Source organism: Myripristis murdjan, chromosome 6 (genome assembly GCF_902150065.1).
Source record: "Myripristis murdjan chromosome 6, fMyrMur1.1, whole genome shotgun sequence".
Classification (NCBI taxonomy): Eukaryota; Metazoa; Chordata; class Actinopteri; order Holocentriformes; family Holocentridae; genus Myripristis; species Myripristis murdjan.
Window position 1 is genome coordinate 15,432,584 of NC_043985.1, and position 72,089 is coordinate 15,504,672.

At 40.9% G+C, this 72,089-nt stretch overlaps 2 protein-coding genes across 2 annotated transcripts; both read right to left on the reverse strand.

Moving 5' to 3' along the window:
* Positions 1–2,571: 2,571 nt before the first annotated feature.
* On the reverse strand, positions 2,572–36,347 carry ppm1h (protein phosphatase, Mg2+/Mn2+ dependent, 1H). The gene is made up of 10 exons (XM_030054371.1): positions 35,872–36,347; positions 25,499–25,664; positions 22,723–23,076; positions 15,985–16,097; positions 15,139–15,223; positions 14,794–14,912; positions 10,087–10,150; positions 7,022–7,129; positions 4,333–4,484; positions 2,572–3,953 (listed from the first exon to the last, which is right to left on the reverse strand). The coding sequence occupies exons 1-10, from the start codon at positions 36,102–36,104 to the stop codon at positions 3,806–3,808; spliced, it is 1,542 nt and encodes a 513-aa protein (XP_029910231.1). The 5' UTR covers positions 36,105–36,347; the 3' UTR covers positions 2,572–3,805.
* A 14,732-nt stretch (positions 36,348–51,079) lies between these two features.
* Positions 51,080–54,604, reverse strand: avpr1aa (arginine vasopressin receptor 1Aa). Its single transcript, XM_030054629.1, has 2 exons — positions 53,569–54,604; positions 51,080–52,856 (listed from the first exon to the last, which is right to left on the reverse strand). The coding sequence occupies exons 1-2, from the start codon at positions 54,437–54,439 to the stop codon at positions 52,570–52,572; spliced, it is 1,158 nt and encodes a 385-aa protein (XP_029910489.1). The 5' UTR covers positions 54,440–54,604; the 3' UTR covers positions 51,080–52,569.
* Between the last annotated feature and the right edge of the window lie 17,485 nt (positions 54,605–72,089).

Sequence of the window (72,089 nt, forward strand, 5' to 3'; positions counted from 1 at the left end):
TCCAAATGAAATCACGATGCCAGGGTCATCCGTTTGCAGACATTTTGGGCCGATAAATAGCAAATGTCAGTCGATGTCAGAACAGTGAGCGCCAACATGGAGGTCTACCCAACAAGCTTCAGCAGCAATAATCTGTAAAACCTGAAATGAAATTTACCTCAAGGTGCCTGAAAGGACCGTACTAGTGATTTTTCATGTTTAGTCTAATATCTACAAAATGCATATACAGCACTTCAAGTTTCTGCTCATTTTATCCCAAAGCAAGCAGCTATATTTAAGAACTCCGAAATGATTTTTCTTACTTTTAATCCAGCCATTGGCTTCCATTCCTTGCACTACAATATGAAAATGAACTATCAAAGTCCTCAAACTCTCTTCACACCAGTATTCCATCACCGTATTTCATCATCCCAGCACTGTCGTGTTTTGATGACTTTAAATTGTGTGAAACGGTCTCTTTGCTGGAAAATAGTTGACTTTGTTAGCGACTGAAGCAGAACATTGAAAGGTGGGTGTTTGAACTAAAAATTCAAATTTGGAAATTGAGGAATTTTGATTATATGTTGTAAAATCTCAAATGTTCCTGCATGAATTACAAAACAGTTTGTTGCTATATAAAATTGTAGTAAATGGGCCAAACATTTAAAATCATTGGTATGGGCCTTTAAGAAGCTACTAACAAACCCTAAAAGGATTTCATTGGCATTTGTTTCAGTGGAGAGTTGTTAGTGTCCCACGGTGGTCTATGTTGTCTAGAAGTTTCTTCACCCTGCCAAGAAAAACATTCTGGGGGACATGCAAAATTATTGGAATTTTTGGCATGAAAATGGTCAAAGCTGCATAGAGAAAATATCGGCTTTCAAAAAGTCCTATCTGTCGAATGCTGCGGGATACCACAACAAAGATGGCTGCAAAAGACTTGCCGATTAACATTCAGAGTTTTGCCTTTAAACCTGCTGGTTTGTGGTATTGAAGTTTTGTGCTTTTATCATCCACAAAAGTTTGGACTACGTAATGCTTTTTTCCCCTCCATATAACATGACCTACAGAAGCCTCTGTCATGTATGAACCATGAAATTTTAATCCTTGTGATTTGATCCTTTGGGTATTTTCAAAATCTTTGATCTCACAGATATTATAAGGTGTTCTGGTATTGCAATATTTCGGTAGTGGGGGCATACAGTGAAACCCTGCCAGACCATATTACTGTTCCACACCCTTACTTTAAAAGCAAAGTGAGCCATTCACGTGAAAGACCAGTTGAAATGGGGACGCACAACATGTACGCACATTTTTACCAAACTGTCTTTCATCACTTGAGGGTGTGTGTGTGTGTGTGTGTGTGTGTGTGTGTGTGTGTGTGTGTGTGTGTGTGTGTGTGTGTGTGTGTATGTGTGCGCGCTTCGGTGTTAAATTACACCCCTCAAAGCAGCCTGCACCATGAAATCTCCTGTCTGGCTATTCTGTGAACTGATACCCTTCATCCCTGTATTGCTTTGGGACTCACTTGACACAGTTAGTGGGATTGGGGATGGTATTATTCCATACAGTTGCTTGAGTATAACAGAGAGCTTGGAGATTGTCCCCACTAAGCCCAGTGTTCCTATACAGCCTCCATTTCAGAATTCCACGCCTTTTCTTGATGATAATTTTTTGACTGGAGTTCAGAGTTGTTGTTTTTTTTTTTTTTTCTCCAACATGACGTACACTGGTTTAGGCTGAGGAATATGAGGAACTCGGCTTTATCACTACGCTGTCCTATAAAGTCATGATATGTTGTCAATGTCAAAGGTCATGACTAGGGTATAGATTTATGATCAACAAATTATTGCCACAAGTTGTATGAAATAATACAGTCGGCTTGTGTAATAATACTCTTGGCCGAGGTGTAAAAATCTGAAGTCATTTTCCTGCTTACTTCCCCCATTTGTCTGTTTACTTCCCAAGACTCTTCTCTGTTGGCATGAAATCAACCACCACTTCATCTGCTGCTTTTCTTTCTACTACACAGACCAGTTATCAGGGACACAATGCTATCAAGTCAATTCCAGAGAAAGAAGAAATTGTCAGGAATGTTTTAATAAAATTGAAAACTGAGACTAAAATCTTTTTTTGTTGTTTGTTTTTACATTGAGCATTGTTTTTCAAAACAGTACAAATGGTGTCTTTTTGTCTTTTTGTATCATTAAAATGTACAACACTTACAACATAAAGGAGACAGTTGTCCACTGAAATGTATTTACAGATTTTTTTTTTTTTCCACATTTAAATTAAATACATGTGTTCCATTTCACTTTTCGACAGCTTCATCTTAAGCAAGCCACATCTGGATGTAATGCAGTTGAGATACAGTATTTGTGTACAATTAATAGAAACTGAAACCACAGATAAACAAAATGAAAAGTGGAATGTGGAAAAAGACTGCATCTGGGAAAGTGTCGACTGCAGAGACACGCAAGTTCAGAGTTATTTACTATAATTGTCTCTTTGCAGTCATGTTCTCATTGGTGATGTTATTAAAAATCCTTTGGGGAAAAAATGAAACAGAAGTAGAGGTTCCTTGAGTGCAGGTCAACGTCTTGTTAGATGTTATATTCATGCTGTACTTTTTTCTTTTTTTTTTTTCTTCTTTTGTTCTGTGTGTCTTATAAAGAATAGATGCCTTAGTTACATGAACAACAGATGACAATTAAACTCAACTGCTGACCAAAGTAATGGCACAGATATCTGTTGATGCATCAAATGTAGTGTGTGATCAGCCACCCAGAGGACAGTGACATCACTACTTAAATAGAATAAACAGATAAAAAGAAGAGGAGAAAAGGAAGGCAGATGGCTGGGAGTGACTGAGTAGAGAGAATGTGAATGTCTTCTTTTTTTTTTCTTTCTCTTAAATCAGAATGAATTACAATTGTACAAACTGAGCTAGCTTTCATAATAAGGGATTTTCTGAGCCACAGACCAGAAACTATATGATGATTGCACCTTCATAGACATATATGTTTCTTCATATTCGAGGAAAGCAATTAACTAGAATGGTTAGTGTGCAGTAGTAAAAGGGGAGCCATGTTCTGAGGGCTTAAAGCTATATGACACACTGCTCTGTCTAGAGAGACGTGCTTTTTTCTCCTTCTTTTTTTTTTTTGACAAGTGACTAATAGATGAGGATGGTTGATACTGGCCAGATGGGAAACTAAAAACCTACATGGAACAGAGGAGGTATGATTCATATATACATCTCCCTCTGCGGGCTGGTCTATACACTGTACAGGTGCTTGGCAAACATTTATCAAATGTCTTATGTCTCAGAGTATTTACATTTTCACATTTATAAATATTGTACATTAACATAAGTTAGTAACAGCGATCCTGAGATGCGTGTCAACATCTCATCAATGTGAGCTCGTTCTCTCTCCCCTAATTAGGCACGGCACCGTGACAAAGTTCAGGACGGATTCTCCAGTGAAATACAGACTTAAGAGGTTTACAGAGAAATGACTCACTAACAATGAACCAACTCAGCTCTATTGTGTTCACAATCTAGGTTTGCCACTGGTTTCGGTAAAAAGCACTACACAAAAGGAGGGAATATTGATCATCCTGAGATAATCCTGCAAAGAAAATGGGACAGAAATCCCAACATGACCACAAATGTTTTGGATCCCTCACCACGGGAGGGATTCCAAACTGAAGCACTTTTAAGAGCATAAGGGATCGGGGTAACTGCAGAGGGGAAGTCGGGTGGTCAAGGCAGGGTAGACTGTTGCTCTTATGGCCTAAGGTTTCGTGGTGGTCTATAGCTTGGCTAGGTCTGCTTGTTGCCGTACATTAGTGGAATGATGTAGACAGAAATGTCATCTCCAGAGCCTAATCTCTCATTGGATATCCTCCAGCCTCGATCCTTCAACACTCCTCGGGCTCTCATCACGAGGTCTTGAGCTGCCATTGTGTACCTGAGGTTAACAAAAGTAATACATGGTAAGGCCAGCATCAAAACAGAATGACATACACGGAGCAGGGCTGTAAAATAGGATTACAGTCATGTATAGTTGTTCCATAATCTGCATCTGCCTACAGCCCAGTGAATTGATGAGCCAAGGTTTACACCCATGTGATGAAAGTTACAGATAAGCTCACATAAAAAAAGCGCCAGAGCTCCCATTACCACTTTCACAAGCTTTTCCTCGATATCAGACAATGACTTATCCAAATGTTTGGAAAATTAGCATAATTATGATGAGATAACGACGCTCATCCTATCTAAATAAGATTCGGGGTGAGAGGAAGTTCACCGCTGTCTGGTGACTGCAGCTGTGCTATGAGTGAACGTGCCTGTGCTGGTCATCGGGGTCACAGTTGGCCAGGAAAGAGGTGACCGCCTCGGCTACTTCCTGATTGGAGAGGACATCCCAGAGACCGTCAGTTCCCAGCACGAGGACGTCATCGGCGCCATGCTCGTACTGCGAGAGCGGGTAAACTTTAACCTGCAGGTGAAGGGGATGACGACAGAAAAGTCTGAGTTGAGATGCATGGAACCCACTTGAACGTTACCTACTGGCATTTTCAAGAGTGAGACAGATGTCTGGCCTTGCGGAACAGGCTTTTCTCCTCATGAGTTTATCTCATCCCTAATTCCCGTCTTTTTTTTGAGTATATATGATACCTCTATATTTTTCTGAAAGCCTTCACAGTGATCCTCAAGCAAAAAGATCCTCAGATGGCATGTCACCGTAGCAACTCCTGTGAGCACCCTCTCTGCATCAAATGAGTGAGAGAAAGGAAAAAAAAACAAAAAACGTGGAGTATGGTGCTTTCTTGCCTCTCCACAGGAGATATGCCACCTCACCAAGACTGTAAGGGCTACTGCTAAAACAAAGCAGCGTGACCACTGTGCTCGCAAAAGTGGTTGTATAGGAATCAAAATGACTTCCGGGTGGATCATGAGCTTGCGTGATGCGGGGAAGCTGCTGATTAACTCCACTCGGCAAGGCAGAAAAAGCAGAGGAGCTATCATCCCATGTAAGACCACACCAAAAGAGACACAATTCAAACAATCCATTTGAAAATGCATAGCCGAGATCTCATGGGAGCATATTTATGTTCTCAGAACCCCATGTTCCTTCAATATAATCTTTTACTCCACACTTATACACATTTTCTCCATCTTTGTGTACTACCCACTGCACTGTTCATCGATTTGTACTGATTAACAGTTACAGTAAAAACCCACAACACAGCCAAACTCTGTACTCAACTGTCTAATGCATGTGAGCGTTTTGTAGTGCAATGCATGCGAGGACACCTTGTGATGCGAGCTATTATTTTTAAGAAACCTATTTTTTGTCATTTCTGCTTTATTTTATAGACACAGTAGAGAGACAGGAAAGGCAGGCGGGCCACCAAAGCACGCCCCAAAAGTTGGAAAATTTTTAACTCTGCAAATGAATACAGTACTTGCATGGCAGGAGCACGTGTATAATTTCTTTTCTGTTTTCTCTGGTAAAGATTGGAGTGGATCAATGTTGTTGCTATGGGGCGGATTAGTACAAGTGAAGTAGATAAAAATGGCTATTTAATGTGTGTCATAATTCTACAGTACAATGTAAATTAACTGTGCAACTTTATCTATAGTAAACACAAAATTAATAACTCCACTGGACAAGCCCACAGGCGAGCTATTCGGAGTGAAGTGCTGCAGACTTCCATTCCATCTTTTTTCCATGTTTTCATCACCACTTCTCAATAAAGAAGTCTGTATGTTCTCCAACTAAACTTAAGTCATCACCTCCACACTATTGTTTCTTCAAATCAGATTATCCAAAAAGGTATGGATTTTACTTTATCTATTATATTTTCAGTTTGAAAAAACAAACAAAAAAAATAAGGGAAACATTTTTTGGTTAAAAAAAAAAAACAACAACAACAACAAATTGCAGGAGGGTTAGAACCCTTCAACAATAGTGTTTCTGGACTCATAACCACAGCTTTTTGGACCCAAAATCTATATTTGAACCAACCAAAAAACATATCATATACTAAATGCTCATCTGAATGATATAAGAATGCTGTCACTGTAACCCTAACCCTAAACCGTAACACTTCATATTAAGATTAATGTCATTTTTCTCGTCACCTTTTCATTTATAAGATGAATTTAACTGAGCGAATAATGTCTTTACACATACACGTTTTGTTCGCATAATTTCCCATTTTGTCAGGCTAACTACATAATCCAGTGAGACCTCTAATGCTCAGTTTCTGACACATCTTCCACATGCTGACACTCTTTTTACCCTCTATATGAAACAATAGTGCGTGCAAGCATCTCAAAGGAAAAATATATATATTGGGGAAAAAAAAAAAAAAAAAACTACATCAAAAACTCCTGTAAGAACCAAAAGCTGAACTGTGACTGAACTCAGAGGGCAATGAATTAAAGATCAAGAGAATGCATGGGCTTCGTGACGGCTGGAATCGTGGGGTTTGTGTGCAGCAGACACGAGGAAGGAAAGGACTCATTTGAGAGCGACGGCTGGTGTGGAATGTTAATGTCCAGGTTAACTGTGGAGTCCGCAGTGTGGACTATTAATGGCCAGGGGCATTTTAGCCCGTTCCCAGTGGGCTCATGACATTTTACCATGAAGTTGAGGTTATGAGGTCGAATGCAAGGAAAAATACACCCAGAACACTCTATACTGTTAAATAAAACTGTAATGTAGATGTAAATGTAGATGGCTAGCGAGCTATAGTTTTATTCCCATGTAGCAATCTTAAATTGAAAGCACCTTCTCTGAGGACGGTTGAAAGTCATTCAGGAAAACAGAAAATCACTAACTGAAGTAGAAGTACAAAAGATGAGGCAAGTTGAGGAGAAGCAGGAAACACCAAACAAGTAACTTTCAACACTTAATCACAATATAACTCGGGGAATACATCATAATTCGTCTGGTAGATTTTTCCTTTCACTACACAGAAATACAATGACTCCAGATATTTACTGTATCTCTGCAGTGTTGCTTACCTCTGGGCAACAGGAGAGGAAGGGCTTGATGTATATATTGGAGTCGTGCACTTTGAGATCGTGGTCCCCAAGACCTCTGGTGACTCCGATAGTAGCCAAGACACGAGCCTGCGAAGGAGCAACCATCAAAAAAACTGCATCTGAAGCAGGGCCAGCATTTGACCCTGATCACTTTGCAAGACAGACATCTCTAAGAGTTTTCATTTCTATAAACCAAGTTTTTTATTTTTTTTTCTAGATAAAGTCAATCAAAAAAATCATACTAGTAGGAGGCATGCATAGGCGATACTGGCCTCTGTGACAACATTTTGGATTCAGAAAGTACAGTATGCACTAAAAATGAATACAACAGTCAGTTAAATAAAGAGGCATTTCTCTGTTTTTTGCAAGTGAACTCTTAATTTGGAGTCACTCGTTTTGAAAATGCCTTGTTTTGTAAAAATCTAAATTAATCTTCCTTTACTTAGGTCACTGTCAAACGGAGGCAGTGGTGGTAGTCCACAGCTGGAATGTGTGGAGATGCGCGTGCACGGCCCACCTGGAAAAATCTGGGTGAGGGAAGTGGATGAGTAATGCTCTTGAGCAAGGCATCTAACTGCCAGTCACACCCATGGAACTAATCTATCACCAATTGTAGATAACCGTGGCGGACTGAATGTGTGTGACTATATGAATAACAAGCCAGGTGCTTGTCGATTATACGGTCCAACTGAGTCAGTCTGTGAAAATAAATTAATAGAATCGATTGTTCTGACTTCGGCCCAAATCAGTATGAAACTTTGAACTGATTCAATTCCGATTCTAAAAAAGACATAATGTTGTGGAAATTAAACAGAATGCTTTAAATCACTCACTTTTGCCACTATTTATAGAGTAAGTAATGCACAATTAATTCTTGATTTTGCCACATATCAGTAGAAAATGGATAGCCTTACTTTACTGCACATTACTTAAAGGTAAAATGAGTTGGATTTTCCTTAATAAAACAACGTGTAGACTCATACAAAAATAATTCCTCTCAATCATCACTTTTGACACTAGAAGTGTGTGGCAGTTTTGCCGAGGTCAGGACTCTTCTAGGCATCGGCATTTGGGCAGTGGGTGTGTAGCTCCCAGCCAATCATGGCGCACAGTGCCGGATCAATAGCACGACATCCAGTAGGAAGCTACGAAAATTGCAGACCACAGAAAAAAGGAAATACAGCGAGGCAAAACACCAGCTTGTTCCACAACAACAGTGAATCTGGGAGGATAAGGATGAAGAGCGACACGCTGTTGGTCTGTTTTCTGTTGGACAACAAATCCTAATCATTCTGCCTTTGATGGATATAAAATTTTGGCTAAAAGTACTACTCGGTTACTTGAATTGTGGTGTACAAACTTGGGCTGCATTGAATCGTTCCAAAAAACAAAATTACTTTCTTACACTGAATTGTCAACTAATGAATCAAACTGAAATGATGTTAAGCCAAAGATTCACACCCCTAAAAATGACTATACCCTTAGATTCATTATTAATATACAGTATTCATTCATGTGTTCATTCCTTGATAGAAAATACGCCTGTCCTGTATCTGTGAATCTGCTGAGCAACAGTACCATGCCTGTTAATTACAAAGAACAACCTGCATGAGATCTCCCATGCAACATTTCACAGAAACATACAAGCTATAGCCCAGCGGGAATCTTTATCTGGATGGATGAGCAGCATTTAGACAAATAAACACAAGCTCATGGGTCTATGCAGTATCTAATGTAATAGAAGAGATTGCTCATGACACCATGAACCATCGATACATCTCGGCATCCCCCACTTTTCTGAGCCCTTAACGATCTCTCCCGCAAGCCCCAGACACCGTCTATCTCATTTGTATGCTGTATGAAATTCCTTTTGATTCCTATGTCTGCACAAATCGCCACCGCTGCCTCTAAAAATGGCTGCTGGCACAGGGCTGGGGAACTGGGCTAATTGAATCTACTGTACAGTGTATGAAATAGGCGGCACATACGGATGGGGAGAGGAGTCTGAGGGTGAGTGAGCAATGGAGATGGCCTGGTAGGAATGAGTCTGGATCAGAATGTAGTGCAGATGCCAGAGAAAGAGAGAGAAAGAAAGAGAGAGACAGAGAGAGAGAATGGGAGGGAGGGTGTTTCAAAGTGGCGGCGAAGCTCCTCCGGCAGAGAAGGGGAAACATCCTGGGATTAATTGTTGAGCGTTGGGGCCCAGCAGGCTGTGCGCCGGGCTTTGAAGTGCTCTGGCGTTCCTTTCCAGCACAAAGCCCCCTCACTCTATCTAGCCATCCATCTCCCCGCCTCACTTCAAAGGGAGAGGTCTCATCGTGGGCACAGCCAACTGTGCAGGGGTAAGCCCGAATGTGGTTGCAAGCAGACAGCACTTTAGGGTGACATCTGCCCCAGTCATCAGTCAAACCCAAATCTACTTGCCTGTGTGTATTAAATAGGAAACTGGAGAAGGCCAGAGTGGGAATTTATTCTGATCTATTATGTTTCCTCTCTGACCTTTTCGGTACCACAGGGACAAGATGCTGCGCACTACATGTATCATTGAAGCAAGGGAAAATGTCACGAAAAGTATGCTGAACTGTCTTGAGCTCTTGACCTTTTCTTTTGTGTTTGGAGCCAAAACGCCCACTGGATCCTCCTGGAAGTCAGTGTTTTAACCATATTATATTCCAATTAATATGCCAGTTGCTGGACACTTTAATCAAAAGTGCCTCACAATTGAGCGAGTGCATATATTTTAAACAGGCAGCTCTGATGGGAACCTAAACCTTGACCCTGCCCGTGTTACTGCCTCGCTTTACCTGCCGACTTACACAGCACCACTGAGACAGTTACAGCGGGGAGATTTTTTATGCCATAGGATGGTAGCGGATGTGAACATTTGTGGAAATGCTTTCTGCAGGCAGGAGCTGCATTCCTCGCTCCTCCACGCAGTGACAGGGGGGCTGACTAATGGTGCCCTGGTGAGCTTTGATTACATGCGAGGAGCACAAGGCCATGGGAGTAACTCTGTCAGCGAGCGGCCATGAAGCACTTCTTACCTTCTTCCCTTCGCCGTAGATCAGAGGAAACTTTAGGTCATCGTCTTCGATGGTTTTATATGCCCTGTGCAGAGGAGAGAGGACACTTTAATGGGTTTTTGGTTTATGGCGGGCTGCACACACGTGCCCTAGAGATACATCGCCTGCACGCCACCCAGCAGGGCCTGCTGCCGAGGAGACTGGCAGAGAGAGAGTATGCCAGAAAAAAAAAAAAAAATGAGAGAGAGTTAAAAAAAAAAAAACACCCAGACAACGACAGAGTGTTAGCATATTTCACTCCTTTTTTTCCTTCTAACTGATCTTCTGAACATCTCCCTAGCGACAGTGAATTTAATGCCAACGAATGTATGAGACACTCCAGGTTGATTGTCTACTGTGTCTGTGTGTATGTATGTGTGTGTGTGTGTGTGTGTCTGTCTGTCTGTCTGTCTGTCTCAAGGTTTGGAATAGCTGACTGATGCAAGGGTATGCAGGTTCTCATTCCCCTGCTCTCACACCAGTGTTCAAACTACCCCAACTAATGAATAATTTACTGGCTTCAGACTGGGACTAAACAGGGATGTAGTACAAGGAAAAAAACAACAACTGTATAATACTGTATATATTCAAGCCACGGAACAGTCTTGAGATACCCCTTTTCTGCATTTCAGCTTCAAAACTCACAGTTAAGAACTCATCGGTCATAACAATTGTGCACTCATGCACATACTGCCTATTATATTGCTTTTCAATCATGAACAGCTCCACTTCAGAGGAGCAGCAGTGTCACAATAACCACAAAACATAACCACCAATTGGAGCCAGTTTACAGAGAAGCTGCCAGGACCAAGTTTTCCACTCACAACTCATACTAGGCACTGTGAAAAGAAAAAGAAATTAGGCTTGGTATGATGGCGGCCTACATTAACCTGAGTCCAATGATGTTTAGACATTCATTTTTTGGTTTGTTTTAGTCGCCAAGAGGTGGAGGAAACAGAAGAAAAAGAATTGTCATAAGGATGCATGCTTTTCTGTGAGGGATACATTTGCATGACAGTACCTGAATTATTGTGATAGGGGAAGCAACATTCACTAAAAGCACTAAAAGCTGGTTAAAACAAACCCAAACCATTATTTGCAAAACAATATTGCAACAAATGTATGGCCCGCACCTTTGTCCCATGTATTTCAGCTGCTATGAAGTGGATTAGCAGGGACCGGGATGGTTTTTACATTACTGCTGGTTCCACTCGGAGAGACCATATGTTTCCACCTTAGGCGAGCACTATACTGCCGCACTCAGCACTTTTTAACAGCGTGCAGAGCGAGGACGATCACTGTGAACGCAGCCCACGAACACAGCGATACAGTCTGCAGCCTGAAACTCTTCTGAGCTGAGCGCAGCAGCACACAATAACACTCCTCAGAAATGTTTCTTCGTGGCACGGGAAAACCTCTAAAACAGCATTGTGCCTATGTTGAAATCAAACCCACCATTGAAACAGATACTAGTGAGACTGTTTTAGGCAATAGGCAGGGCTCACCCTCACTATTCCAAGGCAAAAAATAGCCAGGGAAACACTACCTCTTAGACATATCCCTCCAAAACTTCTTTCATGTGATTGTTTCACCTTCAAGAAGTGCTATTCTACAACAACAACAAAAAAAAAAAACACAACACAACATTGCACACACATACACACACTTTCTGCCATTATTTCAAAGATGTCTCGGATGAAATCCCCAGAGCTTGCCTTCGGGGACAGTCTCCCTCTCGAGACGTGTGTTTACAGTGAATCCAGCCTGTCAGGCTTGAGATAACGACTGTGTGACAGCATGAGAAAGATGCACATTAATCCTGTTATGATACCTGCTCCCCACTCTGGGAAACTGCGACCAAAACAGCGGGGGAGCCTTGTTGATTGGGCTGCGCCGTTTGACCACAGCACTGGGAGCTTTCGCATTCAAGGTCTATCCTGTCTGCCGATAACATTGCGGTATGTGACTGGAGAAGGTGTGTGTGTGGGGGGGTGGTGGCTGGTGGATCGGGGGGTGTTGGGCGTAGCTCCTGGTCTGTATCATCCTCTCTGCAGGTGACGAGAGACGGGGCGGGAGAGGAGAGGAGTGATCTCATCTCTGGAGCGGCGGGCAGGGTGGGCGGATACACAGTGCAAAGAGGGGTGACAGAGAAACATTAGCTCTGTGTGCTCAGCATCCTGATATGCCCTCAACACTCGTGTGTGTGCCTGGATGCACGCACACACACACAAACAAACTCACACCCATGATACGGTGGCGGGCCTGTATGTGTCAGCATCGGATAAGTCAGACAAATCGGCAAAGTAGACAGTTCAGATGATTGTCACAACCCGCTTGACGGGCTTTTTCATACACGGAGCTGTGCACTGAGAAACAACGCGAGGCCCGAGTTAATAGCAGTGACCCGGCTTTCCAAATATAAACGTCATTCATGCCAGTCCAGTACAAAGGCATAATGGAAGAAGAAAGGAGCAGGAGGAAGAGGAGGAGAGGGAGAGGCAGAGCAGAGGGAGTGAACATGTTTGACAGTGATGAAGGTGTGTGTTATTCTCCCAGCTCTCTCCCTCATTGTCTATAGGATTGGGGGGAGGACAGATGCCCCAGTGGGCGTGGGCACTAAAGAGAGACAGCTTGAGCGCCGTTCATTGTCATTTATCATTGCCCTCCTACATGGCCTACACACACACACACACACACACACACGCACGCACGTGCAGCCAAGCCTCCATAATCATGCCTCCATTTCGCTGTCTCTCTTTCTGCATCTTTCCCTCTTTCTCCTCCCCTTCTCTTCCTGTCTTTCCAGCTCTTCTCGACTTCTCTACTCCATTACTCTTTTTGCATGTCTCCCTTTCCTTCTCATCTGCACTCTCTCTATCCCACCTCTGCCCCACCTCTCTCTCCCTCTTTCCCCTCCACCCGCTTCCCCCATTCCTGGCTGCGCTGCCGGGGCATTTTGGATCATGTAGAACATGGCCGACTGCTCAGCATCCATCACTCCAGGATGTCTCTAAAACAAAACCGCCTGCCATCCCCGACTAACCCCCCTCCCCTCAGCCGTGCGCGATGCCAAAGCCGGCTCACACTCCTAACTGTGCGATACGGGGAAGGGGGGGAGGTAAAGAAAGTGACGGAGGGAAAGATGGAGGAAGACAGAGCGAGGTGGGCTTGCAGGCCTGTATTCCTTCATTAGAGCACGGCCTTGATCATAGATGCCTTTGAGGGAACTGGATGCTGGTGCACACCCACACACACATGCAGCATGTGGGCATACAGGCTGCACGTACAGACAAGAGACCCTATATATATGCAGAGCAGAGACATTAAAACCCCACTCTATATCCAGTCTATACTGTGCCTATAAAGGATGACACAGTTAAGTCACACAGAAACTCGGCGGCGCCCACGCACATCAGAGCAATCAGCCACACTGGCTGACAGAGTACTAATTTAAGACCCAGACTTAGTCCGGGTGAAGTGAGCAGAACTGGGTTATGGTAGAACCTGATTAAAAATACATCACAGGCCGTCTGCGCTGCCGAGACAGTAAGCAGGCAGACAGGCTGAGAGTTCTGGGCCCAATAAGGAACAGAGCCACTGACTGACCTACATCTGTTCAACTGAGCAGCGCCGCAAAACACAACCACACGGACGTGGTGTCAGAAAACATATTTCCCTCCTCAATCACCTGTTTTGTCCTCAGTCACCTTTCTCGTTCTTTTTCTTCTGCCTCTCTCTCTCTCTCTCTCACTTTAACTCAAGAAGCTACAGTTTCATAATCACTGCATTTTTTACATTAGTGCTGCTTATGTGCATATGCATAGCACATTACCGATATCTCTCCATGCAAACTCTGGTCTCTAAAATGTTAATGTAATCTCTGCTCGCCCGCTCTCCAACAAACTCTCGTCCCCTGCTTTCTCGTTCTCCCCCGCTGTCTTTTTCTCTCGCTTTGACATTTATGTTTCTCAGTCCTTCTCTCGTCCATTTCTTTCTCGCTCTCTCCGTCCTCCTTCTCACACATCTCTCTCTCTCTCTCTCTCACTCCATATCTCAATCTCTCTCCCTGACCTTCTCCATACCATTCTCTTTCTCAAATATGATAAAGAGCCAGATCCTTGCTGTGCCCACAGATTTCTCCTCGCCTTTCCCCTCGCACACAGGAGCTAAAATGTCAAGGCCGCTTCCTGGCTATGGATGGCGGAGCTCTGAATGGCTTTTATACACTGCTGCACTCTGAATGGGAGGGTTAGCAGGAGACAGAGACTGTTAATAAAGAACAATCTCTGCACATTATGAAAATAGCCAATAGGAAATCACTCAAACGTAGTTAATGCCAGTAACACAATGTTTCAGTGAGGCATAATTCCAAAAATGATATAATTTGGCGAGGCAAGGTAGCAGAAATTATTTCATCATATTACTCTCTGAGTGCTCACAAATGGATGTGGCCAGGTACACAGGGAGTTACAAGACATTAGAAACTACTTATTTTTGACAAAGCTGTATCATGTTTAATATGTGCATTGAGAGTGTCAGTATTTTTATTGTCTGCCTGCCTACCAAATTATTTAAGAAGCACTATGGGGGAAAAAAACAGGCATGCCACTCTTTTTGTCAGTTACCATGCTGTTGCATGTGCATTGCATTTTAAATTAAGAAAAGGAAATCAATCAAAGGACTACTCACCACCCCGACATTGTGAAGTCGCGGTACAGCATCCTCTTCCCCACCTCCTTCCGCTGCACTCTCCTTGGGAACTCCAGATGGGTAAACTCGTTCCCTAATAAATGGGGCTGCATGTAGGCCTTCGATATGGGAAAAAAAGGAAAGAAGAGAAGAAGATTGACATGCCCAGGGGATAGGAAAAACAATTCCATAGTCTATTAAGCTGGCGAAGAGAGCAGGCAGCGTAAGAAAGACAGAGCTAAGCATAGCCAATGTCTCAACGGGAGGGGAGGTCGGCTCTGGTAATATCTGACAGCTGTGCTCGCTAGAAGGGAGTTGGGAACGGTTCTGTGTTTTCTTTCTTACCAGGAACTGCAGTCGCTGTCTCTCTGACTCTGGCGTGAACTCTGTTGACACGGGGATGACTTCCCCTGCCCGGATAATGATAGCTCTGAGGGAACACGGGGCAGACAAAACAAGGCCTGTTTATTTGGGCTGCATGGGACACTGTTGCTGCTGGCTTCAGGGCATGAGAAGGTGAGTGACACGCAGGACACACAAGAGGTGGAACAGTTACCGGTCTATTGCAAACCGTGATAAAATATACAATGGTTGGCTACAGGATTTTAATAAATGCTTAATTAGAACCAGCTTATATGGCACATATTTAAAAAGTCAGGATTTTTAAGGTCGCCTAATATCGTTTCAACCAAAGGATACACACTTCCTCATGTGTTCTTAATGCCATGTTCAGCTCATGCAGGAAGAAAGGTAGCAGGATGGCCCATTCATGTGGTGTCAGGCTTATCCTATATACGTTTCCCAGCAGGAAGTGTATAACAGCATATCAAGTTGGACAATCAAGTCGGATAAATTGGGATTCTAGCTGTCGGATTGGCCCGGCTGTGATGTTTCAACATGGCTGCAGCATCGTGCCTTTAATGGTTGAGGTGTGAGTATTTCTAGATCCTTCTGTGTTACTCAGTCAGATAAAGTCAAAACAGAAAAAAAAATATTTAATTAGGTGTTAACCACACACCCATTGCACATGACTACATTTTAACACTACCTCGATAATAAAGACACACATGATCATTTTCATCACAAAAACCATGATTTCGAATTTTCAAATCATCCCGGTAATCATCGTGTTATGTGTGTGTCCTTGTGTATGTGTATGTGTGTGTGTGTGTGTGTGTGTGTGTGCATCACCTGCTGTCCCCGGCATTCCCCACGTAGAGATTCCCAAGTAAATAGACAACCACCAGAGCTGTGCAGCCCCCTGAGATGTTGTAGACTGCCTTCTCCTTTTCTATCTGGATGTCCTGAACACACACACACACACACACACACACACACAGAAATTAATCCTCAAATGAGAGCACATAATCCAAGCCCATCCTCTGCACATAATCACACTTCTAATCATCAGAGGCTTCAAAAACTTTTTTTTCCTATCAAGCAGCAGCGCATACCTTTTAAGCGAAAACCTGATATGGAGTAAAATATTGACCTGATACTTAAAATCTGGCATGATGCTATTATTAATTATAGCATCATAATGAATTCATTAATCAAGAGTGCCATAAGTCAAAGAGCAATAAAACGGAATGGAAACCAAAGAGATGAGCAAATGTTTGGAGGGACCACTGGTTATTACACCAGTTAATTAGCCCAGATTAATTTGGTGCTAATTAAACCAAAAAATGATTTGAAAAAAAAAATCCATGCTATCAGCTCATTAATTAGATGAATAATTAAACTGTCACTGAATTAATCAAAATGCTAACATAAATTTGAACCAAGCTGCTCGCACTTCATTTAACCCTTTTATACTGGCCCGGGCTATTGTTGGTCTGCTGTTAATGCGTCCTGAGGGGGCTTTAATCGCAAAGAAAACTAGGAAGTTATTCAAGGGAAATGGAGGGGCCCCCGGGAGCCACCGCAGCTTCTCTATCAGCAGAATGAGTGAGATGAAAAATATTGGCTAATACATTTACAGCAAGTCCATCCTTAACATGTTTTCCCCTTAGGGATGTTCACCCCATCTAAAGCATATCGCCTTCTGCCGCGCTGCTGACTACCACCATCTGATTGCAACTGCTTTGTGTGTGTGTGTGTGTGTGTGTGTGTGTACAGCAGCATATTTCTGTGTCAGGATTCAGGAATCAGTGTGTGTGTGTAGGTGGGTGATGTCTGCAATATAATACTTTGACATTGATGGCATTAGTGTGACAGTGTTATTAGAAAATGTAAGTAAGATATAGTTTAGGAATGCAGAAAGAAACACACACACACACACACACACACACACATTATTTCTCTCCCTTTTTTCCCCCTGTAGATTTCCAAAAAAAAACAAAAAAACAATTTGATGTCTGTAATAAACACATACAACACATATCACACCTGCTCGCATGCGCACACACACACACACACACACACACACACACACACACACACACACACACACACGTACACACACAGATCCAACTCTAATCCATGCATAAGTACACTCTTACACACATATAATGTATATCAGATACACACACATGGACACGTGCACTCTCATCCAGTGTGTGCAGAAATAAACATATTATACTCACATATGCACATGCAGTGGTTGTCATCCCCCCCCCCCCCCCCCCCCCCCCACCCCCCCCCCCCCACCCCCACCCCACCACCCCACCACCACACACACACACACACATACACACACATACATGAACATACCCATATATATACCCAACCGACTGCTGTCTGCCTGAGGGGAAGCAACACTTTTCTCAGGAGGGAGGGGGCAAGGAGTGAGGGGGGGAGGTTTGGGAGGGTCGAGAACAAATGTGTCCTTCACCCGGGATGAATTATGAATCTATAGCAAGCCATACATATTTATCCTGGCTGTATCCAATGCCTCTTGCTGCGGGCAAAGTCTTTAATAATGAAAATGTCTGCATAAACATCTACACCTTTCTCCTCTCCACTTCCGCTAAGAGGAACAACACGCAGGCAGACCCGCCACTAGATCATGACACACACACACACACACACACACACACAGAGAGAAAGAGAGAGAGAGAGAGAGAGAGAGAGAGAGAGAGAGAGAGAGAGAGAGAGAGAGAGAGAGAGACAGACTTCTACAAGTTATATAGTCTCATACTCAGTCTTACAATCTTGTTTTTCCTCATACAAGTGAAAAAAAATCGGCCACTGGTATGAGGTAATTCCACTTTCATATGCAGTTTCTCTTGTTACAGAATTTTTTAGTATAAATACGCTGAAACAAGGCAGTGTAAGGCAGATCAGCCCACTAGTATCCAGAAACAGACACTTGAATCAAAAAACTTTGAAAACAAGTGGGATTTTCTTGCCCCACTGGCAGATTTTTTTCCCAATTATTTTAAGAAAAACAAGATTTTAAGACTGAAGATGAGATGAAATGACTTCAACTTAACTCCCATCTTAACACGGTGAAGTTTTATTCATCTTTCAGATATTTCTTCACATAGGGCATGGACAACACACACTGAGACTCACTGTGGTGACTAAATCATTCTTTCAACACTCCTTACCACACCATATACAGGACACAAAACCACACACACACCTACACATAGTACCTCCTACAGGACTACAGATAAATGTCGTAGGCCAAGAAGGAGCAGACGGGGCCAGAGATCTCATCCCCTCTTATTCCTGTCCTGGGCCAACCCACAACTCCGCTGATAAGCCTCTGTCTCTAAGCCACGCTTTCTTTTTGATGTGTACACGTCGCTGTGTGTTTATCGGACTCTGGCAGCTTCTCTGCAAACAGGCTGCCTCCATAGGAATGCGGTGATTCGTGTCAGAGGCGAATTAAAGGTGGATCCCTCTGATAAGCTGCAGAGGCTTGGTAGTGAACTCTGAGACAGAGATTTAAAGAGATACCAAAGCTCCCCATATTCTCTTGACACTTTCCAATTTCTTAAAGAATGAGCTTCATCAAAAAAGAAAAAAAAAGGGGGGGAAAATAATCCACCACAACTGACTTTGGGGCGGCTGCTCTGCAAAACTAGATGTTTGAACAAGCTTACAACTAATTTTAAATCATGATAACCAAAATTATAATAAATTAAAGAACATATTGGAGACAAGTAGATAACTGACTGGATGTGGTAATATTTTTGAAATATGAAATAATGAACTTCAAGAAAGGTTTTATCATTATCATTATTATTATTATTCCACAAAATATGGCTTATAACCACCAACACATGCATTTAGTTTGTTTTGTCAGTTTTTAAGCAGAGGTCTAAAAATTGAAGGAATGCAACATTTTGGAAATCAGTGAAATGCATTACCTGTGGATTTCAGTGCAAGTGTGGATTTCAGTGCAATTCCTCTTTAAGAAAGAAAAAAAAAGTGGAGACGGTGAGAGAAGGAGAGAAGAAGGGGGTGAAAAGTGCAGATTCAGAGCTGGAGAAAGAGCTGGAGGGGATGGAGGCATGAGAGAGAAGGGAATCAGAGGGAGAGCTGGCGAGATGTTGTTTGTTGACTGGTGAGAGTCGTGGGCAGAGAGACGCGTTTGACAAGAGAAATGAAGAAGAGATGGAATGAAAGAGAGGGAGAGAGAGAGAGAGAGAGAAACAGAGCAAGGCAGGTAGAGAAAAGCAGATGCCAATGTCATTGCATAATGAAATCAGGAAGGGAAGTGGAGAGCTAAATATACAGTGAAGACTGAATCATCGCTGGTTTTTAGCATCCCATCTAAATCTTATTGAAAAGCTGGATCACTACTGATGTCTGCCAAACACATGGCACTCCATTTTAGCACAACATCCACATGACTATATGTGGATCAACATCACCTCATTGGCCAGGAACATTTCATAGCAGGCCTATCAGTTCACCGACTAACCAGTAATTACACAAGCTGTAACTGCTCCAACACACTCCGAGGCATAATAATCTAAAACATTATTTTTGTTTGTTAAGTTTGTGGAGCAGTGCAGGTTGCTAGAAAAAAAAATGCTATTGCATACTACCATCTAGTGGTCAAAAGGGGGAAGCATCAGGATGTGGGGTTTGTATTTGGTAATGAGATTAATCTGTCAAAATCTAATTTAACTTTGCCAAGTGCTTTCAACCACAAGGAAAATGCGAGTCTTTAGCAAAGCACATCATCTCGACACTGCAGTGAGTCAGGGGGGAAATGCAGACGTGGGTCAGCTGGCAAATCATTCACAGCATCTGTTTTGACTTGCTGGGAGTGACAGATGCACGGGGCTTACAGCATCAGGACAGGATTACATTGCATTGTCACAGAAAAGTAAACTAAGACTATTAGTGCAGGGTAGCATATGAATATTATGTCAAAACTGTGAAATTAGATATCTGGGATTTTTGATATCAGGATAATACTTGTTTATTTTTTTTCTTTTCCTGATTTTAAAGGCTGCATTACAGTAAAGAGGTGCAATTTTCTGAACTTATTAGACTGATCCAGTTGTCCTATTATTTTTCTCTACATGTTATATCTACATTACTAGTGACTGTTTATCAAAAGGATCTTTTGTGAAAATGTCTTGTGAAAGCACTACTATTCATCCCTACAACATTGTCAGAGTGTCAATATCAAGGTTTTTACTCAAAGATATCATGATATTGTATTTTGTCTATCGCTCAACTCTCTCCTCTACTAAGTCCAGTGATTTTCTGGCACTGATTGCTGGTTTATGTTGCTATTTCACAGCGAACAAAACCAGACTGACTATAAAACAACAAACATTGACAGATTTCATTTTTTGGCTCTATTAGTATGTAAGATCATCGATCTTTCTCAACCCAACAGGAAGAGTTAAGAGCTAAGCTGAGACATGAGGCCCGTAACCTCTGACCTCTCCGTCCCCAAAGCCTGTCAGACAAGTCCGCAATGTTTTGATTGGCTTTGCTCTCGACTGCTTGGCCTCTGCCTGAGTTGAGTCTCCAACATCCACTTTGAGCGTGGCCAGATGGCAAGTGTTTGTGACCTGCGGCAGAACGTACATCACTTCTTCTGGCTCTGCCGCTGCTGACTGACTGGCACCGTATATTTCTGATTTGAAGGGAACAGTGATGCATAATGGATTGGAAACGCACACGGTGTGAGAGTCTGTGTGTGTGCTGTGTGTGTGGATGCTGTGCTGGAGTTTGGTATATGCGTGCATTGTGTGCGTGTGTCTGTGTGATCACATGTCGACCTCCTGTGCCTTATCGCCTGTGCCCAGCTGGTAAGACGCCTACTCTTCTCTCAGGGCTGCTCCAGAAGAGCTTGGAAGAAAGAGCTTGTTTCAACTTAATTAAGAGCTAACACATGTCATGTCATATACAAAAGACGTGTGTGCGTGCGCGTGTGTGTGTATGTATATACATATATTCATATATATAAATACATACACACATAATTTCCCACTCGCCCCTTGTCTTGTGTTTCAGCACAGGTCCTCTACCAGAGGCCTGGGAGCCTGATATTTCGGCACAGTATCTTAGCTGTTCTGAGGACTGCGCTCTTCTGGACAGAGATCCCAGATGTTGTTCCTGGAATCAGCTGGAGCCACTCTCCCAGTTTGGGGGTCACAGCCCCGAGAGCTCCAGTTACCACCGACACCATTGTTGCCTTCAAACCCCACATACTCTCTTCTCTATACATACATACATACACACACACACACACACACACACACACACAGAGAGAGAGAGAGAGAGAGTATAGCAACGAGAGGCTATCCAGCTATCCAGTGTCTCTGCATTTCTTCCTGTAAGCCGACAGCAGTGAACTGGGCGGCCTCTGCGTACTGCTTGATTGTCTAATTACACAGAATCAATATCAATTGACTAAGCGAATAATTAAAGTGTAATGGATGTTTAGAAAGCATACCGATTGCCTGTCTGTGTGCGGGTTCCTAATAAATGTGGTAGTCTTCTGCAACTGCACTGAAGTCAATGGAAAGTGATTTGTAAATTCAATATTGATTTCACATGAAATGTTTACAACATTGTGCAATGATGACCATCTAGCAGTATGTGTGTAAATTACATGAAGAATATAACAAGGGTAAAAAATAAAATATTTCTCTTAGCTTAATTTTAAATAGTTTGGCCACTTCAATTTATTTGACTTTTTTTTTTTTTTTTTCTCAAATATTATCTTATGTTCACATCTAGCAGCTGCCCAGTACAGTAAGAGTCATGTACCACTGGCCACTGAGAACACAGGGGTAAATGGCACCTATAGAGTAGCTGTTAACAGAGGGGAGACCACTCATTACAGTCCCTTCCCACATTTCCCAGCCAGTCTGGAGATTCAAACCAGCAACATCTTGGCCACCAGCCCCATTAGATGTGTGTAATCAGCTTAATTAGGGAGGAAACCATATGCCTTTTTGCAGCTCATCCTGATATATTACCACCCGTAACAGCCGATACCAATATAGGAAGTCTGTCTTGTTATGTTGCTAATTTGACAGTTGCACTAATGACACACTCCAAGAAACAGGGCCCACAAAAATGCCAAATTTCACTATCACCCAAATATAAGGCAGTGTAATCCTTTTTGGACTGATACGATATTGCTTGTCAAAGCTGATATTGCTTGATAATGATACAGAATCTCAGACCACCTCCATCCATCCATCCCTAGGCTTATCATTGAGCGACACAATGTTTTCTATACTAATGTGACATTGTCTCACTGAATGAATATGTTTCTTTCTGTGGATGATGGAAGGATTGTGCAAAGTTTGCATCATCTTAAAAACACCTTACATTGCAACATACTGTCCTTGCAGAGGTCCACAGAGGTACTGCTACACTCTTCTCAATGCAAACTGGAGAGTCAATAATAGACCTTATTTTCCAAGAAGTCAGTGTATTCTTTCAATATGTGACACAGTCAGACATCTACCATATCTATTTTATATGCAGCCCTCCTACCATGTCTTTGAAGGAGTTCTCGATGGCACCGATCACCAGGCTCTCTTGTGAGACTTTCTTCTCAGTAAAGAAGCGTGTCGGCGGGGTGCTGGGGGAACCCGGAGCCCCTGCAGCGCCCCGGAGCGAGGCGGCCCTGGTGAGGGCACGGTGGGACGTGGGGGTTAGGTGGTGATTGATGAGCTCCTCCCCAAGGCAGGTGGGGGGCAGCAGGTTTGGAGTGCTGAGGATGTCCACCACCTCCTGGAGGTGCAGGGCAATGTGGTGCTGTAAGAGGCGGGAGGCCACTACAGCCGCCCCGGTGCCAGCGTGGCCATCAAACAACGCCCAGTAGTGGAAGGTAATGCCCTCCGTGTCCTGGATCCAGACAAACAGACAGGCAGAACATCAATCATGAACACAAACATGAAAACACAGGCACACTAATGAGCAATTATGTCACCATTTACATCTGTGAGCCTGCATTCACACTGCGAGCAGCCGGATCAGATTTCTGCATTTCCTTGTTTCCCTACTGATGAGAGTTGGGCTTAGCATTCACTGCAGTGAGAGACTGCAACTGTTGAGAAATTCAGAAGACAGCTTCATGATGTCGGGGACTGATATGATTGGCTTAAAATGGTGCACATGGTCCAGTGTGACGCTACGCCTTTGCCAACTCTGAAACCCATGAGTCTCTTATCTCCTCCCTATACAGAATATCTTCTACCTCGTGAGTGGAAAATGGACAAGAAGTTGATTATAGCAAATGAAAGCTTTCCATTTGTACAGCTTTCATTTCTAGAGAGTAAATGTCTTAAACATGATACTTGGAAAACAGATGCATCCATTGTTGTCGTTAACGGTGAGGCTGAAAATCATTTAAATGACTTTTTCTATGTTTATTTATTTTTTTTTTTTTATTGCTAGCTACGTTAACCCATCAGAATGATGTCTAATGAGAGACAACACCAAAGCATATCAGTTTCCTGTTCAGAACTTTGTGTCTGTACAAGACCACTAGATGCAATCAGAGCCTCTCACACAGCCCACAGTCAATCAGACAAGAGCGATCCATCAACTGAGTTGCTCGCTGTGTGAAAGCGGGATAACGCAAACCATACCATTTCCCTGCAGCCTTGAGATGGAGATGATTACTAGCACACATTTGCACAGACAAAGCTCTGACTTTCTAAGCACAGTGCGGTCTGACTCTACAACATGAGCCTATGAAGCAAGCAAAGAGCACTAAAAAGGCTCTACACTACTTTTATCAGTCCAGTACCACTGCAGTGGTGAGTCATAGGGTACTTGCATGAGTTTGCTGTAGGCTCTGGGTGGGCCTGAGTACAGCAGTGGTGGGCTGAGAAGGTTGGACAAAGGAAATAGACATCAGTGCTCAGCTCACTTTTGGCCATTTGTTTAAGCCCGGTACAAAAGAAACAGACGCTAGACGAATGTTAAGAAATATCTTCGGCTTGGATTGTGTTTCATGGATCCGAATCAAAGGAAAACCCCAGCGTCTACATTTTCTGTGTTTTAAAGTTCAGAGATCATCACCGGACTTTCAATGTCATGTGAACAAAAATGACACGTCTAATGTTTTTCAGTGACCCAGCAATAGTTTGCTGCTCTATAACATTACTGTAGCTTTTCAGGCAAATATAGCGGTCTTGTTTGTGTGTGTACATCTGTGCATATCTGCATGTGTGTGTGTGTACTCATGGCTTTTTTCAAGGTTCTATAAGCAAATGTGCTCGCGTGTGCCCGCCCGCATGAGTGGTTGTCCACCAATGCTGATGGCCTCTGCGCTCTGTAAAGGACTGTGCTGTACGCTGCAATAAACTGCTGACGGGACAGAATGAGGGGACAGCAGGTCCCATCAGGAAGCCCCAGGGACATTCAAGGACTGCATCCACTGTGAAAAAAAATCGTTATTTGGATGTCACTGAAAAAAATGCCAAAATATTGAGAACCCAGTCTGTAGCGAGTGATGTCATTTTGCTAACCTACTGTACGAGCGAAATGAAAAAGATGGAGTCTCATTTCATGTTTTCTGAATCATCATGTTCTCAAAACAAGTGAAGATGTGTGAAACAGCTCCACTTGTTCCCAGTTTAGTTTCCCAAGTTTGGATATCTTTAAACAAGGCAAAGAAAAGTTGACTCACTCCACTGGTATCAGTCTAATAATGGTAATTTCCATTTCATTTAATTCTTAAGAAATAAAAGAGATACAACTAGTACTAGATAAGGACAAGTTCAGATGGATACTTTCTGCAATGTACTAAATTTAATCAGTATCAGAAATTGTTTGTTGTTGTTGTTAAATTTGTGCCATGACCTTTTTTTAAGAGACTGTGTCACTTTTAAAGCTGCACCAGCCAAATTCATTTGTTGGGGGATCCAAATGGCAGTGATTTGAACTACAATAGCCAGAAGTAATGTAAGGTGATACCAGTAAACGGTACACAGTATGCTCACTTTTACCAACCCGGACAGTCCAGTTTTCTGTGGACAGAGCGCTCACTTACTGCTGTTTAGGTGACAGTTTGTATTTCACTCTCAAGTTTCAAGTCATCACGTCCTGTGGGCCAGAATGTAAGCACACCCAAGTGGGCAAATAGGGCGAATATATGGCACTGCAATTAGGGAAGATTAGATGCTCTTCTCTATTACAACCACACTTATAACTCAGGCTGATGAGACATCCAGATGTTTGAATGAACATTTTACCTAATGCAGCTTTAACCAAGTAGTGGATATTTCATGTTGGAATCTGGTTCTTCAGCTTGACTCACCAGGTTCTCCTGGAGGCCCATGCCCTCCCCGTTGGGCAGGGAGGACCTTCTGCGGGCCATGGGTGCCCGGCTGGGTGTGGAGCTTGCTGCAGGTCTCCTTCTGACCATGAGCACCTCACAGCAGGCCTGGTCCTCATTTAAAGTGCTCTTTCCTGCATTGATCACCCTGGAGAGAGAGAAGATGACAGGACAAACACTGGCATTACATCAATGTCTCATTTTGGTAGAACATCTAAGGCACATTATGAATGCAGATAATGACTGCTCTAGTAACCAGGAGTGAGCACCAGCTCCTTACTTTCATCTTGAACCCTACTCTAACTCAACATGAGGAATGTACTTTATCCAACATGACATGCTTGACTTGTCATCTTTTCTCACCTCATTTCATTTCCTCATATCTATCAGAGTCAAAGAAAATAACACCCAGGCGATAGGCTTTTACTGAGGGAATGTATCAGTACTGACATATGGAGAAAATTCCTGAATGCTGGTGGTGACAGTGTGCCAGACAATACCAAGAGAAACAAATGATGTTGTGCATGTGTGTTATGGAGGTATGCGTGCTGAAAAAGGAAAATGCACTAAAAAGAAACATACCACTTTAAAAGAGATTATCCGATTAAATTACCCATCATGTAATGGACCGACACCAAAATCATCCATGTGCGTTCAGTAGATCATTCACTATAGTACCTTTGGCATATGCTATGTTGAGTGATACTATGAGACTAAGTAAGACGGCTGACTTTTTAGTAGAAAAAAAGTTTGTTTTATTATGTGGCCTGCAGATTCATACATTTTAAAACTGAAACATAATGCACTGCCTCTCCAAATAGGTATACTATAACATGACTCCCATACATGTAGGTCAAGGAAGAGAAAAACAGATAAATAATGCATTATACAACACCTGGCAGAGAGCTGCTCTAGTGACAGACAAACATACTCTCATTTAGAAGTACTCCAGATATTCTCTATTTAATCAAACCTGATGGGAAGTTAGGTTTACTGTGGGCCTCATGCCATATCAAACCTGTGGATACAATAGCCTATATCATGTTTTCAAAGATTATTTTGAGTTTTTGTCAGCTTGCTATTAATATCTCTGCAGTCAACAGACTGTAAAGTAATAACAATGAATACCTTTATTATGCTAAAAAGCAAAAAGAGATATTGGTTAGAATGCCAGCAAATTAGCTGCTCACTGAAAGTAGCCAGTCAGCTTGCATGTGTTGTGTATCTTCAAACCCAGCCTCGCTCCAAACCAAGTGGAGATAGAATTATAGTAAGCAATTAATGAGACACTCCATAGATAAACAGCAATGTGAGAGTGATTATTTCCATATGGTGCCGCCTGCAGGATCCTATATAAATAAGCCTAATTGACTAAAGAGATGAGCAGAGCAGAGCAGGGATCCTCTGTCTCCAGCTACGAAAACACAGTGGGTTATAAAACTGACAGGAAGTTAACAGGCAAGTTCAGAAAGCACGACTGCCTTTGATCAGCCTCTTGTATTAGTGCCAATTCCCAATTTCTCCAACAAATAAGTTATAAATATATTTCGCATTCCACACAGTGCTCAAATGAGAGCAGCTTAAAGGATCTGCTGGTGCTCCAGCCACTGGATAAATAACTTTACTGCTAACCTTCAAGGAAAAACGCCATCCCAAAACATATAACAACTGTTTAAAGAGAGGTATTCTTGACTTACTTTCTGTCTATGTTGGCTGGTTTTGTCATTTTTAGGGTGCATATCTGTTTTTCCATTGATAAACTCACCGAATATGATGCACACCCAGAGCAGCTGCAGCTACATTGGGAGAAAAATGTGTGAGTGCTTTCCCTGGACAAAAAGCCCTTGCTGGTTTATTTTTAGAGGTTGACACTGAAACCTTATAGCTAATGTTTCCGTTTTATTTATTTTATTTTTATTTGTTTGTTCTTTTTTTTTTTTTTTTTGCTGCTATTAAATGTCATTGTAACTATGCTGAGATTCTCTCTCTGTGACTTCACACTGGTTAGAATAAGAAAATATAATATCAAACAACAAAACGGCATCAGGAATGCAATGAAAACGTCTAGTCGAAGCTTTTAAAGTATCAGTGTGTTTAATGCCGGCCTTTTCCTTTGAATTACTTTATTAAGAGGATTTATCTCATGCTACATAATGGAGTGTCTGCTGCGCTATAATAATGTTGTTCCAAGTCCTCAGGCAAATAATTCCATCCTTGTAATCCTCACGGAACTGATCTCAGATCAATGGCTCAGATCTCAGACAGAAGCTGAAGACAACAGAGGCTATGAATGACAAGACAATTTCGCTGCACTCTGGCAAAGCTAAGGTGACACCCATGACCTCAAACGTTCAGAGCCTCGCTGTAACTTCACAAGTGGCACCGAGGCCCAGAACCTAAGGCATCATCGCCCATGTCTGAGACCAAAGCAGCGCAGTGAGTGATGTTCATTTGACCCTGGAGGATCACAAGATTAACAAGAGTCGAGCTTCCGAGGCTTTCATCTCTGATCTGAGAGGGAAAGCCATCCACACCCTCAGGGGTGAATGGTGTGCGAGACAAGGCCTGTCATCTTCAGTTACCTCATTTCACTTCTTTATATCTGAGACAATGCTGTGACCTTAATTACGCCATGTGCACGATAATCCAGTGTGTGTCGGTTTTTAGGTCTGGGGAAATTTTTTCTCAGCAGCACTCGACTAAAGGTGTGGCTCCAAAGGCATTATTAGGAACTGCAAGGTCATTTCGAACACATTATGATAAGAGAATTAGCTATGATAATACACACCATGTGCAGAAACCCTCTGGGGTTAATACTTACAGGCTCAACTATATAGCTAGTAACAATCGTATAATACACTAATACCAGAGTTCCTCCTAAGGCATGGTATGTATTTCATCTGACTTTGCTTATGATATGTCACAATGTGCTTTATGTGTGGCAACAAAGCCATGCTGTGTGCTATATTTACCACTGCAAATAACATTCATTTGAGTGTAGCACTGGTCTACTTTTTGAAAATTAGACCCTTGTTCTGCTCTGAATTATTCTGCCTATGCCTGCACTTTATGTATCAGCTGTAGCTTTAGCAAATAGCAATAAACACTTCAGTGCGACTCTTACACTGTACACAAAAACAGAAGTAATAGTTCCACATACTAGCAGAGCTGTTTAACCATTGTACTGTCACTAAATGATGCTCTACATTCACAGAGAACTCACCTCACTTGATCCATCTTGAAGTTTTTTCCTAGAATATAATCAAATCAAATCTGTAATTCACGACAAGTCTCAGTTTATGGTAGCCAGAAATGGACAGAAATATAGAAGTCGCAGTTTTGCATTCATAAAGTGAAGTGAAAAGGCAACACATCGCATTAAAAATAATAATAAAAATACTGACTTGTTATTTGCTTTTTTGGCTTGGGAATGAAATGTGTTGGCCACTTGTATGTAACACTATCCTGCAAATGTTTTGAGTTTTTGAAAGCCAGACCTGGGAAAGTAATTGTTGATGTGCTGGTACTGATCAACAACCATAACCACATCTTTTTTTTTTTCTTTTTTTTTTCTTTTTTTTTGCTATGGGACAGTAACATCTATATTAAGGAGGCCCAAGGGGCATTTGTCCTGTATACAAACAAGGCAAACCACACACAGACAGGTAGAAGACATGCAATTTCATTCATTTACATTGTTTAAATTTACTTACTGTTTGAAATTAAAGTTGTACAGTTGTTGTTTTACATTTGTGCATGCCTTGACTTTAACTTGTTCACGTTTATGTGAGCACAACTACATTTTCCACATCATGTACTTTTGCTGTTTATTCAGTCTCTTGATATTCCTACAGTCAGTGTTAAACATTCTGTATGGTACTTTTTCCACCAATTACAAATGCCCTATATGTCATGTGTTTAGTATATTTTCATATCTTTCATATCTTACGAATGCTGTATTTTCCTATATTGCTCATTCATACATTTTACCAAACATGTTCTAGTATTAAAATTGTTGGTTGCATGTGTTCATATAACTGTTGCTATATTCCTGTTTGTATTCTACTTTGCATGTTTTTTTTTGTTTCTTTTTTTTCTATTTTTCTTGGCTGCATCATGTTGCTATTTCCAGCTGCAATGCCCCAGCTTCCCCACAAGGATGATTAAAGTTTCATTTTATTGTATCTTAAGCTGGTAACATGGGCCTGCGGGTCAGCATCTCCTCCATGAAGCAGATGTGACGGTTCATTTGTGATCTTCTTCGCCAGAGGCACAGCACATGATGTTTTGTAGTGGTGGGTTATGTTGGGGAAATGTTAAGAGAAATTCCCAGATCACCAATAGAGATAATGCATAAGCTTATAACCTGATTACAGCAGCATATCAGATCTGTTGCTCAAATGACACTGTATACTGTAGCTACATATTAAAGAGAGCTGGTAGAAACTCCAAGAGTACTCTGTTGACTCTGCCTCATAGGGATGTCCCCTAGGAGGAGAAACAACACAAGAACATGTGCTGCGTCATGTGATTGCCCACTGGGAAGCTTTTGTGTGTGTAAAGTCTGCTCATGTGCTTGGTCTGCAGAGTTGAGTGTGACATTTATTTAGTTTTCTTACAATGGAAAACACAATTGAGAGAACAATGTAAAGCCAGAAGCCCCTTGAGGGCAAAAAGGAACAACTCCAATAAGTGAAGAGGCCAAGAGTATACAAATTCATAAATACAGTTTTATTTGATCTATTTTAATCCTTATTTACCCTAGAAAGGTTTGCTGAGCGTGCCCTTGTTTTGTTCAGCAATGCCCTGCTTCCCTTTTTCACTGTTTCATATCCTAGAGCTATCCCTTTAAAAAATGTAAATGTATTCATTTATTTTTTTCTTTAACCACGTTTAAATTTTTTTGGTCCAGGATGAGAACCAACAACATTCTGGTCACCACGTCTCGACACTTTTAATCTACTACTGCAAAAAAAAGAATTTAGCTATTTAAGACATCATTGGTTCACTGATGAGAGATAAAGGGATAAAACACTGATTAAAACCTAACACATGCATGTTTGCTGAGCTGCAGTCAAAACAAAGTGCAACAGTGATATTCATGTTGAACACACAGACACGCGAAACGATTCAAGTATTGATTGAACTGCTCCTGAGTGTGCAGGGGCATGTATTATTGATACTGGGTCACTGAGTGAGTGAGTGAGTGAGTGAGTGAGTGAGTGAGTGAGTGAGTGAGGGATGCAATCAATCGGTGTGTCCCAAACGTTTTTCACTCCTCCTCCACAACTCTCCTGCCAGGAAGTAATTTGAGGGAGATAAAGTGAGGAATGGAGTCAAAGATGGTGGATAAACACTAAGATAATGCACTCTATCCCCACACTGTGACGTGATTATATCATAGAAATTGTTTGGTGGGATCATCTCGCATGGAGCTTCGGCTATGCAAGATTAGGAAACCCACAGAGTAGACAAAGCAGATGAGTATGGCAAGCCAGAAGGTTCAGTAAATCGGTGTAATTTTGCCATGTGTATTTACTGGTGTCAATGGGAAAATGTGGAAATGTAGAAAGTGAAGAGACAGAGATTCGCATTCAAAGACTATAGCCACTATAGCCACTGAGGATTCTTGATTTATTGCATGACAGACATTTCAGCTTCTGCCTTTCTAAAAAAACAAAACAAAAATCATGGTATTGTGATGAAAAAAAAATTGAATTTATTTGCTACAAGACTGTAGCTTCACTGTGTGTGTCTTCATTTTTTTTAAATATATAGGCTTTCAATTCTGACCAAATATATTCACAGTTGTAAATAATTAATGATCCTTATTCACAGCAGCCATTTTGACATGAAATAGCAGGGTAAACACAGATGCACCAAAGCCTTTCTAGTGATCCAGCATGCACAACAGCAGGACACTGGCTCTGTTAGATCTAAATGGAATGGAACCTTTATTACAAGACAGACATTAAGACATAAGGCAGTTAAAGTCATCAGAAAGACCTGTGTTTACTCTGCTATTCATGTCAAAATGGCTACTGGAAAAAAGGCTCTATACTGTCTAACTTTAAGCAAACTATGTCCTAACAGAACCTAGGGGTAATGTCTTTTCTTGCCTGTATTTTATATAACTTGTCTGTCCTACTTGTCTGTTTTACTGGACTGTGCTTGGCATGCATAGTGTTGTTACTGTTGTTATCTGTTTGTACCTTGTGGGATGAGGAAGTTACATACGAATTGCCCCTTGTGGGATCAATAAAGTTGTTTCTATTCTATTCTATTCAAACTATTGAGTTCAAATGATGAACTGTCTTATTACTGTCTGTCTTACTTATTAACTGGAAGCATTGGGCAGTAACATGAGGAAGCTCCAGACAAGCTCTCACAATTCAATCCACTATCTTTGTTTTTATCCACCATCATTAGCTGTGTTTCCATTTCTATTGAAGGCCTACACTGATGATGAAGCTGGTTTCTTGAATTACACATCCAAATTTAAAAAGGAAATGGAAAAGGGTTCATTGACCTTATGATATGTGCAAGTTTCTCCAATAGTGTGACTGAAAATTGGCGCTGTGACCTCCATAATTCACCGACCACTCGTTTTTCACCTTCATGCTTTCCCTGACCAAAGATATTCTGCAGGGTGGGCAGAAACAGAAATAGAAAACAAAACAAAAAAAATCGCTCTGTCCAGTAAACACAGAGGTGCAAGGAAATTGGGGAGCTTCGTCAAGGTTGGTGCCCATGATTGTTGACAGCATGTAAAAAAGTGACGCTCAGGAACACTTTGTTCTTTTCAAGAGAGAAAAATAATAAATGAGGAGGAAAAACAGCAGAACTTGGTGTGCAAAGCTATAGCCTGTGTATGTTAGAGAGACTGAGAGACACAAGACGAGATTAAGCGAAAGATACTCTGTGATCCATCCAATTGACAGTGCTCAGTGGACCTGACAGCACACCCACCCAGAGAGTGCATCAGGACCCATACCGAAGCATAGCTGCTCTTCCTCTGTTCCCACTGGGAGCAAAACAAGAACTCAACCCAGGATAACCCCAGCCAGCTCAGAGAGAGAGGCCTACACATGGACAGGCAGGGCTACAAAAAAAAAAAAAAAATACAAAATCCCTACACTATGATTTCAATTTCTATAGTTTATGTTCCAAGAATATTGGCATTTTGTTTCATTTCATTTAGAACATGGTTCTAAATGAAAAACAGTCCGGATGTTGATATAAGATGCAAAATACATTGAAATAATGTTCCTTAAATCTGCATGGTTAACAGTAATAACTCATAAATGTGATCACAACATCTCCGGAAAAAATGGTATTATCATTTAGGCTACTTATGTATTTATGTATTTTTGCTGTAATCTTGCAGCGCAACTGGTGAGTACACACACTTGTCACCCCCTCAAAGATCCCTGAACTAATCACATATTCTTCAATGTATAGTAAAGAAGATTTTTGTGATGCTGTTACACTGACAGCTTTGGCAACTTTAACATACTGTACAGATAGCTTTACTGTCAGTGGAGTGCAAAATAGTAAAAGCGATGACTTCATGACGCTACCAGGCATGCTGAGCGCCTCGAGCAACACCAGCCAATTAGCTGTAACTTAAAAGTACTCAGATGAATTCAGTTTTATCAGACGGTGACAGATTTCACACCTGATCCCATTTACTCTCCTAAGTGGATCTGTATGGATCACATCCTCTCAACATGGGCTCCGGTTCTCTCTGCTGGCAGTGGGATTTCACAGCAACAAAGCCTGCTGGTTGTCCAGCTGTTGATAAATCCCCAGTGGCGCTCGCTCTTGGCTGATGCCACGCCAAGTTGGCACTCAGTGAAACATCGGCACACACTAACAGAGGCTGCATCGCCTCTCTTCATAATGTACTGTAGAGCTAGAGCTGCATGATTAATCCTTTACCATATATACCAAATAAACCCAAAATTAATCCTTTATAATATTTACCAATTTTAGTTTACACAAATATCAATAGTAGCCTACTAGCAACGTTGAAACATTTAATCTCAGAACATATGCTCTCTTTGAAAGCAATTAAGATGTTGATACAAGATATGAAAAGCTCATTAAAATAATAAACCAAATAACTGTGATAAAAATATCTCGCAAAATAATCAGGTTTATCGTTTGAGCAAAACTTAGGCAGCCCATCTGAGGGTGTGTGCACATCCAGTGAGTAGGCGATGGTTTCCAAACATAGGAGAGAATTATCTCCCAGTCTTTTTCTGTCCTGTGATTCAAAATGCTTCGAGGCCCTGTCTTCACTTTAGAGATGTATACACACACACACACACACACACACACACACACACACACACACACACACTCACTCAGCCAGGCAAGTGCTTGAATTTCATAGGATTCTTTTCTATGGAAGCACAGGCCTCATCCCACTAAGCCTAACTCTGGAGCGGGTATTACTTTGTCCTGTTTACTTTTTGTGTGCTCCACATTGCCCTGGGGAGGGAGACCGAACCGGTCAGTGGTCTCGAGCCAAAAGTGTGCCAGTAGCCGTGGCTGACTTGAGATGAGAGGCATTTGCACATCTGAATTAGCTTCAGCAGAGCAGCTGAAGTTGAAACATTAGATGCAGACAGAGAGAGTTCCTGCACACAGTGTTCTCACTACATGTCGTACATCATCTGAGGTAATAGATCAGCCTATGAGAGCAGCATTGATTAAACAATTAAGCTTGGGGAAACAGTCACTCTGTCATGTAAAAAGCTTGAAAATCTTTTGCATGAAGTGGATAAAAAGAACCACCAAACAAACAAATTTAGGAATTCAGGGCACTAAATTGCCACATCACACACTGCGTAATTAGAACTGCCCAAAGGACTGAACCTTCGACCTTGTAAATAAGAGAAGCCTCACTAAACAGTAGGCCACCAAACTGCCTGAAGAGAAGTGAATATGACTCAGTGCTCTCAGGCGTTAGCCACTCTTTACGCTGATAACAACGATGAGGACAACAGCCCATCAGTGCACTTGCTGCTTGCCCACAGAGTGACTTCATATATCTGACTCTCAAATGTAAACTGTATAAGATGAAAAGCAAACTGAGCTGTTTGTTTGCTTAAAGCAGGTCTTGTTTGAGCCTGGGGGTGAGGCATGCCACACTCGTCCAGCATGTATGCCTCACTTCTCTCTCCTGAAAACAGCAAATGACTGTTTGTTGGCGTTAGAAACAGTTAAAATATTTCATCGGGTCTGCATTTTCTCATGTCTTGCCTCTTTTTTGGCACTGCATACTGCACACTTTATGGAGGCCAAGTAACAAGTTAGCTTTTCATGGGTCGAGGTGTAGCACTATAAATGCTGGCTCATAATGTGGCCTTGGCATGAGGAAACACAGGAACCCAGGTGAATTCTGTAGGCCCCCACATATGATGTGATATCAATAATTAAACAGATGATCTTAGGTCTGGATGCAGTTGTGATCTCACTTATCAAGCTGAATGGAGATAACAGAGGTTGATGTTTAACAATGTAAATATTTAATAAGCAAACAGCCAACTGTAAACCTGCCCTTCTACTATCATTAGGGTTAGGACACAGAAGTATTATGCTCCGCTCCATGTAATACATAACACATCATACCAGCTGTACACACACTGAGACATACTGTAGGCCACTATTAAAACAAATGAGAAAGCCACACATAACCACAGACCGTGGTAGCAGCATGGCAATGAAATAGGTAGAATAACGAGGCTGTTGTAGCCTCACTAGTTGGCTATAATAAAATTGATATATAATATAAAAGGCTTATGAAAAATCATTATTACAGCCTATTTCTATAGGAACTAGTGTCTGTGGCGCTCAAGAGTGAGTTAACAGCGACCTCACCACGTGTTATGTTATTATTATTTTTTTTCCTATGGTATTATTGCAGTAGGCTATTATGTCTATGTCATTTTACTGTTTTAGTCTAAGAGTTGATGGTAGTTTTATCTCCTGGGGCCTCATTATAGCCTAATATGGCGTTCCCATAATATTCCTGTTTAATTTTGATGTGCTATTTGGGCAGCGTCTTTCTAAAATGCATCATAGGAGTAGGCTGTTACAATGATTTTTCCTATAATAGAGTGGAAAAGTGTCTTGCACCTTATCCCGTATTCTTGAAATACATATAGCAGACGAGCAGGCAATAATAGAAATAATGAGAATGATAATTTAAGAAAAAAAAAAAAAAGGAGCTGATCATGTTTACGCCTTGCTGAGAGCTCTCACTGGTCCAGAAAGGGTACGCTCACTTGAAAAGGATGCTGCGACGTGCTGCTGTGGAAGAAAAGATGGACGCATAGGTTACTCACTCTGCGTAGCCGGTGGCCCACGGCAGCCGCTTGCTCTCTTTGAGTATGAGGATCGGTCTCGCAATGTGATCCGCCGAGCACTCTATCTCGTCCGGCGACAGTCCCAGGAACTCCGGTCTGCTGTACGGGAATTTCAGCGGCAGATCCGAGCCGCCGAGATGGTCACCGTTGGAGCCACCAGCCATCATGCCTCCCATCAGATTGGCCACCGCCGATTTCACCCGCGTAAGCATGGTCCAGCCGCAGCGTGGGTCCAGGCGATGCGATTGCGTGAGTCCCCCCGCCCGATGGTCCCCGCACGGCGACGCAGTTTTGCGGTGCAAGCGGAGGCGTCTGACAGCAGCGGCCGTTCATTCAGTCCTGAGTGAACACGGAAATAAACCCACACGGCGCACGCTAGTCATGTGACAAGCCGGCTGCTCCTGGTGGATTTGGTCGCACGGGCATCCCAGTGAGCAGCTTATTGTTGACAGTGCTTGAGGTCAAAGGTGATTAATCCTGGAATGACGATTACCTCTCGGGCAAGGTGCAACTGGGTGTTGTCTGCACAGAGACTGTCCTGTATATATATTCTCTCTCTCTCTCTCTCTCTCTTTCTCTCTCTCTCTCTCTCTCTCTCTCCCTCTCTCTCTCTCTCTCTCTCTCTCTCTCTCTCTCTCTCTCTCTCACACACACACACACACACACACACACACTTGACAATGCACTCCGTTAACTTACTTCCATTCATTACACGCTGCCTTCACTCTATCCAGGGGTGAAGTGGGGGGTAAACCCACCTTACCCACTTTACTTAGATTTGTATTTGCACTGGTAGATTTTACCCCTTTGTTGACTGGTGTTAATATGTAGGAGCTAAATCCATAATATACACTATAGAAAGTAGGCCAGCACCAAGCAGATCAAAGTTATACAGAGTCGTAAGTGAAAAATGCAAAAATAATATACTGAATCAAAATTTACTGTTGTGATGAATTATGATTATCAGCTCAGCTACCACTACATCCCTGATTCTGTCCTAACTTTAAGCCAAGCCACCAATGCACAGCTGTAACAGCTATAAGGTATAATATTACCATAGCCTAAAGCTATTATTACACTGTCCTAAACCCATTATAGAACACCCCTTAACCACTAATAGCACATGTTTAAGACTGAAAATCTCTTCACTTTGGGTGCTTTTCCCCACTTTTTTCCTCTGCATGTGAAGACACTGGAGCAGTATGTCCTCATAGGGAAGAACAGCAGTGAATGAGCACACATACACACATGCACAAGAATGCACACACACACAAGTGCTCACACATGCACACAGCAAACACACACAGACAGATCTGCATTAGGGTGAGTGCAGTCAGCTGACTCTGGCATGCCTTGGAGTGGTAGTCTAGTTTTTCTGCCTGAGAACACATCCTGTCGGTGAGAGGGCCGGACAAACGAAACTACAACAGAAAAAGAACCCGAGCAAGGACATTTAAGTTGAGCATTAGCCCTACCTTTACTGCAGCATTTTAGTTTCAGTGATTAGTGGAAATTTGTTTTGGCCTGAGAGTTGGTTGAAATCTGACTGGTGGGCATTAAGCCAACACACCAGAACACATGTCTAGGCGTCATGAATACACAAACGCGCTGTACTGGAGTTGCATTTCAAATGAACTTCACAATAATCTGTTATTCGCTGCCTTTGCACAACGGCCAACCCACAAATCAGGCTTACTGCTGTTCATTCTGTTCATGCTAATGGTAAATGTTAAAAGGATACATTTAAAGTCATGTTTCACTGATTTGTTACAATATTGTGATGATTGACAAAAAATCAACTTGAGATGATTTGGTGGGCTGGTGTCACTCAGTTTGATTGGGTGTTGGATGTTGATTCAAGTCCATCTGGACCAAACTGGATAAAGACATTGCCAGCTGGACAGAACGCACCTATATCAACTACACTCAAGTTAGATTTTGTTTCAGTCTATTGAGAGTTAGCAGAAATCTGATTAGCCCTCACAGAGAAGTGAGCATGTTAAGCATGATCATAATCACATAATTGATTTAACATGGATTTGTAAGTAAAACCTCTCTAACATATGTTTTCATTACATTAATGCTACTAATGCTTTCCTTGTGTTTTCCTTTTGCATAAGTGAGACTGCTTTAAGTTGCAGTATACAGCCATCTTACACTTGGCCTGCTCTTTATCATCATTAATATGGATTTTAATATGGAAATTAATTATATGAGAGAAACTTGTGTCTAGCAATTAACAAAATCAATAAACCTGTTAACCCATCAATATTACATGGCAAATTAGAAATAAATTGATTAATTTCAAGAAGAATGAAATTCAGTTTTTCAGTGAAAATATTTGTTCATTCAATAATTCATTCAAGGATAGATGCTGTATAGTTCCTTCCTCATAGGCTGACTGTATATGCACCTTTAAAACTGTGGGTTACTCATTACAGCGTCTCCAGTGTAAATAAATAAACTCCAAAGACAGTGGAGTTGCCAAACTGGCAGACTACATCCAATCAATAATTCATGAGTTTGCCAGAAAAGCTGCTCCATTGACCTAATTACCAACAACAAGGCTGACGATAACAAGCATGATAAGACTGTGCATAGTAAGTTAACAGGCAGCAGAGCACTGAAAGAAATCACTGAGATATGATCTGTTCCTTTTGAAATGCATTTTGATAAACTGATTGAACTTAAATTTAAATCTGCTCCGATCGACTCATGTTTCACATGACATTCGCAGTAATGTGCTTACCGATGATACTGATAGAATTTTCAAAACAGTTATTAGCATAATCTTTGATAGGGAGAATGGAAATTTCAGGCTTGATCTTTGCCAGATATTTAGGAAATAGCAAAATGATACCAGAGGGTGAAAACGAATTTGAATTATGTAAGTCCTCCCAGTAAAATAATCTCCAATCATACAAGGTTGCCTTTCCTTTGAGAAAAATGAAATAATGAACCCCTCAGAAAGTAATCTTATACTGAGTCTATGAGAAAATGACTTTAATCCTCAAAATATTTAAATATCCTATTTAATATTTAAATTGCAAATATATAATTGCTCTCAGTTAGCTGAGATGGTTTTCAGGTCATGGAATTTCAGCCTTTTTGAACATTTTCACTTTATATCAAGCTAGAGATTTATGTGTGGGATCTGAATTATATACAATGGATGTGCATTGGTTTTTATTCACATGTTATGAAAATGTTATGTTTATTAATGTGTTCAAATTGTCATGTCACTAAAATTGCTTCACAGCTTCACAGCAACCTTCACCAGTATTTCCAATTCACTTTCAGTGGCTACTTCATATTTTTACAATTGGAGTCATTTTCACAAAGATTGCTTTAACTGTTCAGGATCATGGGAATTCTATATAGATATTAAATGTAATGGTTCTCCATCTCAGCCACAGGTCCAAATGGCATCAGCTCCACACTGCTTGAGTTGATTCACCCATAAACTCAAACTGTGTTTTGGATGTGCATCTACACCTGCTGCTGTTAGTCCCTGTTCTGCCTCTGATCATTTAGTCATTGCTTTAGTTTAATTAATGCCACTGCACTCATCATGTTGACATTGAATGATCTTGGGTTTATTATCTCTCCGTTGATTTACAAAGTTTTGGTCATGGGCAATACACAACCCATGTCTTAAAGGCATATAGTTACGGTGTGCACATCACCTCCCTCTCTCTCTCTCTCTCTCTCTCTCTCTCTCTCTCTCTCCAGCTCTGTCTTATCATGAAGGGATTATGACAGTAATCACAGGGTCAAGGCAGAGTGTCTGTCATACCAAGTTGCATGTGTTGTGAGTGTGCATGAGTGCTGGTGTGTGTTGGAGTGTAATCATCGCACTAGGCTGATGACCCACTCACAGATGGACAGAGACAGACTGTTGCCTACACATGCTCATACGAGAGGATAATCTCAAGGTGGTGGTGGTACATGTTTATGTGATTATGCATGTCTGTGTTGTGTGTGTGGGGGGGGTGTGGGGGTGTGCATGTGTGTGTGCGCACGTGCACGCCCACACGTGTGAGAGTGAAGCATGTCTGGAGAGGAAAACTATAGCCTGTCGTATATCAGATCATCTCTAAGACGTCTATGCAGACTTCTCCCAGGTTTTGTGTTCAGCTAATAACAAAAACATTAATACTATTACAACTACTATTATTACTACCACAGCTACACTACCCCTACTATCAGTGCTACTACTAGTGTTTCTGCTGTTACTCCCAGTACTAGAATAAGACAGAGAAACACCTGTGCTGATTCGTTGCAACATCAGCCATTAGGAAGGTGTGTGAGAGTACCAAGTGGAAAGGGGCTGACTGAGTGTGTCCTGTGACTATAATAGTCTGTGAAAGGTTTTGTGGAATAAACATGCAGCTTGTAGCTTAAAACCTAGTAAAATGGATTCATCTCTTGCAGAATGCTTCCTCAGCGGGGTACGATAAGGCCACGTTGCCTTGTACTGTCTACAAACACCTGTGGTGTTTACGAGCCCGTGAGAGACTGCCTTCACCATGGACGCATGAAACTCTGGGTGACGAATCAAAAATGGTGGCCCAGTGAATGGGCTGCAGTGTGTATATGCCAAATTATTTTTCTATGGCTGCTTCTCCCTGAGCCCAACAGCCCTTCACAGTTGTGTCCTCTGTTGGTCCTGCGTGGCCTGCATGAACAAACCTATAGTTGCATTCTTGTAGGGTCTGACGTGGCAGGACATTCAAGAACTGTAGCAGGCTGCTACTATTAGCTCTGCTGGGAGTCGAGCAGTAGAACAACATGTTTGGGTAAAAATGTCCATATTATTTATTAAATAACAGTTTGATACATATTTTAATTGTTAGCTCATGCTCCATGTAATTCTGGCTTCACTTGTGTAAATTCTTTATGAGATGACACTCTCAATAAAACTGAGCTACTGTTAGTAAAATTAATTTCAACTCATTATTATTATCATTTTGTGTGTCTTATAGGGGAGTTAAAGGTCATGACATGCACCTTGCAGCCTTAGCCAAACTGAGCATTTAATTTAGAGAGTAAGCCTAAACCCAACGGAACCATGAGGTCCTGAAATCAGATCCAGTATCTCATCATTACAAATTCTTGCACACCTGCACCAGGAAGGGTTTGCATTGATACAAGCACAGATTTATAGCCCATATTTCACTAACTAAGCAAATCTTACCGTGGTGTATTATAGGTTATTTTTACTGCTTGAATCACCCAATGGATGATTAATCAAAGTCAGACTGGGTTTTGGGGCAGAGAGCAGCTGAGCAATACCAGAGCAGTGTAAGGGCTGCAGGGAGGGGGCTGAGTGTAGCTTGCCTTGCACACACAAGCACACTAACAAGCAGAGTTTCAACAGCTGACCTGCTCTGATCAGCAGGCTTCTGGTATTGTTATACATGCAGAGTTGGTGGAAGCACAAGAAGAAATCCAGATTTCAAAGCCTGGGATATGTGTCTTCTGATGTTGCAGAGCAGGACTCACTTACCCCAAAGTTGCTCCTGATGGGTCAACGGGATGCCTCGCTTCCTTAGGCTGTGTAGCTAATCAGGAAGAAACACTGGCATCATGGCCAGATCCTGGCTGACCAAAGACCTTTTGCAGATATTTTAAATAGCAGGATAAACACAGATGTTAATTGGGGTTCCATTCCATGGGCCATAGAATTGTGCATGGTTTATCACCATAAGTCTTAAATGGAGCAAAACAATAATTGAACCCCCCTCCAGTAATTTATTGAAAAGACCCTCATTGCCTTAAATGTATCTCTAAACCTTGTACTCATTAGAAATGCACAGATCTATGAATATGCAAATAGTCCCCACCTGCCCTCCTGTCTGCTCACACACCAGCTTGTAACCAGAGCTCCGTCCACAGGAAGCGGAAATCCTGTCCCGCAACAGCCATGAACATTGTATCACATTTAATAATCCAAATGTGTAAAAAATTATTTTTCTCAGCAAATCTGTTGGTTACACTAATATCGTTCATATTCATTTTTTGAAAACATGATGTGACCAGCAGTCCAACACCAACATCATAACCGGCGGTGCTGCTTCTAATGATATGCAAAGCTCCATCCCTCATTTGACAGGTTTGGCTGTTGGATTTGTGACGTACCAAATCTAGCTTGCCAGGGGTATGTTTCAATCTCAGATTTTAGGAAAGTGCACACACACCTTGATCTTCAGTAGAGGATTTCGAAAACACTTCTAGTGACAAACTTTGCACAGATACGAGTCAGTGTAGTCAAAGTCAGACATTTCAGGGGACATAAACAGAAGAAAAACTAATTTTTGAGTGGAGGGGGACTTGAATGTCATAAGTAACAGATTTTTACCCTGCTATTTCAAGTTAAAATGGCTGCTGTGATAAAGGTCAGTTCAGGAAAAATTTCTTGGACATCTTTTACATTCGCAACCGTGATCCAAATGGACAAGTCTTGATGAATGTTCTCCCTGTAGCCTGTCAGAGGGGTCGGGCAGACACCCTGATGATGGTGCAAGGACAAGGTTCAGGTGAACAACCAAACATATTTCTGCCTAGTGCCTCTGCCCCAGCTAAAAGAAAACTCCCAGTGGTGATACTGTGATGGAAAGCAAGGATTTTGGTGTGGCTGGCAGTAGTTTAGTAGCTGCTAAAAGGACACCTGACACTGAGATCACCTGACCACAGGCAACAAGAGATCAATTACACTTAGACACCCGACCCAGGTGGAACTACTAGAGGTAATCAAAAGGCATTCCTATGTTTGTTACTTTTGGTTTTAGATGCTGTGATCTGTGTGTTCTACAAGTTTGGCTTTGTCCCACTGTTCATACCTGCACTTTGTACTTATCAAAGTGGCCACTTGAGTTGTGTATTTTTGGGAACTGGCCAAAATGTACGGGTAGGCGTGAAGACTGCAAGTGCACACATGAAGACACACACAGCCAAAGGAAGATGTCTCCAGTTGTGGCAGCATTTACTGGTGTTTATGACCTGAGACTAGACCTTTTCTCACAGCAGCCGTTTTGACATGGAGTAGCAGGTAAACACAGCTGTTACTAATGAAATTAATTAAGCTTCCATCCCATTTAGGTCAAACGGAGCCAGGGCCCTGCTACTGTGCATTCTGCTTCATGAGGAAAGGCTCTGCTACACTAAATGGAAAAGAACTTTAATTAATATTATTAATGCTGTGGAAAAAGGTCTATGGCATAAAAAAATACATTTGCTAAAAAAATATGTGAATTAAAGGCCCAACCTGCGATTCAGGCATTAAAACAACATGAGTAAATAAATAAATAAATAAAAGCATAAATAAGTAAACAATTCCATTACACTTGCCATTCCATTACACTTGTATTTTATCCAATAAATGAGACAGCTCAGTTTTGGCAGCTAATATTCAAATGGGCCACTTGCTGTGCTTCTCTCTGACCAGCAGATGTCACCAGCATGTTGAGAATCTTTCAGGGCAAAAGTTATCTGACCACATTCACTGGTGCACTGCGTGGAAGTGTGTGTGTCCATTAGGTACATATGTGTGTGTCCATGACCACTTAATTAGGTTACGTGTGTATGTCTGTGTAAGCATGTGCAGTGTTTGTGCAAGAATGTGTGTATGTTTACATACACATACCATGTGTTGGCACATATGTGCTCATACGTGTGTGTGTGTGTGTGTGTGTGTGTGTGTGTGTGTGTGTGTGTGTGTGTGTGTGTGTGTATGTGTGTGTGCACGTATGTCATGCACTGACCAAATACCATTATATAAGTCTCACTGCAGTAAGAGAGCTGTGTTGGTGCTGAACAGTGAATGTGTGATGGTGAGATTTATGGACACTGACAGGCTCAGATTCCATTCCCAAATGCCCAGTTCCAGGTTTAAGCTGGGGCTCAAAAACTGAAAATGCAGGATGAACAAATGGTCGCACCATTTGTTACTTTTATTACCAAACTCCAGCCTCGTCTTGTAATGGCTGGGCTTGTGTCAAGAAAAAAAAAGAGAAAAAAAAGAGAAAAAAAAAAGATTTTAAAATTTAAGGAAAAAAGTTTAAAAAATGAATCAATAAATGAATAACTAGATAAATAAAACAATTTCTTCAAGGCAAATGTGAAGACTGAAGGGTTAAATAGTTGCAAAAATTCATAACATTTATTTATGTATTTATTTATTTATTTATTTATTTATTTAGTCACAGTTCTATCATCTACAGTTTTGTATGTGTTTACTTGCTACCTGCCAGATATTTAATTAATTAGAACACACGCACACGCGTTTTTCTTTAGTTAGCTGATTGGTTCTTGCCATAATGTGAATTTTAACAGTTGTCCAATAGGGCTGTCGGCTGTGTAGTAACCTGACTTCTGCACAACACAACTGATGGTCCCAAGCCCACTGATAAAGCAAGAAATTCCACTAATTAACCCTGATAAGGCACACCTGTGAAGTGAAAACCATTTCAGGTGACTACCTCTTGAAGCTCATCGAGAGAATGCCAAGAGTGTGCAAAGCAGTAATCAGAGCAAAGGGTGGCTATTTTGAAGAAACTAGAATATAAAACATGCTTTCAGTTATTTCACCTTTTTTTGTTAAGTACATAACTCCACATGTGTTCATTCATAGTTTTGATTCCTTCAGTGAGAATCTACAATGTAAATAGTCATGAAAATAAAGAAAACACATTGAATGAGTGGTGTGTCCAAACTTTTGGCCTGTACTATATATATATATATATATTTACTCAATGATGGTTTAATAATTTTATATTTGTTTTTACCTATTTTTGGGGGCCCCTGTCTGCAGGATATTAGGACTGACACTGTCTTGTTGATAAATTACCTTAAAGCACAATTCACTCAGTGCCTAATTGGCATTAGGCTTTTTGTGGTTTTAATGTAATTTATCAATAAAACAATGTTGATTCTAGTATCCTGGTAAGCCCTGGAATATTCTATTTGGTTCACAGTTTTCTCAATAAAATAGTGTTAGATTTGCTCTTTTGCTTTTTCATTTGAATTTATGTTCTTTGTTGGCCCGCAGAGCCGTTAATTGGCATTCATTAAAACCGCTTTATGAAACAATAGGACTGGCTTGAGCTTGACTCTTAGAGCAGTTGTGGTCGAAATAAAAGCAGGGTTACAACCACTACAATGCTGAAGCTTTTTTTTTTGTTTGTTTGTTTCTGAAATTCTGATTGTGTAGAGCCATGTGATGTGATGTGCCATTGTAAAAGAGCATTGAGTGAAAGAAAATCATTACAAGAACTGGAGTTGATTTGAGTGCTTAGTGGAAGCAGTGGAGTTGGCAAATCAATGGAATGAAATGAATGGATGACAGAGGCTTTGTTTTCACAGTGAGGCACCAACTGTTTTGTCTGTCAGGTGTTAGTGCAATATCCATTAGCAGTCACAGGGAGGCGGGGAATAACAAAAGGAAAGAAAGCATCAAGTAGGTCTTTTTTTGAATTATTTGAATTCAGCTTCACAAGAAGTGCAGTATGTAATTCAACAGTGTGTTATCTTCTGCTCGTGCTCTTGGGCTTAAAACTAATTTTTTTTATGGAGTTGGAGGTTCTCATCACCTGAAGTTCATCATTCAGTATCTCAAATCAATATTCTGATCTTTTTGCTTTTTGTCAGTCAGTGAATTAAGTTTATTTCCAAGTATTACTATTTCTTTTCAGTTTGTCCTTGTCATCATTCTTTAAGAGTTGGGGTCCCTTTCATGAAATGGAATAAAAGTGTAATGACACTTTTCAAATATTTGAATAGCATACCTCTCAATCCTCCTCCTCTCAATCTCAAGCCATGAGCTCTTAATATAGACTAGATAGTCAGCCTTATTCACTAGAAATTGCTAGAAATAGCTTCCCTGTTCCGCTCAAAGAGTGATTCTGGCAACAAAAAGCTCAGTATGGATCAATACACTGAGCAGAAACAGTATAGCACTGGCAGTGCTAGAAGTGGACCGCTTCAAAATTGATTTCTTTATTATAACCACATTTTGTGGGAACTGAACAGAGTTCAGTTGGCCAGCACTTCTTGAATTTTAACAAGGTCAGGCAATTATAGCACCAACAGACCTTTCATTAATGAAACCTTTTCCAAAATCAGACAACAAAGCCATGTAATTTAAAATGGCCTATGGCCACGTGGATATCTTAAATAGAGGCTAGATGAAGTGAACGTGGAGAAGATTACATTTGATTACAAGAAATGAAATCCTTTCAAATATGTTGTTCCATAGATAACACGTGAGCTCGGCAGCCACAAATTTCTCATGGACAGCAAAAATTGTGTGTGTGTGTGTGTGTGTGTGTGTGTGTGCGTGTCTTACTAATGTTGTGGGGACGTAAATCTGTTTACACAGTCATGTGGTGGGAACTGGTTAGGGTTAACATTACATTATTATTATGTATTATATGTGTACATATTATTATGTATTATTATTCACATTAGCATAGCTTCAAGGAAATGAATGGAAGTCAATATAATGTCCTCTGAAGTAATGGAAACATGACGACATGTGTGTGTGTGTGTGTGTGTGTGTGGCTGCATATTAATCAAATTAATCAAATAGTTCTCTACTTTTTCACTCACCTATCTATCTAACCTAAAATAAACTAAAGAAGACAAGTCACAAACAATAACAAACATAAGAAACAAACCTAAAGTAAAGCAAAGAAGACAAGAAACAAAGATAGAAATGACTCTTTTTCCTTTAATGAGATCTGGATCAAAATGAAGGGTTGACACGTCATTTACTGAGTCCAGTGACGTTCAACAATCAGTGGAAAAAAACACCGGAAATCACAATGGTTACAGCACAAATGGAGGTAAAGTGTTCAGGTTTCCTCACACAGTGCAAACATTGGGCTACATCACACACACTGATAATGGCATGGCGGTTAGTTGATCTATAAAATAAAATATAGATGCCAAGTGCTTATAAAATCACTTATCACACATTTTAAAGAAAGTTAACAGCTTGTACCTGTAAGCTGCTGTCACATACAGCATCAACAGTGTGAAGTCATTTAGAGCAACATCTTGTCTTTCTCCAGCAGTGGCGTTTTACTAAGATAAGACACTTTCATCAGGGAAAAGGGTCAGCGCTTACCAACCTGTGGATTAAAACAGGGGAAAACCGTTACACTGACAGTTCATTAATCATTGTCCACCAAGGCAATTCAATTTGCTTTTGGTCTCCAGGCAACGGCAGAGCTGCAAAGGCACCGCATGCTATTCATATTTTGGTGGTGCTGGTGATGTGTGTGTGACGAGAGGAGTGATTGAGTGAGTGTGAGCGTATGCCACTTGTGTCTTAAAAAATAAAGTGTGAGACAGCATTCTTGTGTGATAATGTACATAGGCCCACGGTGTGTATGGATATCTGCACATTGGTAAGCATTTGTCCGTCAGGCAAGAATATGCTGCCTATTGGTTTGGTTTCATTCATGGTCCCTGAACTCTGAAATTTAAATCTGTGTTATTGAGCAGATGCTGGTTGTTTGGATAGATAGCGGGTCCAGCAACCTCTGTCTCACGTCCCTGACTCTGCCTTTGATTCCCACCTGGCTTGTTGGCTCACAGAGGAAGTCTATCATCTGTGTGCAGCCTTCACAGGACTTCACCCTTCAGTTCTAAGGCACATCAAAGCATGATTTTGATTAATGAACTTTTAACGCAACCTTTTGCCTTACATGAAAAACACAGCATGTTGTCTCAAAGCCTCCGTAGGCAACATTTAAAGCACCAGTATCTGCACCTCGTCGGGAAGACTTTATTCCTTCACAAGTTAAATCTCTAATACCAGCTGTTGCTCATATTTACTTGCGATTCTCAGGAAAGCAGGCATCATTCTCGCATCAGTTGTGTAACACTGGATGCTGTTCAGTATCTTCTGCAAAGTTGTATGGCCTTCCAGGAATCCAAATCCCTTGATCCTCAGAAACCTTGATTTATGGACACACTGCTGACCAAAGAATACGCTGATAGTTGAGATTGCAAGAACACAATAGACCCATAGCTGCGCACAAGTTTGGAGAGGCAAACAGTTGCACTGCTGATAAAAATATCATGCTGAGCAAACCTTTGCTGGAAAGATTAAAGTTCAAGGAGAGGAAAGATACAGTGGTTCTCTAATTTTGCTCATGAGGAACCACAGTTTCAGAATTATTTTTTTCTGCTGAACCAAAGCTATTCTGTGAGGAATTTTGTAGGCTTTTCAGCCAAAATGTAATGCTCTTGAACTAACTCCCTAGCTTGTAGCATTTTATTCTGCCTAACATAGTCAGGATTAAGGAAGGCTTTAGCAATTACTTTTTAAAGCAATTTTTACAGAGAAATTTTCAGTCTTGCTGCTGTTTAGTTTAGTGTATAATGGCACGTGCTCACATGCTTGTTTACATAAAATCTGTGACCACTTGGGAGTAATAAAAAATGTTTATTGTAAATAGAAAATGTGTGTTGTTTTCAAGGACATGTGAAGGAGAACAATGGAGCAGGAAGAGGAAAGCTGTGTACAGTGATGTCAAACATGTAGTGAGAGAGCCGGGTCTCACCCGGCTCCTCTGATCACAAGACCAGGATGCTGGAGGAAGTCCCTGCATTAAACTTCCTGTATTGTTGATGCCTGATGTACTAAACAATCCTAACCAATGTAGGGCACAGTGTCTGTAGCTGACAAACAATAGTCTTCTTTAGCCAAATTGGCAGTTGCTTCAGCAACTGTTGAAAATCAACATTACAGTCACAATTGTAAGTTGAGAAACATTTTCTCAGGGTGTTTGATTCAAATTGTCCTGCCAATAATCGTTTCTGAATTGGGTGGAGAGGAGATAAGGTTGTTTGGTGAACAGCAGCCAACTCTGGACACAATTGTCCGGACCGTGATAGAGATTTGTTTCCTGTAAGGAAAACATGGGAAGTTGTTTACCTACTACATTAGGAAGCCGAAAGATCGGTATGCATCTGCTTGCACCACATAGCACATCATCAAAAAGTTTTCAGCATTTAAAGAATGCATCTTGAAGGCACAATGAAGTGATGTCTGGCATTATTCCTCTTAACTGATCACACTAGTGTTTTATTCACACTGATGTTCTTTCAAGTCTTTGAAAGAGCAAAAAATTGAAAGGGGTGGGGGTGGGGGGGATCAGTTGAGTTGCCAGTAAACAACAAACCGTCCCTTGAATCACGTTTCATGCTAGAGAGAAATTCAACATACATTAAAAGGCATTCTTCAAAGCATTGTCAGAGAAGAATAACTTTCCCATATATGCACAGCTCATATCTCTGACCAGTTCTGCTTTTTTATTTATTTATTTATTTATTTCTGCCTGACTTACTGATCTATAAAGCACACAAAAGGCATGGAGGATCTTTGTTCCAGAGGAAATGTAAGCACCTCACAGACCTCTGTCATATACATTTATCTTTGTTGCTGCATTCACCTCACCTGCTCACTAAGTATCCAGATATTTTGAATGGGATATGATGGCACACAGAATCAGTGTACAGGAAAAAAAATGACGATAAAGGTGTTATTTTGGCACTGGCAAAGTGTAAATCTACTTTTTATTTTGCAGGCACAGCTGGACATAAAACCCAATTTCCCCTCAGGGATCAATAAAGTATTTCTGATTCTGATTCTGAAAAGCAGATGGAATCCAACAATCTTCATGTTAAATAACTTAAATTGATTAAGCGTAACACACAACATTAAATTCAAAGTGAATATTCAATGGCTGTGTTGCTGGTTTTCTTAACCTTCATAATATCTGTTTGGAAACACTGTCTTTTAGACAAAATCCAGGCAAACACTCAATCACTGTCTTTTTTTTTTTTTTTTTTGCCCTGTTTAAACTCTGACTAGTCCTTATCAAGTTAGAGTTGTCTATCAGAGGCATGTGGCTTAATGATTGACATGTCCAATGTGTTGCAGAGTGGGTTCTAGACTGAAATGTGAGATACATCCATCAGACCTAAGGGGATTTTTAGAGAGTGTTACCGCATGAGCCCAGTTTCTGTGAGCCAGGGTTGCCAGTTGCTTGTTTAATCCTCCTTTATGACAACATTATCTGATATGGGAAGGCTTGGCTTGTTTTGCCCCATTTGACACAATTTCAGCCAGTGAAAGAATGTCCTGTAGGACTTCTCCACCCATCTATCTCCACGATATGACTTCCAGGCACGTCTGGCCCATATACTATAAGGTCAGGAGGTCACAGATAAATTGGGACATACAGGAAGAAAGGATTTGAGAAAGTTCAAACTTAGAATGAGAACAAAAACTTCAAAACTTTGGTCCTGACCACAGCAAGACTTCACAACAAAACTACTGGTTGGTTGCAACTGATTGTGTGATAACTGAAGGTTAAATGACCAAAATGTAATAAAAAGTTCATCTAAATGAGTCAAAATGTACTTTATTGTCAGATAAAGTAATCACATTACTTTATTACATTAAATAGCGATTATAACTTCTTGAGGGGCGTAACATCATGCTTTTAGCTGATGATTTAACAATAAAATTGATAAATTACATTAAAGCACAAAATGATAAAAACAATAGCTTGGGTTATTACATTGTTACAGAATATTATCATCAATTGAAAACATGTAATATGTCTTTTGAAGTTATAATTTCCTGTTAATATAGTAATGTGTTATTGCTATCATATGCCAAAGTGTGTCAGGTTTTTATTACCATTTACCATTATCATTCTCAGCAAGGCTACAAATACCCTGTGATCAGGCTGTAGGTCCCACCAGGAACCTCTCTGCATACAGAGCTGTTTCTGTTTCTTGTTATTTTCAGCAGAAGGGTCACACCGTTGCATGTTCCCAACAGTGCTGAGGGCTTGACATATTTTAGTGCTTACGTACTGAGCTCATGAAGGTAAAATTGCTCAGCTTTCACGAGAAAAGGGTACTGTGTCTTCAGTAGCTTTACAGCAACAGCAGGAGGCACAACCAGCTCTTTGGGAAAGCATCTGTTTTACACTATTAGCTATAAGGGAGGCATGCTGTAGCCTCTGTGAGCGCCGACTCTCACCTTCTGAATACATCATGTTTCATGGCTGTTAAGGCAAGAGACAAAGCCAGTGCAGTGTTCAGTACATCAACGTTTGTATTTCATGTATTTCAACATATATACATTTCTGTGATATTCCAATTCATTTCTATGTGCACAAACAAAACCAGATGGATACTAGCTTATGTTGAACAGATTTACATACATTCTTCCTATTTACAGATCAATTTAACACTGAAAAGTGCATTTTATGTACAAATATACTGTGACAAAACATAAGAAAACTCAAAACATTTCAGTATATTCTTTTTGTGGAATTGACACGATGGTATAGCATACATAGCATTAATGTACAGCAAACTGCTAATGTGAGGAGTGCAAATGAAACCCAAACAGAAACCATTGTGGAGCAGGATGCCAGAGAGCCAGGAAATGTGTTGATGTGGTGTGTGTGGAATTTGTTGGCTTTTCCTCAGCATTGTTTTTGTGGAAGCCAGAGGAGGAGTCTGTGATGTCCTATAGGTGGACTCCTACAGCTGTAGCCAATCCAGTTTAACTATGAACCCCCACCCCATCATTACGTCTCTGTGTGTGAGTGAACACAGTTTTGAAGGAGAACCCCATCTGCGTCTGCCTGTCAGGAGCTGAAGCCGTTCTGTTAGGGTGTGCAAAGGCTAACGGCTGTGAATTGAAATTCATTTTAAAAATAGTTATAAAAACATGGACACACACAAGATGCCCACTTATCTGTGTCGCCCACCAAGCCCCCTCCCCCATTTGCCATGCATGTTGATTTATTAACCATAAATGTCTTTTTCAATTGTTCAAAGAAGGTATAGTTTAGAGCATAATTTCCAACATAAGACTTTTAAATGTATTCAGCCTGGTTTTGACTATAGGGAAAAATAAAATGAAAAGCAAAACAAAAGGGAAATGGTGACTGCAATGGTTATCTATAGAGACATGGTGTCACCACAGCCCACCACAAGCCCCTCGGCCCCTGCCACTAGTCTTTGTAAACAGTCTGGCTGGAGTGGTACTGCAGGGAGTACACAGCCAGTACTTAGAAATATTAGTTGTTGTTTTTTTGTGTGTGTGTGTGTGTGTGTGTGTGTGTGGAAAAGCGCCTATAGCATTAGTCATCAATACGAAATCATGTTGGCATTTCAAAAGCTCTCCTTGGTCCTGTCACATGATGTTAAACTTGAATTTATTTTAAATGTACTCACCAAACCCCCCCCCCACCAAAAAAAAAAAAAACAAAAAAACAAAAACATGGCTGTCAACATCAAGCATTTTTCCAAATGTTTCACACATTACAGGCCATGTTATGTGAAAAAAGCACATACTTGCACAGAGAATCTAGGAAACATCCACTGGACATTATGTCCATATACTCTTTTCTGTCACTGCGATGTAAAACATTCAGAAAACATGTTTAATATTCGCTATATTCCTTTGCTCTTTTCTACATTTCCAGTGAAAAAATGTTGCTTTAGTCTGTGGGGTTTAGGGCACTGGAATCAGTTCCAGTAGTGTCCATGTATGGTACCTGATGACTGATGCCACTGTCAGACATCTGTTCATTCCCAGATCATTAAATATTGGGGCTACATTATGGCATTATGGTGTCACTCTGCTTGGATGGACGGAATGGAGGACTTGGGAGAACTGTCCAGCTCTTTCCAGTTGCCAGAGCTCGGGCTCCGGTTGGTAATTTTAGTTAAAAGAGTTGTTCTTCGGAGACTGCTGTCCGAATCCTCTTTCTTGAAATCAGTGCTCATTTTATGGCAGCAGCAGAAGCAGTGTGCAAAGTCTTGGAGAAGATGACCGCTGAAGATCATGTATATCCAAGGGTTACAGCAGCTGTTGAGACTGGCAAGGAGCGCAGACAGAGTCACTGCTGTGTTCTCAGAATCTAGAGAGAGAGAGAGAGAGAATGAGGAAGAGAAGGGGGGGAAATGATCAGAACATCTGGCACACTGGAAAATATCCATAAGCACTGCCATTCATCTGGTATGGAGAAAAATGTTACCGAAAAAAAAAAAATCTTCGGGAAAAAATATGTAAATGAACAAGAAAATCTCACTTGTTTCCAGTGAAACTCATTTCAAGTATCTCCTTGAATCAAGTGAAGTTATCTGCCTAATTCTACCTGCCTAATGATGCATCTAATGTCTAACTCTTAACCCAGTAGGAAGAATTTTCACTTGTTCTAAGGAAAAAAAGTAAAACAAATATGAAACAAATAATGGATCGATCGGTTCAACTGAAAACTTAACCTAAAACGGGCGAATTTAATCAATAAACAAATTTAAGCAATTCCTTCCAAATAGATTTTGTTCAAATGATATCTATTTTACTATATATGTTTGTTTGTTTTTTTTCTAAACAATAAATCAATAAATATAAATAAACTCGCGCGTAATGGCTATGCGCGCTTGGATTTCTCTCTCGTTTGCGCACTGATTTTTACATTTGTGGCAAGTGACCAAAGGCTTTCCATGCACATTCTTCTAAGGTTACACTATGTGTCACTCGGGCAGCCGTAGCGTTTTAAAATTCGGTACAGGGATTACTTTAATAACACAGGGTCAGGCGATGTCATATATCACCATCCCGCTACTCACCATCCCACTGGAAGTTTTTATCCCATACCGACCACATCTGCACTGTAAAAAAGGGTGCCCAGCATATAATGTAGGCCAGAACTATCACAAAAGTCATTTTCACTGTCCTTAACTTGGCTCTGGATATAGTGGTGACGCTGCTAACGGAATTCTTCCCGATCAGACCGTTCTTAGTCGCAGCGGCCGCAGCTGTTTTCCTGGTCTTATACTTGATATTCTTCCATATGCTGTGGCAGATGAACCCGTAGCAGATCATGAGAATGACCACGGGGACGAGGAAGATGCCCACGGTTATCCAGGTGATGTACGCCTTGAGGCCCCACGGCTCGATGAAGTGGCCCCAGCAGTCGTAGACGTCCGAGCCGTTCTTGATCTCGCTCAGGGAGAAGATGAAGTACTGAGGCATGCTCAGCACCAGGCTGCACATCCACGTGGAAACGATCATGATGTAGGAGCGCTGCGTGGGCTGCTGGAGGGTCTTCAGCGGGTGGCAGATGGCGATGTAACGGTCCACGGTCATCATCACCATCATGTAGGTGGACGCAAACATGCCCATCACCTGAAGGTGCTTGACTATCCTGCACAGAAAGTCTGGCCCGTAGAAGCGGTAGGTGATCTCCCAGCAGAGCTGCGGCAGCACCTGAAAGAAGGCGACCACTAAGTCGGCCAGGCTGAGGTGCTTGATGAACAGATGCATGCGAGACATCTTCTTCTTGGTTTTGTACATGGCCAGCAGGACGCTCACGTTCCCGATCACTGCTACCACGAAGGTGATGCTCAGGACCGTTATCTCAATTTTGGCCACCTCCTCGTTTCTTCCAAACGGGTCGGTCCCGTTCGGCTGGACGCTGTAGTTGTCAGGTGTTCCCATCGTAGAGTCGTAAGTGGGACTGCAACCCCGTGACTGGCTGACTCCGTTCAGGGGCCGCTCATGGTCAGGAGCAGTGCGCGTGGCATTGCCCCTCTGTGCGTCAAAGCCACTCTTAGTGCCAGAGGGGCGGTGAAGCGCCAGTCCTCTCGGTATGGAGCCACCTGATGCTGAGGAGAGATCTCAGAGGTCTGTGGGGCTTTGACTGCTGCTGGTACCTTTTAAACTCGAATCAAATTTCAGGCACCGTGTGCGTAAAGCGGATACACTGCAAAAAATATCCACTTCAAGAGGCCAATTTGGCCAAGTGTTATGTCATAGAAGCATGTAGGCTGCTCCTCTCAAACAAGTCCAGTGCGTCCCGTCGGGCATTAAACAAGTGATACCAGTCATACAGGTGGCATGATTTCACTTGCGCCCGACGCAAGTCAATATAAAATATCTGACTTGAATTAAATGAAATCACCCCGACATCAAGGTGAGCCGCCCTTTTCAAAATAATTCTCAAGTGCAAGTGCAGCTACCTCACTTCATTGACAGATGTAGTCAGTGAAATGACAATTGTTTTCAAGAAAACCCTAACTAAATAAACTGTGCAATGAATGTTTGTCTTTTTCTTTTTCTTTCCTTCTTTTTTCTTCTTCTTCTTTTTTTTTTTTTTTTTTTTTTTGCAGTGCACAGTGAAACCCTCCCGCGACGTGGACACACCCTCCATCACACCAAGTCTGTCTAAGCATAACATTTAGAAGTCGGTTTCCTCTTCTTTTTTTTTTTTTTAGTGACCCTAAAGGAAACAGTACAACAACATAAGGGATAACTAGAAATAAAACTCGCCTATATATAGCCTACAGTTTGGAGATGTGTCCAGTGAACTGAAATGGGTGAATGACTGTTGACCAGGAGACTGGAATGTTGGCTTTAAAGCTGTTTCTGTTCAGCTCTGCTCACTTCCTCTGTGCGCGGCATTGTGCAATAATATCACAAATGAGCTGGTTAAAGTTCCTTGACAGAGGTGGTGTTGTCCAAGGACCATGATGCTGGATTCATCCAGGTTTGGTGTTTGTTATTAGAAGTCAAATATCAAACTGAATGGACCTTCATTCAGGCCTACAGAGACCAAATATGGCTATTCATTCTGTGCAAAGCAACACTCTATTTATTATAACTCCTAAATGGTGAGATGACATGTGGAGCTGCCGAAAAGTGTGTGTGTGTGTGTGTGTGTGAGAGAGAGAGAGAGAGAGAGAGAGAGAGAGAGAGAGAGAGAGAGAGAATGACAGACAAATGAGAACAAATATAAATATTTTTAGGACTTGGCATGACTTATTGCTGCAAAATATGTGGTAGCATGTTTTCACTTGAGAGACAGGTGAGAACAAAGGTTGCAAACATTAAACTATTTTCCTTTCCCAACCCGTCTCCGCTCCCTCTCATGCATTATCCACTACCCTGTGATGGTATGAATTCTTAAAGTAATGTTTATAAGTTAAAAAAAACTGTCCAGTTTATCCAGGAATGCACTTGTAGCTACACCAAAGATATTAATTGTCATAATTAATAAATGTTGTCCAAGACAAGCTTTCTTTGTTCTGTCATCTGTTTTTTTCAAACAGTGCTTTGGCAATATTGAACCAGCACACCAGTACAGCAATACTAAACTGAACTGAGAGAGAGAAAAAGGGAGAGAAAGGACAGGTTATGCTCTATTCTGCTAAATAAAAAGCTTAGTTTGATATTTTCCAACCAAGTTCACCTATAGCATAGGTACAGTGACATATTGTGGCCTCACTTTTATGTCCTCTAATTCATCCACTTTATTTGTAGCTTATTTCTGTTCCTTTCAGAAATCATGCACATCTCTCTCTCTCTCTCTCTCTCTCTCTCTCTCTCTCTCTCTCTCTCTCTCTCTCTCTCTCATATCTCCTCTTGTTCAGGCATCCCTCCAGTCTCCCACTTGTTTAGCTGTTTTTGCCTCTTGAGTGACGCCATTGTGGTTTCTAAGTGACCCATACTAAGGTCAGTCAGGTTCAATGGTCTCCATTGCGAAGGCACATTACTGCCAAATGACTGCTTGTATCCAGCAGCTATTTAATTCATTTGATCCATGTGGCGATAGTGAAAGTAGTTATCTTTACTTCCACTTGCATGGCCTTATGACACTGTCCAGATTTGCTCTTGCTCATTTCCGATGGCCCTTGTGGTGAGGGTGCAACCTGAAGCTCCGGTTCACACAGGAACCCCGGCTCTAAAAATTTCCTGCTGGCCGGTTGAGCTGGTTCACTGGAATGATTAAGTACTCCCAGTTATCCTGTGTCATCGTTCGCTAATCTTCCCATCAGAACCAGTGTGAGGGACGTTTTTGCTAGCCACCCAACCGGCTTCTTCCCGTGGGGGTCCTGCTGTTTTGGCAGCTCTGAAGGAGGAAATGATGTGTCTGCATTTGTGTTTACATGCTTGTGTGTGAGGGGGGAATGTTTTTGAGCTGTGTCCCTGTCGGTGGAGACCCGGCTCGTTTTTTTATGTCCCCCTCTGTGTTTACAGGCAGTCTTGTCCTGGAGGAACCGGGACAGTGCAGGGAACAGCTCTCCAGGTTCATGGTCGTGTCTTGTTTTTTGAGACGGGTCACTGCAGACATGCTGCTGTGTTATTACAGCTCCAGGCTCGATGTGTTTCATAAGCAGCAGAAACTGTGGAGTCTGTTCAATGTCCTCCTTGTGGACTGTATGTCTGGGTCAGGGAATCATGGGAATGCATGTTGTGTCTCCGGTAGCCAAAGCAGCCATACTAAATAATTTCCGTGATGTTACCCCATTACTCACGGGGGTTTAGGGTTCTGGTCTGATTTTCTGTGGCTTTCCTCTTCCCTGCCTTGGGGATATGAACTCTTGTTCAGGAGCTGCCTTCTCTTAAACACTGGCATTTCAACATGCGATCATGCTCTTTGATAATTCACCATTTTCATTACAGAGTTTTAATTGACATACTGTATGTAGCTTGATTAATGTCAAGGAGCAGTATCCAATGTTGAATTCAGAACCTTTACCCTCTAAACTCTTTCTTTGTTCTCCTTAATTTCCAATTTATATGCACAAGGGAGACAAGGGAGAAAAATATTTTGTTCAGTGTCAGGTCTGTCATTCTTCCAGGTGAGACATTGTTCTGGGATTTAATCAGTAAAGAACATAGTGTCTTACCCTGCAATACAAAATAAAAGAAAAAAGTTTCTTAAAGTTTGTTGACATCACAGTACAAATGATTTAGGGTTTTCCATATTGTTTTTTTTTTTTGTCACTGGCATTGCCTTGGCTTGTGCTCATGAATGTCTCAGCAAACTGCATGGCCAGCATACATGCTTCTTTTGTTTTTTCTGGCTTGTATCTATTACACTCCATGCGTTATAAGACCACAATCACTCCACCATGCTTTTTCCTTAACAGAGCTCCTACTGTGCATTTTGAAAAAAATCAGTGTCCTAATGTCAAACCCAAGCCCCTGAAAGAGTGTTGGACAATAAGCGTCAGAAAAGGAGTTTGTACAGATCAAAGGCCAACTCTTCTCTTCAGGCTTTTCCTCTGAATAATATTATCTCCCTCAAGTGAAGTAAATGAGTTTTTTTTTTTTTTTTCTTTTTACAATAGGCCTATTGCTACAAACAGGAGTCTACATATTCTCTAGACATAATGAGTCCTACAAAGTGTATCATAAAAAAAAAAAAAAAAAAAAAAAAAAAGGTAATTTACTTTATGGGCACACATTGACCAGGACTGCAATGAGGCTACCTATAATTAATTGGTTATGTAAGGTTTTACAAAGGTTTACATGCTCATGTTTGCTCTTGTGGCGGGTTATATATGGGTGCTTCAGTAACCAGGGCAGTAAGGTTTATAATTGTGCAAAAGTATACTGAGTGTGCATCAGTTATACAACTTGGACTTCACCGTCATGATTAAACCGTCAGTGCTGTTCCTTTTATTTGAATCCACTGGCCCTAATTGCCTGTATGTTTAAGATTTGAAAGAGCAGAGGAGCCAGCCAACATGTACCTCAAATCAAGCACTTCTACAGAGCAAGTCAGTATTTGAAGTCACGACATAAAAGTATTTGGAATCAGGCGCTGGTCGGCTGCAGGAAAATCTCATTGAAGACACTGAAGGAAACAATGGGCAAAATGTGTTGTTTGCTCCTGATAAAGTTACTGTAAAGTTATTTCAGTGAGCAGTGGTTAGGTGTTATCTTCAACAAAATTCCAGTTTTTAACTGGGTTTACCATCTCTTTAAAGGATTTTGCTTTGGCCTGTAATGTAATTATAGTAACAATTGAAATAGCTGGAACTTTTGCTTCTTATATTAAACTTATAATTGTGCTGTACAAATCTGACTCAGCATGCAGATCTTCAGGAGGTGGACAAAACAATGGGAATGCCACCTGAAAAAACTTTAATGTGTTTCAGTCAATTACAAAGGCTGTACGGGTGAGTCATGTCAAGTTCAATGAAATTAGCAGCATATGGCAGTTCTCAGGGGTCTGACAATCCTCCCTTTCATTTTCATATGTTTTTTTTTTTTTTTCAAAAGCACAACGAGACAGCTAACAGAGTTCCAATAAGCCAGATCAGGTCATTGCTTGAATTGCAACTGGCATCACAAAAAGTGCAAAATCATTTCATTATTCAAATTATGTAATATTTTATTTGGAAAGGGGAACAGTATGGAAAAAGTGGCCACACGTTTCAGAGGAGCTGTGGTCACAACAGGGTTAAAACCGCAGCCTCAAAAATTGCCTGAGAATTGAATCATCATGTCTGTGAAAGTGTTTCAACAAAAACTGTACATTGTGAGCTTTGCAAAGATGAAATTTATGGCTCAGCTGCTATTCAGAAGCCACTTTTGTCCAAGATCCACACACAAAGACATATATCCTGCTATAGATGCACAAACCCTGTGTCCATGAGCTCTTTATTAGGAACATGATATATTGCGTGGTGTTTCTGTGATACACTTGATAACCTTTTTGCATGCTCTTTCCAACACAAGCGACGTATAATTCATCTCCTATCATAATGATTTATAATATGCTTTGGAGACTGAAAAACCAAGTAATTTCCATCTGTAATTACAACAATTTAAGAACAGCTTTCATTTTGTCTCTCAGCATGTTCTCCATTGTAGGAGTCATTATCTGCCTGTGTGTTAACCCTAATTAGATGTGGTTCTAACCTAACAATACAAGACAGGTTCGGGTTCAATAGGTTTAATCACATTATTAGGACTCATATTTTGTTACTCTGATATAAAAGCACCCGTTTGTCCACAGATAAAATCATGACAACATGTTATTTTTCTTTCAAAATATCCCATAATGCCATAGCTAATTTAATCAGCCGAAAACAGCCAGGCCAAATTAAATGGCTCATATATTCTCAATGACTCACTGAGATGTTAGAGGCCATTGCCAAGGCTGACCACAGACTGTCAGATCCACTTGGCCTATGTAATGACCGCTGGCTGCTTGGCTGTCATGGACATGGGACTCTGCTCCCGTCCAACACGGGATCACTGGGTCATTAGTCTCACATGGCCAGACTTCTCCTCACATCTCTTTTTTTGTGTACGGGTTATGGGCTTTACATGTTATTAGAAAACACAAATTGACATGTTACCCAGAATATTCTTTTGTTTCTCAATGGAATCAGTGTCAAGACATGGCAGGGACTGTCTCATTGGCTGCTGCTGCTATATAACCGGTGACACTTTGGATGCTCAAACCACCAAACCACACCAACCCCGGGTACAGCCTTACTTATTGATTTCCAATACTTCTATCAGGAACTCTTATGCTGTCACAACAGTGTTGCTGATAGAAGTGGCTTCCCATCAGCATTTAATATGACAAGGCAAGTCAGTGGGGACTCTAGGGCTGTTGTAGCTCTGTTTTTGATGATTTCCATTCAATTTATGTGCAAATTTCTAAATTTATATGCAAAGGCACATTGTGAATGAATAGGCCTAGTGATGGGACATCGCTGCAGTGCACTACAGCACTACGAGATTGTTAGGAAAATTGGCTTGATGTCCTGAAAGCAATCTGGGATGTAAATCAAGACTTTACCACTAGGTCAATATGATGCGATGAACTAACAGCATTTCAACTCCGATGGTTTAGTATATATACACCAGATTTTTTTCTGTTTAAAATGTTTCCCGCTAAGAAAATTATTCAAGATTTAAGTGCACCTGAAAAGTACCTGAACCCTTTTGAAGACAGACTTGAGTTGAGTATGACCAGATAATGTGTTGCTGTCTGTCTTAAAAGTTTACGCAGTGCAAAAACAATTCACAAGGGCATCATCTTTAGTATTAAGTATCTGATACGCTCTCACAAGAAAAGCACATCACTAATCCAGGTGGAGTGAACTGAAAATATTATGGGGCATCAGCATTTAATACTAATAATAATCTCTGATTTGTACTTCAGATTTTATTTCAGAACCATCTATTTTGAGGTATGATCACATTGTTCTCTTCATGATTAAAACAACCACTAAATGTCCCAAGAAAACGCTTTGAAGCAGCTGCTGCCTTGGAACTAGTTGAATATAGAGTGAAAGGTATTTCTTGGACAAAAGCGCACTTCCATCATCCTGGGAAGGGGAAAAAAAGGTATTTCTCAGCTAAATGTGGTAGAATAATTATTCCAGCATCCAGTCGCTTACTCGTTGTTCCGTTACATGGCGGGTGGTATGGTTTTGCGGTCGAGGTTATGATTTATGTCAGATAAGCCATTGTGTGCCATTAAGTGGATATGTACTGCTGATGAGAAAATCACATCCAACAAACACAGCAAAATGAAGCACAGTTATTTATATAAAGATAGATTAGCTGAGTGGAAACTCTTGTACAGGCAAGTGTGTGTATTTGTGTGTGTTGCCTGGGTGTTTGTGTGCATGTGTGTTTTGCAATCAGGGTTTATGGGAAACTTTAAGCCATCAACACAACTGGTCATCTATCAGGAGAGCAGACAGCAGTGTTCTTATTGCTGTTGCTATGAAGCCCCACACTCTGACCCGAAACATTAACCCTCTGGGTCAGAATCACGGGTGAGCCAAGACCCATTATTCAGCTGGCATGGACCGAAAACTGTTGAGGAGAATTAGGAGAGACAAATCTGGTTTGCTTGATTATTTTAAGACTACGCCACTGTTCTCTCTCTCTATCTGTCTTTCTTTCTCACCATTAGTTTAATATGTCCATAACTTGTTATGCAATGTTACAATATCTGAGCATGTGGTCTCTGGCACAATGTGAAGGAAATCTCTAACTGACTTACTCTGAAAAATAATGGTTAAATAATTTAAAAAAAGAAAAGAAAAGAATTGAAAGCATCTTAGTAAAATGCCTTTGTGTGTATTACATAATATATATTTATATTAAACACCCACTGTCTCCAGGATACAGACGCACATGCGTCATAGGCTGCTGGCATACAGATTTGTGCATGCATGCAACACATTATCACACACAAGCACACATTCACATACACATATTCACGCATGCACGCACGCACGCACGCACGCACACATATACACCAGGGATGGGTTCAATTAACTTCTTATTTAACCAATTCATGAAGCCAATCTCTTTAAAAGTTAACAAAATTATTTGAAGATTTTGATTATCAAAATCTTTTCAAATCTTTTCAAACAGATTCATTGACTAACTTTCAATCCAGTTTCTAGGATTAAAAGGCCTGAATTAATGGGTAAAGTATGACAAACAGATGGAGCGAATAGGCCTCCTTAATGTTGAAAGAACAGAAAAGTTTTAATGACCTATTTGCACATGTTGACCATTGAACTTCAGTCAAAACCTGCAGTTCCCTGAGGTGACAAAATAATTACCCAAAACCTGACACCAAAATATATTATTTCTCTGGAGTCATAGTCCAGTTGTTTGAACGTTAGTAAGAGTAAAGGTGCATATCGCTCTTGTTAGATAAAAAAGATGCATCCACAGGGATGAAGACATGAATGATTATTTTGCCCCTTTTATTTTCGACTTCATACAAGGTGCCAGATTCGCAAACTAAGGGGTCCAAAAATCACTGCACACTGGACACTGGCTATGGAAACATACATTTTAAGTATGATTAAAAAAAAAAAAAAAAGCCATAAAAATTACATCACCATCTTTTATACAGAGCCCTGGAGAGGACACAGATTTTTTTTTTCTTTTTATGCACACTATGTACGAAATCGTCTCCACAAAATACTAAATCAAGGCGTTGAAATCTTAATTTGTTTGCAATACTGACTTATTTTGATCTCTCAATTTGCTAAGAACCCCAAGTACACAGAGGGCTGCTGTCAGCTTAACCATTAAATCTGGGCATGTTTTCCTTAGACCACAGTACAATGTAACAGTAATTACAATGTAATTTTAGCAATCTGAGAGAGTGCAAACTGAGAATGGAAGAGAAGTAAATCATATGCATAAATTAGGATTTCATGACCTTGATTTACTACTTTGCGCTCAGGGCTTAGGAATTCGTGTGCACAAAATAAATGAATGGCCTCTCCAGTGTGCTGTACTTTTACTCCTGCAGCCATGTGCTTTTTTTCCAAGATGACAGCAGCATTTTGGAGTGCTACAAAATCCTGGAGTCAACACACACAGAGTATTTGTACATATCTAGTGTGGGCATCACTTAGGTATCACATTCATGACAGCCCCCCAACATGCAATGCAGGATACCTGACATAGCACACTGACATTCTGTAAAAACACAAATCAAGCAAACAAATGACCCTCCTTTTTCAGTAAAGATAGCTCTAGATAATTTTCTGTACATATGATATAACATTACAAGGTGTAGTTGACTATAATCTCATGCCATCCAATCATCTAATGAGGTTCAGTGCTCCAAGGCCTGGCCAAGAGAGTTGGAAGGGAGACAGAAATAGACTCCAAGTGCACTCCAACATAGCCTTTCACCTAAATACAATTCAATTCTCAGTCTCTATATGTATCTGTATTGCCGTCTTCTCTCTCTTCTTTTCTCTCTACATTTGTCTCTTATTTCTCATTTGCACTTTCTGGGTTCACTCTGTTGTCACTGTGCTGTTTATTATCCACAGTTCAATAGTGCTTTTTCCCCCCTCAAAATGTCCATGCTGGTTGAGGTAAATTTTCATTGACAGTGAAATGTTTGGCTGATTCTCCAGACCCACAGAATGCTTGTTTATACCCACGAGTGTTGAAACGTACATGATGTTTATCCCATATGAAGCAACTCCGGACTTGGATACTGTCACGGATGCTGTTGTTGTTGTTGAAGCTGAGCTTTTCATCTTCACCAATACAAACTGTGGTGCAGCAGCGTGGACTGCAGGATAGAGAGGTCATGACATGATTCAGCGTCCATATCCAGCGCTAATATGAACAGCAGCCAAGTTTTATTGAGCTGCCTTTGAGCAAGAAAGTGACGGTTGGCGTCTCCGTTGTGCGTCTCTGTAGTTAACAGTGTCAGCTGGAAATGGCAAAAAATAGTGTTTCCTTTAAAAACAAGCAAACACTTGAGGATGTTTGTTCCATGTGCTCTTTCAAGCATACATCTGTTCAACATATGAGACATTCAAGTCACAGAGTGTACATCATTTCTAAAGCACACACTGTGCCTTTGGTGATTTTGCTGGTCCCTAATGATTATTTGACCCTTTTGCCTGAACTCACTCGCAGAAGTTATTTGTTTTAGTTTTCAGTTGTAATCAGCTATGAACCACATTTTTGGAATACAACATTTGAACAATCATATTTAGGATTTTACAGGGCTGTGCATTGCAGGTTGTGGTGTTGTTTTTCTAAATTGGACCAGCAGAAAATATTTCAGTCTTCGTCCTAGACTGTTGCTATCCAATCACAGTAGAAAAGAGCTCTTTTACTTACATTCCATGTGACTAAACTAAACTAAACTAAACTAAACTAAACAAAACTGCACAACTGATGAACCGTCTTGATTCTGTGATTCAAAAAGGAAAACAAAAAAACATGCAGCTAATATCTAGGCAAGGTCTGACTTTTCACTTTCACTAGCTAGAGAGGCTAATTCTGTAGGATGATTTAAATATCTCATTTTAATTTTTAACATGAGTGAATTTTTTTTAATCATCACTCTTTGAGGATTTTCTCTCCACATCCGTGTTGTTTGAGTTTCTGCTCTGTCATTTGGTTTAGCTTCCCAGACGCAAGTCTTGCAAGAGAGCAGAATTCTTCACTATAATCTGCAATTTTTCCAGTGTTAATCAATGTTGACATTTTGGTAACAGCTATTTTGAGCTGACAGGCATTTATTGGAATTGTTTGACAATTTGTAGAGTTAACAAAGCTTTGGTGTGGTTGTTCAACACTATTAACTCTGCTGGGTGTGCATTTGCATAAACACTGGCACAATGTTGGTTTTTAAACTATTACAAATAAAGCAACAGTTTCACTGTGTGAAATGGATGATTGGAAGAACATCAGCCGTTACAGAAGCTGGGATACACAGAGAAAGAGATTGGCATAAGCCAGTCAAAAGACATGCGGGAAGTAACACACTCAGGTGCTACATCCTGTTTTTTTTTTTTTTTTTTAAGGAAAGTAGACACTCCACTCAAATATTTTCTGTGATTCTGCTGGTACATTTGCTAGTACAGTAAGTCTCAGTCTTTTTGGCTTGTGACCCCTTAAAATTAACCAACACCTACCTGCAGCCCCCCGTCACAGGCTGTATATGCAGAGTGGTGAACAGTCCACATTAAAATATGACAACCTTTTCAGGGTGTGCCACTTTCCTCATATCAGATGAGGCCTTGTGTTTTAAAACTACTCAGTACTTAACAAGAAAACAGAGTAAGACTAAAATATGAAAAAAAGTCATTATAATTTTGCATATTAAAAATATTTTTTCATTCCCCTGTATCTTAATCATCTTGCGACCTCCAAAAGATTATTGTGGGAGCCCTTGGGGGGTCCTGGCCCCCAGATTGAGAACCACTGTGCTAGTAGAGAGAATAGTGAAAGTGGAAAATCAGACAGACTTCAGCCAACAAAGCCATGATTGCACATGGATGATTCTCTAGGTAAGAACCACGACTCCACTCAGTGGGCATGACATTACATCAGCCAGACAGCCGCTGCATTATTGCTCTGTCTCACGCAACAAGGCTTGGCTCCCCATGTCATGAGGTGGGGCAGAGGGATCAGTGATCAAGTTGCTCCTGAATTTATGAAGTCTGCTGTTTAGATCCATGGCTGTGTCTGTGAGTGAAACAGCTTACTACTAGATCCGTGCGCCACTGAGTGACTGCAGAGGGGGCCTGGAGACATCTTTCTTGAATTTCTGCCTCATTCCTCCTCACCGCACTCTTTCCTCAAGAGTTTGGCTGTGATCCTTGCCAAAACGACTCCGCAGAACACAGTCTATGAGCCATGGCAGCCGTTTGCCCTCTTGACATTGTGTGCCTGAAGATTCGTGAAAACAATAATGAAAAACTGATGAGACGCATGTCATGCCAAGTGGTATGCTATTCTGTGGGAATGTGCAAAAAGCATCTTATGAGACAAGGGCTTGAGTAAACCAAAACAAACCCCACAATCACATGATCTGCTTGGAAGGTATGCGCCTAGTGCCCTTTGCAAACTGGGAAGATTATTTTTGGATGGATTACTGGGTGCCTAGTTTATTCAAAATACATCAGTGTAAACAAGGAAAGCCACTTTTTGACCTTATCTGATCTTGTGCTTGCTGCTTTTCTTTTGCCAGACATTTACCAGATGTAAGTCGATAATATGCAGCTATTTGTCGGAACCGTGAGTGAGCACTCTTAAGACCCTGTCATGAGGGGACACAAAGCAGACCCAGAAAACCATTAGGTATCACAATCTTTACCTTGGGCCAGGATTCTGTGAGAACGAAATGTCTCGTGTCGAATCTACAATTACATATTCAGCAGGTGTTTTTAAATCTGCCTGACAGGTAAAACCAGAGTAGCTGGGTTTGTTAGTGGCTTGATACTGTGAAGGATTTATTATTGCAGATCTGTGTATACTTTACATACTGAACATCTGTGAATGGTTTAAGAGTCACAAAATGGTGGACCTATTCATCTCAGCTTCTGTAAAATGAGCGTATTAAGAGGTTTGCCAGAGACATGATGAAACAGTATACTAAATATCTGCTGCCTGCCTTTTGAGTGGTACATTGTTATTGTCTAATTGGACAAATATCAAGTTGTGAAAACTGAATATAAAGTGACATTTGTGTGTGAAAAAAAAAAAAACAATCGTAAAAAAATGTTTGGTAATATGTGGTTGGGTAACACTTTACAATAAAAGTACAATTAACGTTAGTTAATGTCTTAATAAACATTAAGTAACACTTAACTAACATTAACTAATGTGTCTAAGAATCATGTACTAATGCTGTTGATGCTAAGGTATTCATTTATGTTATTTAAGGGTTATTGTAGATATTATTAACATTAGTAAATGCCATAATAATCATTAACTAACAGTTAATTAACCATTACGGCATTAACTAACGTTAACTAATGTTTATTGTTTCACACTTATTGTAAAGTGTTACCTGTGGTTGCAACTGCATTCCTACAAGTGTCATTAATCTATTTAACTTGTTTTTTTTTTTTTGTTTTGTTTTGTTTTGTTTTTTTACATTTTACCATAAATATAATGTGGAGACTACAAACTTCATCAAGATGCCTTTTCACCAACAGCTTTCCCATAGTGTCCTCAGACATACAGGTGCATATTTTAGAAATTAAACATGCAAAATCTGCATAATTGTGCCAAGTGGGCTGGCTAGAATATCTGTTTCTGTATATTTTCCAAGCAGGGTGGTGATAGCTGGCAACTCAGTAAAGGTGTCCTGGGTGAGATAAAAGTCACCAGCCTTGAACATGTGCATTACAGGGTGAGCCACTGCATTAGGTCACTGCCAGTGCCAGACACCAGCAGTGAATACATCTATCACCCTGTCACCTTGTTGCTGTGGAACAGCCTCTCACTGTCCAAGGGGCCTCCAGGGACACCAAGCTGCCGTCCTTCCCTCTCCTCACAGTGTGGCTGCTCACAGGACCTTGCTGGCGATGTCACAAGGTTTTCTGCTGATAAGAGATGTGTTTTTGAGTGGGTCAGGTTTGGCTGCACTGCTAGCCTGTACCCGTGTTAACTACCGCTCCGTGTCATGGGTCTGATAAACTGTGTTAGCTTAACCTCAGATTGTTGTCCCAAGACTCAAATGCACATTATGTTAGATGATGGAAATTTATCTAATGAAGCCACAGATATATTTACAAATCCACAGAACACACACAGCCTGAATTTTGACCCCTCCCATATACACACATCCAGAGAATCAATTCACACTTGGTATACACAGCCAATAGTAAGTAAGAACCCCTTTTAACCTCCAGAACAGCCTCGCCCCTTGGAGGCACAGATTCAACAAGGTGCCAACCTCTTGGCAGGAACCTTGGCCTATGCTGACTTCACATTTCACACATTTACTGCAAAGTTGTTTGCAGCAATCCCATTCATTTCAAAGGTCCTGTAGGGAAGATGTGGAGACTTTGCAGTGGCAGCCCCTCCCCCAAACAAAAAACACTAAAGCCGCTGTCCCTGGTATTATCTTGAGGCACTATTTGCTTTGTGATATGGATCGTTATCCTCCTGGATGTATTTTTTGGAAAAGGCAAGACTGTGACCATGAAAGAATGCATGTAGTGCGCAACAATGTTTAGATACGCAGTGTTCCTGGATGTGTGTCTCAGGAAATTGAGTTTTAATGAGAAATCAAGATTTCTCATTAAAACTCAATTGAGAAATTTTTACTGGGAAAAACAGTTTTGAAATAATAGTTAAAAGTAAGTAAAAATTCTATTTAGTCTCTTAAGTCAGACTTTCTGTTTCACAATCTTTGAATCCTCCAAAGGGAGTCCTCACTGCAGCTCACTGAAATTTGAGTACAAGACAAAACTGGAAGCTGTCATCTTCTAATTCTAATCTCTTCAGACTTGAATTTGTTTTAACAAACCACAGCACAGTCTTCCTGTAAATGCATTCCACTTGGAGCCAAAACAGAGGAAGGAGATTGCCATGCTACCTGTGCATGGCATCCACAAGTGAGTTAGCTGAGTGGTTAGCTAACGCTACCTAGGCTTCAAAAGGTGGTTTCCAGAAGGATTTTAACACAATTGCAAAGCAGATGTGCAAAGTCAGTGACTGCCTATACATGATGGACCTCAAGTGCAAAGCTAACACTATTCAAATTGTGACTATAACTCTGTTACTTTACATAAATTCAGATGGCCGAAATATTCTGTACATATAGTGCATTGTTATAATGACAAGAAAAAATATCCCTTATACACACACGACAGCTTTGCACCAAAACATTCACAAACTTTACTAATACTAACTAATATTTCACTTTTTTTTTTTCCCCAGAAATGCTGATGGAAGTACCCTGTGAGTGCTTCCATTTGTCATACCATTGTGCTTCCTTTCAGCCTCTGAGAGGTGAACAGGTAGGGAAATGACTTGATAGCCATTGCTTTCTATATCAGCTTCAGGCATGCAAAAATACAGATGGATGGGCAGAAAAACTTGGAAGTTGTGGGAGTTACTCACAGTAGGCAATTTGAGGTGGGATGAGGGGGCATGTCATCCCCCTTGTTAGTAAAATGATGAAAATTCATCCCCCCTGTTACTCTGCCATCCCCATTTCTCCATCCCCTAGTAGCAAAGAGAGTGCAGGGGCAGAGGAGATGTTTATTTGAATATGTTAGTCTAGTCTGCCTGACAGGTTTGTTCAAGTTAGCATCTGTGGCCCTGACCATGACTCTGAAATGTCAGCAGCCTCACTTTGATGTTTATTGCTAAATCCATGGTGCTGTCCATGGTGCTGAAGCAGCAGATGGATTTGTAATTGCCTTTTTCTCTCATTCCTGCCTGTCAGTTTCTCTTGGATCTATAATATTGTCTAAACTATATACTATAAATATTCAATTCTACGTTCTATTGTAGTCTATATAAGTGACAAGAAGCATCTTGTAGTCGCAGAAGAACAAGAGGATCATAGTGGCACACTGCTGCCTGCCGTCTTCCCATAATATTCCTTTAACATCAGTATGATCATTCATTTGCGTCTGTGCTGTTGAATACACCCCAAACCAAGCCACCGCACTGCACTCAGCTTCGACAGTTAGGTAATTCCAGGTAGAGTCAGAACTATGGTGTGTGTATGTGTGTGTGTGTAAAATAAAAGAATAGCCCTACACAAAATATGAATTTAACTAGCAGTTCTGTTACATCAAAATTATAATAGGATTTATAAAATCGAGAATTAGGTGAGGCCTATGTGATTCGCTGGTTATTTCAGGAATGAAAATATTTTATGTTTAATTTCAGTAATGTTCAAGTTCCAGCTCTTTTCTATTTTGTCCAATGTTAATTGTGTAGAACTTAGGAAAGAATTTAGATAGTAAAAAAAATTCCAAAGTGTCATGCGGGTTATGTAACTTAAAATGGCCCTGCTTGATGTGCATTGTGAGAAACATTATTGTGGGACAACCGTGCCTAAATAAACTCTAGGCTACTGCATAAAATTTAAAGGTGTATTTACTCTTGACTTTGATACACAGTTATAAAAGGACAATTCTTGTAGAGACAGAAATAACTGTATAAAATGAAGCTGTATAATTAAAAATGTCACAGCTATGGTTAAAGCATCCTGCAACAATGTCCTCTGGGAGGTGCATATGGGCGTGTCTGTTGGCTGGTGGTGTGAGAGCTGGGGGGGGGGGGCGTGTGCTCCCCCTGTTAAAAACGAACAAACCACTGACTGGTTACTGGTTACTAGCTCAGTGGCTCATTATGAGCATGATAAAATTTGTTTTTGTGTAATTTAGATAAAATATCTGTTGGTACCTCCTTCCATGTTTATCATCCCGACACAGGAAGCTCATAGTAAAAGCAGAAGTCAAGTAGAGTGTCTCCTAATTGTCTCAGCTGACCTGACACGTTTGCCACTTAACATTTTTGCCTTGGTGACATTTTACAGACCTACAGCAGGGAGACAGAAATATATATCAGGTGTGGTCTGTAATGTGGAGTTACAAGTCTGTTTTTAAAGGCAGACACAATGATTTGAACTGTTGAGTTATATGATACCACCTTACGTATTTTTGTGTTTCACGGCATTCCTGACTTAATACGACATGCCACAGATTTAATGAAAGGTCAGACAGGTTAAATGCATGGCTGCACTGACCAGTGTGACTGGATATAATCTCAATGAAAACACTGTTTTCTATTTTCATTGCAATTTTCCAAAGTGCACACTGTATTCATGCCAATAGTGATTGTAGGCTCAAATGACTGGAGCTGTGAGAAATTGACTAATTTCCCCCACAGTGAGAATGAACAAGTTTGTGGTCGCAGTAGTAAGAAGTGTGCATGTGGTCCTGTTTGCTTTCTTTTGCAGACAAACACAGGTTAGCTATACCATGTTTTCCTCCAGTATCACATGACATGTTGTGACAAATCTGAGAGGAAAATTGGGGAAACAATATTGGAGCTTATTCCATATTTGGCTCTGTGGCAAAATCTGTTTCCTGATATATCAGTCTAATATATTCACATTCATATTTACAATGGAGAGAACTGTATGTTTACTTATCTGTTAGTTTATTAGATTTTTGTTTTCCCTGCATACTCTATGCTATGTCATTGTGAGTATTTTTGTGATTTTTTTTTCAAAATTACAGGGATTTTTTTTTTTTTAATTAAAATATTCCTTTAATTTAGATGTTTGATAGTGTACATATATGAGTTCATGCGTTATACACTGGTTTGCATTTAATTAAAGTGAGCAGGTGGATGAGTGAAAACAAGAATGGAGAGAAAGGAACACAAATAAAGAGAAACTCATTCCCAAGATGTCATAGGATGTTGCTGTGCTCTGGTATTTTTCATAATGCTTGCTTTCTATATCCAATAATTAAATTTTCTTTAGATGATGTCTTTTCCACCATGGTAACATTTAAACACAACAAAAACTTTATTTCATCTTATCCCAAAATCCTATTTGTCAGGTTTGTGTGCTTGTGTGTCCATGTAGCATTTGCATCCTTTTGTGTGTTTGTGTGTGTGTGTGTGTGTGTTTGTGTGTGTGCCTGCTTGTGATAAACCTGGATAACAGACTAATAATAAAGCAATTTACTTGTGTCAATCATTTTTATCAGTGCAGCGAGCCAGTTTCCATTCGCTGTTTTTCTTTCATCTCTGCTCAGTCACACAGCTGAACGTCCTTGCAGGGAAATGTTTTAATTAACACCACTGAAATTCAAAGTATGCCATAACATAGTTGTAAATGCTATGAGATGCTTTCGAGAGCTAACTTACAGTCTCAGAGCCAATGTTCCTTACACGTGGAGGACCGAGTCACTTTTGTGGCTGTGATTTGAGTGAATAATTGTCATGGTTCAGGGAATAATCCCACATTGTCACAAGTATATCCATTTTGCACACACACACACACACACACAGCCACACACACACACACATACACGCACCAGTAAAGGTTAAGGGTTAAACA

Coding starts and splice junctions, on each gene's coding strand:
- ppm1h (XM_030054371.1), bottom strand. CDS start 36,104: ATGCTTACGCGGGTGAAATCGGCGGTGGCCAATCTGATGGGAGGCATG. Junction 10,151..14,793: donor GACTTCACAATGTCGGGGTG/GTGAGTAGTCCT, acceptor TCCTCTGCACAG/GGCATATAAAACCATCGAAG. Junction 7,130..10,086: donor TCTACGGCGAAGGGAAGAAG/GTAAGAAGTGCT, acceptor GCTCCTTCGCAG/GCTCGTGTCTTGGCTACTAT.
- avpr1aa (XM_030054629.1), bottom strand. CDS start 54,439: ATGGGAACACCTGACAACTACAGCGTCCAGCCGAACGGGACCGACCCG. Junction 52,857..53,568: donor TAAAAACTTCCAGTGGGATG/GTGAGTAGCGGG, acceptor CTCTCTCTCTAG/ATTCTGAGAACACAGCAGTG.